The sequence below is a fragment of the Lytechinus pictus genome, chromosome 2, assembly GCF_037042905.1.
Source record: "Lytechinus pictus isolate F3 Inbred chromosome 2, Lp3.0, whole genome shotgun sequence".
Lineage (NCBI taxonomy): Eukaryota > Metazoa > Echinodermata > Echinoidea > Temnopleuroida > Toxopneustidae > Lytechinus > Lytechinus pictus.
The window spans coordinates 60,783,075-60,855,163 of NC_087246.1; the positions used below are offsets into that span (position 1 = coordinate 60,783,075).

The 72,089-nt window shown below is 36.9% G+C and overlaps 1 protein-coding gene and 1 long non-coding RNA gene across 2 annotated transcripts; both read right to left on the reverse strand.

The window, feature by feature from the left end:
* Positions 1–11,972: 11,972 nt before the first annotated feature.
* LOC129253862 (lysophosphatidylcholine acyltransferase 2-like) lies at positions 11,973–28,470 on the reverse strand. Its single transcript, XM_054892295.2, has 10 exons — positions 28,122–28,470; positions 22,320–22,462; positions 21,527–21,744; positions 21,076–21,249; positions 20,495–20,726; positions 19,757–19,882; positions 18,551–18,698; positions 17,640–17,738; positions 16,917–17,055; positions 11,973–15,873 (listed from the first exon to the last, which is right to left on the reverse strand). The coding sequence occupies exons 1-10, from the start codon at positions 28,227–28,229 to the stop codon at positions 15,662–15,664; spliced, it is 1,599 nt and encodes a 532-aa protein (XP_054748270.2). The 5' UTR covers positions 28,230–28,470; the 3' UTR covers positions 11,973–15,661.
* Positions 28,471–30,695: 2,225 nt separating this feature from the next.
* On the reverse strand, positions 30,696–38,328 carry LOC129279350 (uncharacterized). The gene is made up of 5 exons (XR_010292689.1): positions 38,174–38,328; positions 34,042–34,217; positions 33,268–33,385; positions 32,736–32,850; positions 30,696–31,043 (listed from the first exon to the last, which is right to left on the reverse strand). It is a non-coding gene; the product is annotated as an uncharacterized LOC129279350 (long non-coding RNA).
* Between the last annotated feature and the right edge of the window lie 33,761 nt (positions 38,329–72,089).

A 72,089-nucleotide genomic window follows, 5' to 3' on the forward strand; every position in this document is an offset into this window, starting at 1 on the left:
CTAGCAAGTAGTATTATATGTGGGACCACAGTGTCTATATAAACAGTTCAAAGACAATAGTGCTCATTCAAGAAGAGGTGAAAACTCCATGACTTAGTCAGATTCGTCACGTAAAAAGTGATATGTCTTTGAAGAAATTTAGAGTCACTGAGCGGGAAGCTTTGAAAGATTTGGTGTGACATCAGACAGAGACATTCCAGGAGCTGGAAATCCCAAGACCTCCCTGATGTACAATGCAACAACACCACTCCTATAAAGCTTAAAACTTTGATTCTTAAGATAATTGTTCAAGAAAAATGGTATATTGGAACAAACATGGAATCATGACAACAAATTTTAATTACCAAAATTGACGTTTGCAAAATTGATAAATTTGCATAAGTGTTCGGGTGTAGCTCCGCATTCCCAGAGGATTCAGATGAACCCCGTCGAGACTGTATCTGGGTGCTTGTAGTCCTCTATGAGGAAACACCCAGACACCATCTCGCCGGAAGGTCTCGTCCTGCAGGATCTTATTGAACAGATGGACCCGTTCATTCAATTTCTCCAGGGAGACTGTGGTACCCCGATACACAGAAGTTCGTGGGAGCACAGGGAGGATGATGGTCACGATGGGTTTTACCCCATGGCAACCTGACTCCTCCAGGAACTCTCACCATCTTGTTCACACTTGGTGGGCAGTATATCTGCCCAGATCGTTGGTCCCCATATCCAAAAGGGCCCCAATCTGGGACAGGAACACCCCTAAACGTTCTTGTATTTGGTCAAAGGTGAGACATCCCACTCCAAAACACTCCATAACTATGTCTTCCTCTTTGAATCTCATGGTGCCTCTCATCCTCTCCGTGACTCTCCTCACGAAACTATGGCCAAATAACAAAGTGATCACTTTTTTATTCATGTTAAAAGAGGACCGCCCAGCCTTCAAATAAAAAATGCTATCGTTATATCTCAAAGATTTCCTCCAACAAAATCTTTACTCTCTATGACTGTAAAAAAAAATTCTATAATTTTGATTATCTTGAAATTTTAGAATGCATGACGACATCCAAAAGTTGAGTTGATGCAATGATGGGGGGGGGGGGGCATATAGTGCCCCCCTATGATTTTTCTTGTAGAAAAAATAATAAACAAGACAAATTTGGAATGCGTATACAAGGTCCCTATTCCATTGGGAAATATAGTCACCGGCATGGCATAAAAAAATAATTGACGACCCATCAGACCCAAGCACTGCTGTTCAGACCTGACCGAAATTAAATAAATTTGCATTTCCTTTAGACCAAAGCAAGTTATCAGAAGTAGAATCTAGACTGACTGACTTTTATCAGAAGTAGAACACCAGCATGCAACAGAAGTCCATTTACCGATACTCTTATACGAGTGTTGAGCTTCACACTCTAGTGACTCGACTACATGTACATATACACATTTATCCCCCCCTCATATTGATGTTTCATTTACCTTAGAGTCTAGATCTAGCTCTAGACATGTAAAAAAATCCATATTTAATTGTTGGAAATAGACACCAGTAATGAAATAAGAGGGCAGTCTAGATGTAGATCTAGATTCTACTCTGAAAATTATTTTTGTGATCATGACAACAAAAAAGAAAATACACTGATTAGACTCCTTAAACATGCCTAATTAAATTCTAGATGATCATTTACTCACTTTCTTCCGGCTATATGAAGTTCGTTGTCGTTTTCGAGAGGTCGGTGAGGTTGAAGTTCCAGCCTTCGGCTCCAGCGTTGCCGACACTGCGCTCACTGGAGAGTAGTCTGCATCAACATGCTCAAGGCCAACAACAGATGTAGATCTATCTGGGTCCTGATCATCCGATAATGATGAGGTAGACGGGCCAACAGTGGAGGAAGGACATGAAGGGCTAGCCAATGCTGATGTACCAGTACTACTCGATCTAACTTTGGGACATAGAAGGGTGCCATGCCCACGGTGCCCATGTCCACTGCCACTGGCACTGGCAGGGTCAGCAGGAGGGTTATAGATGTGGGGAATGGCATTTGCCAGTAGCTTCGGAGGCAATTTACGGAGTCCAAGTTCAAACATTTTGAGCCGTGTCTGGTCGTACTGCGATTTATCAAAATGGAGGCTACATACGTGGATGTGCCTCACCCTTGTGTGATCGAAAACATGGTGCCTCTGAATAAAGTTTATCCAGCTCATTTGGTAGGAGCTAAACCTACCTCCAGGTCGAGGCATGGGCCCTGGCATCGTATGCACTGTAGTGGTTGCGTAAGTGGAAGAACAATGCATCACCATGCACCGATACCCTCCGGAATCCTTCTTTTTTGCCTTCCTTTTTCTTTTTTTTCCAAACCTGTCGTCCTTCATCACTAATCTCTACACAGCCAAGCACTATAAAGCAGAAAATTTGACTATCAAAACAAAATTACCAAAGTTCCGAGAGTATAAGAACCAAGCAGCAACGGAATACCGGATCACTAGCGCATAACTTTAGCGGAGCGTGCAACGTACCAGCCCCACAGGCCAGGCGCCTCCAACCTTGTCGATTCCGCTCGCTTATGTGCAAAAGCCGCATCACTCGCGGATGAATATATCACAACAAATGTCGTCGGCTTGCCTTTGACAGTTGAGAATTCGTGATTTAAACTTCATTTTTAACTTATATCCTTACATTAATATTTCTTTGATGGGATGATTAAGGCTAAAAACATAGTTGATTATGTGTATAGTCATGTGTATATTAACACACTTAGTTATATTTTCTCCAAGTTTCGCAAGTAAGTTTCTTCATTACAGTACGGTGCACCCACATACCACTGGTTTCTCTTCCCCTAAAAAAGTATATTACATGATATAAAAATATTTTGGAATTATTAATTTTGGAATTATTCAGCCAAAATCCCAAAGGTCAAATAGAATATATATACTTCTTTTTTTTAAGAAAAATAGTGCAAATCCAGCACAAAATTTAGAATTCTTGATGTACTCCAAAATTCCAAAAAAAAATTATGAGTCTGCGATGCAAGACTAATCTTTATTCACACTCGGAATATATTTGTAAAGCCAATTTAAATGAAATTATCAATATTTATATCCTCCAAAAATAATATACCGTTCACGCTAACTCTCTATCACGACGGGAATTCAAATTCACGTTAAAAAAACCAAAATGTCTGCCGAGCGAGACTATACCGGAAGAACGTCACGTAAACGTCACGCAAACAAAATGGCAACCTCCACAAAACAAAATGGCTGCCCACACGGCACATTTTTTTTTTTCTTCTATGCGAGCACACGTGCAATTCAATTGACGGCAAATGCCGAAAATGACGCGAATATGTACAAAATACGAAAAAATATCAAAAATTAAAGAAGGCTTGCGCAGTATTCGAAGTTCCGCAGCGCCAAATGAAGAGTTTGGGAGCTCTTCATGGAATGGAAAGAGTGCAAAATGTTGACTTTGCACTTGAAGTTACACGCACAAAAAGGTAGAGTTGAGGAACAAAGTGAAAGTGAGAGTAACGACAGGAAAAGGAGGAAACGAAGTTATACTTACGGAAATGTCGACGAGACATAGCCGGCGCCGGTAGACATCAAGAAACAAACAGTAGTAAAGTCACAGTGTCGAATAGGTTGAGTACTTGCACAGTGTTGGATGAGGTATGGATTGGAAAATCCCCGAATCCGGAGCAGCAAAGTGATGATGGTGGTCTCCATTTGATGCTGCCCAGATCCGAGAATGGCGGATCTTGGCAGATACACCGTATACGGGCTGCAGGGGTCGCATGCAATACGCGCGTGTGCACATGCACACGTAAGTGAGACCCGTCAGTAATTGTCTTTCAATGTCAGCAGCATATGGTTTACTTTACTATAGGTGTGGTGTATAGGTCTATACACAAACAGTGTTCATAAAGTACAAATTGCATTTTATAGTTTGTAAAATTTTTATTTCCTTTTTCTGTCAAATTGGTACTCCACAATGGGTTCCTTTTTCTATCAAATTGGTAATCCAGAATGGCTTCCTATACCCCCTTTAAATGCTAAAACCCAGGAGCTTCAGGGGGCGCTGCCCCCTGGAAGCCCGTCTGTAGGTTTAATTTCCTTTCACTAAGTTTCAGATATTTTTCAAGAAAGTCATTCTCATGCCTGCAAGTCCAAAAGACAAAAATTAACACACTCACAGGGACACAGACTTTTCCACCTTTTAGGTACTATTCCAGAATGTTGTTTGTATACTAATGATAAAGATTGCTCCTGTACTTCTTTCCATACATGTACTGGCCTCTGACATGGTTGTGCCATATCATCTCCACCAGGTGTGTGCTTTAAAGTTGGAGATTTTTGTGCCATTCATCCTCTGGAAATGGTCTTTGGCATGTTTCCATGCTCCCTCGATGGCATTCGTGCATACTTCCTCTCACCTGTTGCAATCTCCTTTAACACTGCCTTGAATTGTTCTTTATGCACGACAGAGAAGTGTCGGTATCCGTTGTCGTTCAGAAGGCTGTACCCTCTCCACACGTCTGAATAGATCATCGAGCCAGGGACGATGTGGCGCTTTTCCGTCCTGTCGTTGACAGGGTACAGGATCAGCTTATTCGTTGCTCGCTCCACAAGCCCCATGACAGACACTTTCACCCCTTGGTCCCATCTCTGTAATGGTATTTACAGCATTGGCCAAATAGAGACTCGCCTACCCTGACTTCCTGTTGAAGTTGGACTGGATTGTCAACGTTTCAGTGGGTGTCAATCCCAGGACAGATCCACAATCAATAGTTCAAACACCGAAGTCTTGACGAATGCGGCGGTGTGCTGCATGTTCTGAGACTACTCCTCTGTCAGCTTTACAGCTTCTCTGCGCATTAACTTCTCAATTTGCTTATTCTAAGCAACATTCTTGTCAACTGCCGCCTGTCTTCTTGCAGGGATTTGCAGCATTGTAAGAGTTCCTCGCGAGTCAATGAAGATAATTTAGAGTGTGAACTTGGTTTGCTTCTCTTTGAGATATCTGGGGTTTTTTCAACGACACAGACCTGTAGATCTTTAATAGCAAGGCCCGCATACTTCCTCCTCCTTACCTATTAGCAACATGCAGAGGTTGTGACGCAGGGTTTTGGTATATTGCTTGCCACCATGGCTTGAAGTGTCCCACATCTTCCACAAAGATAGAGTGAGAGTTCTACCTCCTAAATATTGAAGCATAAAAACAGATACTGAAATGATATTGAAATCAATCCGATATGATATGATTCAAAATTGATTTTAAAAATGATTTTATTTTATTTTCATTTAATTTAATATTAAATTCAAATTAACATCAATTAAAAAAATCATCTTGAACTAATTTTGAAATTCGTCATGGCATTGATTATAAAGTTGATCACAAATTGACTTGATGTTGATTGTATATTGATTTGAAATGAATTTCATTTGTTAAAAAAATAAATTGATGACTATGATATTTGTCTAATTATAATAAACTATCAGTATCCTTGCGACATTGAACGAAAAATATATATTTACAGAGATATGCTCGCTTGTAAGCTTGGCCTGGGCTGTGCATTTAAGAGCCCTGTTCTTCAGCTCCTGCCACTTTTTCTTTAACTCCCTCCAATCTCTTTGAGGCCCACCACAGCTTCTCAATTTTGTGGCAAGTTCATGCCAGGTGTTTTGCCTTCTGTGCTCAACCTAAAAAGACAAATACCTTTATCCAGTGTGTTTTGCATCAGATGAACATTATTTCATTGAAAATCAGAATATAAAAAAACATACAAGTACATGTACAAAAACATTGTTTTTTTTACATTTTCCTTCCAAAGCCTAAGAAGCTTGGTATAAAAATACAACCTGAGAACCCTGAATATCCCAAAATACTTTCCTGTTTATGATTTTATTATAATCATTATACCGGTGTATTGGCTCAGTTGATAGAGCGTCCGTCTCACAACCGGGAGGTTGGGGAGTCTCAATTTGCTTATTCTAAGCAACATTCTTGTCAACTGCCGCCTGTCTTCTTGCAGGGATTTGCAGCATTGTTAGAGTTCCTCGCGAGTCAATTTTAGAGTGGGAATTTGGTTTGCTCCTCTTTGAAATATGGGGTTATTTTCAACGATGACACTTCAGACCTGTGAACTTAGCAAGGCCCGCATACTTCCTTCCTCCTTACCTATTAGCAACATGCAGAGGTTGTTACGCAGGGTTTTGGTATATTGTTTGCCACCATGGCTTGAAGTGTCCCACATCTTCCGCAAAGATAAAGTGGAGAGTTCTATGACCACTGACATCCTCTACTGTATCGGGATCCCTTTACAGATTTGTGGAATTCCTTTCTTTTTCTTCTAAAACCAGAAAAGAAATAATATAAATATTTAGATAGACTTGTGGGTTCTTTTAAAGGGGCCAAGCTCTGCAATGTATGTGATATGCTTATGGGATAATGTTGCCATATCTTTCAATCCTGCATGCCACTAAATCTTCATCAGCACTTCCTGGTAATTTTTGAGAATGTGCCAATCTCCAAGGTAAGGTAATAACCAGTCCATGGCTTCTGCACCAGATGTGTACCATATCTAGCAATCCCTGGAAAAAAAAAAATTAAGTTGATTCTGAAAGAGAAAACCTAGTTTATTCATCATTTTTAGAAGAATTTGAGAGTTGTTTATGGCCATGATTACATGAGAAGGATGTGTATTATCATTAAGAATGAACTGTGAGTTAGAAACGGGTCCAAGTTTTTTTGTCATAGGAATGGGTCCAGCATTTAGCCGTCTTTTCCTTTGTTCCAGACAAACCAGTTAACAATTTAGGGGTGTTTCATCTTTCTAAGGTCTTCACTGTCTGGAATGTTGTTGAGAGTAAGGGGAAAAATATTTATCTTTCCAGTGACAAGACTTCATGACACAATGTTGCACTCTGGTTAGTATACAGGAATTACCCTATAGGTCTTGAGATGGTGATATTAAAGTGGCTGTAGTGCATACTGGCTTCGATAGTGATTGAGTTTTTGCAAGTTTAAGTCTTATCATCCCAGCTTTAGTTTGAGCAGCCACTTCATTGGAATGAGATATTTTAGGATCGGTGGAGTTTTCTTATGCATTTTTAGTCACAAGTTTCAGTTTTAAATTAAAGTAAATTGTATTTGAAAGTTTGATAGACTTTTTGATAAGCTAAGAATAATATTTTTTATTAATTGTCTGTCATCTATTTAATGACGATGGTATATAATTCTTGCCATTTGCACTTAATATTGATCAGGAATTCAATCCCCACCTCCTCCCCTGCAGAAGATTATCTTTTTTTATAAGAAAAATCTTCACCTTCAATCATTATTCCTTTTTTTTTTCTTTCAAAATTTATTATTTTCTTTCTTTCTTAGTTTCTTTTCCATTTTTTTTTCTCTCGCTCTTTCACTCTTTTTTTTTTGTCTTTCCCATGTCAATGTACTTTAAAACAGCTGTTCATTTTTTTTGGTCTTGTTTGAAAATGACTGGTGACTTGTGTGAAAGGTGTCTAGTTTTGTTGCCTTTAATGCATGCTTATGGCTAATCACATAAATCAATTTGATTTTACACAGAAGGAAATCAAGTGTAAAGTTATACATTTTCTATTATAGGAATATTACTTATAGGTATTACGGCTTATTTATTATATCATTTTAATGGTCCATATTTATTATAATGTATATAGTGTAACACAGTTAATTTTTCTTTGCTTTTGGTGTGTCTTTTTTAATTGTAAATTTTGTAATGGCATTTTTTTCTCTAGTGACATCTCAAGATTTCTCTCATTTTACACATGTAAAGAGTCCTTGTGGATGAAAATATATTGATTATACATAAAATTTAAAATATAAAACTATAAATATAATGACTCTTGTTTCTTGTTTCAATTCATTCAATCCACCATAGTTAAGGAGTGTATATTATTGTTTGATCTGGCGATGGTGAAACAATTAAGAGTAATTTGATGATTGGCTAGAGTTATTTGTTGATTGGTTGGGAGTAATTTGATGATTGGTTGAGAGTAATTTGATGATCAGCTGGAGTAATTTGAATATTGGTTGAGAGTAATTTTTTTATTGGTTGGGAGTAATTTAATGATTGGTTGAGAGTAATTTGATGATTGGTTGAGCGTAATTTGATTGGCTGAGAGTGGCTTGATGATTGCTTGAGAGAAATTTGATGATTGGTTGAGTGTAATTTGATTGGCTGAGAATGGTTTGATTGGCTGAAAGTGACTTGAGGATTGGTTGAGAGTAATTTGATGATTGGTTGAGAGTAATTTGATGATTGGTTGAGTGTAATTTGATTAGCTGAGAGTGGTTTGATTGGCTGAAAGTGACTTGATTGGTTGAGAGTAATTGTATCCCCCGAACAGAGTTCGGAGGATACTATGGATTTGGCCTCGTCGCGCCGCATCCGCCGCCGCAGAGATTTCCTTGTGAGCACTCTATCAGCTGCATTTCTTCTCCGATCATCTTCAAATTTGGCATGAAGGTCTAGTATGGTATAGCGAAGCCGCCTATTGATTTTGATTTGGCAGAGACATCGTTGGCATGGCAACAAGAGTTTTTGTGGAAATAGCAAAGATGTCCTTGTGAGCGCTCTACCAGCTGCATTTCTTCTCCGATCATCTTTTAATGTGGCATGAAGGTCCATTATGGTTAAGCAAAGCCGCCTATTGATTTTGGTGTGGGCGGAGACATTGTTGCCATGGTAACAAGAGTTTTTGTCGAGACTGAGGGATCCAAACATCCGTCCGTCCGTCACAAACCTTATGACACATAACTCCACAACCGTAAGTCACTTTTCAACCAAACTTGGATGGTAGATGAACTTGGGGGACCTGCATGTTATGCTGCAGTTGGATGACACATGGTAAGGTCAAAAGTCATTTTCAGGTCAACGTTAAAGTTTACATGCAAGACTCTTATGACACCTAACTCTGCAACTGTAAGTCACTTTTCAACGAAACTTGGATGTTAGATGGACTTGGGAGATCTGCATGTTATGCTGCAGTCAGAGGTTACATGGTAAGGTCAAAGGTCATTTTCAGGTCAACGTTGGAAGTTCACATGCAAGACTCTCTTTCTCCGCAACCGTAAGTCACTTTTCAACCACACTTGGATGGTAGATGGGCTTGGGGACCTGTATGCCAAGGTCATTGTCGCCATGATAATTGTATTTATTTGTCAAATTTCAGTGTGAGCTCTATATATCGCAATGACGGATGACCCGGTGGGTTCGGGGGATACATGTGCTCGGCTGCGCGACCCGCCGAGCATCTCTAGTTTGATGATTGGTTGAGAGTAATTTGATTGGCTGAAAGTGACTTGATTGGATGAGAGTAATTCGGTGATTGGTTGGGAGTAATTTGATTGGCTGAGAGTGGTTGATTGCCTGAAAGTGACTTGATGATTGGTTGAGATTAATTTGATGATTGGTTGGGAGTAATTTAATGATTGGTTGAGAGTAATTTGATGATTGGTTGAGAGTAATTTGTAATACAGTTGAACCTGCTAATGTTTATCTCTTTTGACAGCCAGTGTTGTGTCACGGCCAGACTGTAGAGCCCTATGCTAATGAGCAAATAACTTTTTTCTCAAAAGAATTTGCCACATTATCTTCAAGTAAAATTGAATATTATTACACCAAAGGAAAGAGTAAACGTTACTCTTTTTATAATGGTAATTTATTTTGAGTGAAATTTTTTGATGAATACATGTTAGTGAATTTTAGGCCTGAAAAGATGTCTCAAAACAGAATTTTCTTCCTCAGTTTCCTAATAATGTGTACCGGTGTATCATTGTAAAGCTCATTCTCTGTACTTTCTCACAATGTCACTCTCGATATGTTGCATCTTGGAAATGGTCAGGATCCAACTACTCCCATCAAGATAAAAGACAAGATTTTTGAAATTTCTGAGTAGCATGAAATCCAGAGTTCTGATTGGCTGGATATATCCAATGTTTCAAAACAACATGCCCGGGTAATTTGAAAAGATTACCACATGGTGAGTGTGACCTTGGAAAGGTCCCAGGGTGGAAACCATTGAAATCTGGGTGGGTGTGTGGTCTCTTTGAGTGTAGTATTCTTGCTTCTAAGCTGCAAAATGTACTTAAGCCTATAAATAGGTAGATCCTGATCCATTTACAACACCTCTTCTTATACAACCTATATCCTATTAAAGCTTAGATCTTCAGCTTTATCATGATCTAAAAATCATCGGGCTCAAACAGAAATAAAGTGTAAAAATTACAACTTTTGTTAGGTGAAAATAATGATTTTGTAGCATGTTTAGATCAAGAGTTTCATCTACATCACAACATTTTTAAATACATTCAAACACATGACCTGAAAGAATTATTCTTTTTCTTTACAATGATACCAAAATTATAAAATTTGATACATATTTAGAGCAGCAATGACCGAATTAAAAGAAGGGTTTTATTCCGCACCCAGCTCATTAAATTTGCAAAACCTTTCTATTCATGAATATCACTGGGATAAATGAAGCTACTTTTTGAGGGCCTCCCTACTGACTGTAGACCACAATTTGATGGAGACAAAATTTGACTAAGAGGATGTAATAATTTCATACTCTGCATGTTCTGGGTCCCGTAACACAAAGCTTAGCAATGATCGTACAACAATTTTCTATGATTGATTGCATTGACTACAATGTACAATCAATCGTGAAAATCTAGCTCACGATTAATCGCTAACCTTTGTGAAACGGGACCCTGGGAGTGTTTCATAAAGATTTATATGTGACTAATAGTTGCATTTAAATTTCTAGTTGCCTGAGGTATAAAACACATAAATGCATTGGTTAATTTCTGCTCTAGGGACGCGCATTAATAAATGCGATTGCATGTCCAATATCATGTGTGCATCAGCACTTAAGCACACCTAACTCTTCAAGTCTGAACTCTCCAGGTCTGAAAAATTGTTCTCATGTTTAGAGATCATTTGACTTTATAATAGGTTTTTGACCTGGGCAGACTTCACTCTATACAGTGCGTCCCAGAAAAAACGAAACCGAGATTTAGCGATGATTCATCATAACTTAATCACAAATACAATAAACAAATGACCTACCAATGTAAAGCTTAGAATCTCCTCTTTCATCTGATATTACTTAGATTATTCCTCATTCACGCATGAGTGAGCAAAAACCATTTGAAGAAAGGATACCAAAAACTCATTTGGCGGGGTGTATCTGAATTTCAAAAAGAAAATCACATGTCTTAAAAGTTCAATATCCGCTCTTTAATTTGATACCTCATCTACAGAAAATGGTCAAGAAATAACAAAGTTCTGGTTATTTGACATAAGGCTTGAATTTCCATAATTTCGTTAAATAAACTGTTTTCACCGGTTTCCCACAGAAGCTATTGCATGGTTAACAAAAGACTTGATGTATGGCTGATCGTAAACAAAACGGAGTGTCGAGTGAGTTTGAACGCTAGCCTGTAAAACCTCTTCATTTTATGAAATTATTGAAATTCAAGCCTTATTTCAAATAACCAGAACTTTGTTATTTCTTGACCATTTTCTGCAATTGAGGCATCAAATTAAAGAGCAGATATTGAACTTTTTTAAAATGTGGTTTTCCTTTTGAAAGCCAGATACAACCCGCCAAATGACTTTTTGGTATCCCCTCTTCAAATTGTTTTTGCTTACTCATGCATGAAGGAGAAATAATCTAAGTAATATCAGATGAAAGAGTAGATTCTAAGCTTTACATTGATAGGTCATTTGTCTATTTTATTTGTGATTAAGTTATGATAAATCATCGCTAAATCTCCGTTTCGTTTTTTCTGGGACGCACTGTATAGTGCTGCTATGTGTTTTCAGGGCCTTTGTGATAATTGAAATCAAAGCCTCAAATAAATATTTTCACACTTTTTAACACAACTTCTTTTCCATAAAGTACCTTTGTCACCGGGCAGTATTTTGCAATGGCTTTCTCACAAAATGATATCTCTATTACGAAACATGTTTTGCTTTCCAAGTTAAACTTTATTTTTCATAAAATAAACAAAGATATTAAAACATAATTACTATCAAGTACTGATAGAGCCCTATTTAACCATTCCCTTTATATTCAAAGAATGAACAATATTTCATATTTTCCCTTCCAATTTCACTACATGTCAAATGTAATTGTATATTATTTGTATATCAATATATTAGTACCTCTTCATAAATACAATGAAAATAGAAATTTACAAAAAACAATCTTTGCCTAGCTAAATATGAAAAAAAAAATGAAAAGGCTTTGATGCTTGAAAGTTAAAAATCAAATATACATTCAAAGCATATAAATTTTAAAGAAATATTACAGCATTACCGGCATATTTCGGCAAAAATACTAGTACATCCAAGTAATTATGATTGAAGGGTTACTTGTTATTTAAACAATATAATATTGGTAAACCATTAGGTGTAAAGTTTATTCTGAAATACTGGAGGCAAATAAGAAAAAATAAACTCAAGATATTATCATATAGACAAAAAATAAAAATAAAAGTTACTCAATAGTTTAACACAACTCTTAAACAAAAATATGACAAAACATGTAGAAAACAAACAAACCAGATAATGTAGCATATCAAATGAAACCCTGCTTGAAAAACATAATATAGAATACATGGAAAGGAAGATAAACTAAAATTTTTAATATAAAAAAAAAATGGAAGCAAAGTTATAAAAAAAAAAAATACATACCTTAAAATATGGAAAAGCATTATTTAAATAGTAAACTTTATATTATATAAATTCATAAGCAGTAATCAGACTTGGAGAGAAAGACAAGACAGTGATTTATAAATAATAATTTTAATTTGCTTACACGGCCTGTCTCCCGCTCACTGTGACCAACATAGAAAATAGACAGTGGCATGATTGTATACACCAGACACCATTGCTATCAACAAAGCATTCTTAGCCCAAAGACTACTCAAATCTGTAATTCCCATAGAAATTCTACAGGGACATTGCAGTTCCAGTAGGCAATAGGTTAATTGATTATATTGCTAGATTCAATGAAATATGTAGTCAAAAGAAATGTTAATAAAGAAAAGATATTTGAAAGAAAAAAAGATTTTGAATCAAGGGATCAAAGCTACAATGTGCAGTACCTCCTAAAATAAATTGTCATGATTTTATGTACATGTGATTTAAAGAAAATTAATCATGCAAGCTTTCTTCCTCTACAGGTGCATGTACAGTATGTAAACATTAATGTGCTCATAAATCATTATTTAACATGATGCAATGTACGTACAGTAAGTGTCATTTAACCATTTCATTTCAAACAGTTATGAAATATTAATTTTAAACTATAAGGAGTAGAATTCAGTAAGATGAGATCAATACTTTTGAGCACTTCTTAGAATCAAAGATTTTTGTTTACCGCTCATTGCTTTATAAATACATGTTGTGGAGTGTGCTGGTATTTTCTTTAACTTTTACACTATGTTTCTGGTCTGTTTGAAAAAATAGTTGAAAATGTGTAGAGAAAAATTGTATGCACTTAAAACATATTCATTTCAACACCCGTTCAATAGAATTTCTATACCAATTAATGCAGTTAGTTAAGGCAAGCAAATAGCAAGGTATATGTTAGTATTTTTATAAACTTTAGGAAAATTTTCTATACATATGTGCAAGATCAGTGACTACCTTAATAATGTACATGTATGTACGCTTTGAAATTCATTTGGTCAACAAATAATCTACTTTTTATTTGCTCTAATTGCTGTTTGGTCTACACTGTACTTGCTCTAGTACCCACTAAGTCTCATTGTCATTTAATAGTCTAATACCCACATGGTCCAATAACTGCATTTTCTACTCTAATATTGATATGCCTTTTGGTTCTTAAATGGTTGATCTAGTCATATAGACTACATGTAAAAGGTGTAAGACAAAGTGGATATTAGATCATGAAAGCGGTAGAGCCTAAACGGAAATTAGACAAAGCAGTACATGGGCTTAAAGGTGATTTTATCAACTGGTTAGTACACAAATTGAATGTAGATGAAATAGCATTACACCATGTGGGACTCTGGCATAAACTCAAGCAGCGAACCTAATGTCCAAGGGGTGGATGAAGTATTGCATTATCCACCCCTGCCCCCCAACTTGAATATCATATCAAGGCTGGGCTGATAAAACCTCGTATCGCAAATTTGAAAAAATTTGAGGCCAGCTTTAATAGAAAAAGCTGTATTTTAGAAATATGGTGGCAATCTCATATTGTCTGAAAACATTTTCCTGATTCCCTGTTGAGAACTCTTTCTAGGCAAGAAAAGACTGCTACCAATGTTATCACTCTAATATCAGGCTTATTCTGAGCTGTCATAAAAATATTTCAATGATGAGATACAAGGTTTAAACATCCCCGAGACGACAAGTATTTGTGCTTGTGGCGAGGGATGAGACCAAGTAGGAAGTAGACAAAATGGGTGTAGACTAAGTGGCAATTTACTCTATGTACGGGAACTAAGGGTGACAGGTTAAGGTATCTAATAATGGCATGTCCTATTGCTCACAGCAAGTAAACAAGTTCCAGTTTAAAGTCTATAATTTCTGGAATTTATACCTGAATTGAGAATAAGTTCTTTCTGATAGAAAATATTAGTTTTCAGTTCAATGCTTTGGCAGTTAATGAATGCCAAATTAAACTACATAAAATGATTAGTGCATAGGTGGATTGATATCTGTAAATAAACTATATTATTGCAAAATGTCAACTGTAATGCAATATTAAACCTGAGGTGCAAAATAAGACACAGAACATGCTATTTTCTTTAAAATATAAACGACATAAATGAATGGAGAAATTTTCAAAGAAATTAATATCTACCATGCTTTGAATTAAATTTTTCCCTTATCTTTCTTTATAAAAGTATTCATGATTTGAAGAATGCAGAACTCTTAGAAAATCATCTGCACAGATATTCAAACAACATACATACTTCTTTCTTGCATACTATAGTATTTATTTTTCATAGAGTAATATTTTCCTCATGAATCCCAAAAGATCATATTTCCGTTCATGTAATCTTTCATGATATCTTAAAAAATTTACTTGCAGATATGTGAACATATACAACCTTGTAAAAAATATAGCTGCACAAAAGTTTATAAAATATCAAAGGTGCTTCTTTCTAGTACAAAATGGCATGCATTAATGTTTTAAAATTTGCAATGGAATAAGGAGGCCCGAGTGCTGCTTCAGAAAGAGTTACAAGTGTGACTTAAAATCAAACTTAAATTCCCTGCTGTGTGCTGTTAAAACATATTACCTTTATTAAGATTATGCTATATAAAGACATGTACTACTGCATAATCTCACTCTCTCTCTTTCTCTTGTATCCTTCATGTGCTAAGACAGGAGAAAATCAGTAAAGCGGAGACTCTACTCAGTTGTAGAGAAATTCATTAACTGCAGTGTAATTTAATCAATGACACTGCGTGTTAAACAGCACGTGTATGTTGGCGCTCATGCGTGACTTCATGTCACACTTGACTCTTTGTGAAAGTAAAACAGCCTGCAGATCTGTAGAATAAGGAAGAGAATCCTGAAGAAAAGATGAGTAACCTAGCAACGCATCACTGGTTGGTCCAACTCAGACAACGGGAGGCAAGCTGGCCTCATGTCAATCTTCCTTCTTACCCTCCAGCGGACGATGTCTGGGAGACAAGTCAACAACTTCAACTTTGTTTTTCACTGGTCGTTGCCGTGGCGATAGATCAGTAGGAGCTTGAGCAGGCATCTTTTCATCATCAGAAGATGGAGATGGCATCTCCATGTAGCGGGTGAACAGGGTTGCATATTCTGGTTTCTTCATAGCGTAAGCTTTGAATTCATCTGGCAATGAAACAAATTGGAGATTAATTGATGGTTTTGGTGAAGTATGACAAAAGATCAATGAAGGGCATTGAAAATGATTGTACAGCCGTGACAATGTACATGTATGTGCAAACCCTTATACAGGTATGTATGTGCCTATATTGTAATTAAGTACTTTGCCTTCAACTATCTGGTGATAATGTAAATTAGACAACATTAGCGAGTTTTTGCACTCGTGACAGGGACAGACTCTACAACATAGAAAACCTACTGAAAATGCTCGTCAAATCAAAATGAACAGCTGAGAGGTCTTCGTCGAGAACTGGTTGGTGCACCAGGACAACTGATCCTCGTAAGATTCCGAGCTGACTAAAAATAGCAAATATGTGGTTTGTCCAGAGTTCAGGACGACACTGCTGTTTTGATTCACCAATATATGACAAGGACTTCTTTGTCATAAAGGGCTTTTGACGATAGATTTTTCATATTGTAGAATCCATCACCGTCGCAATAGCAAAAACTCCCTATTATTGGTAGTTTTGAAGGTGATGGTTATGGTGAAAATCAGGTTGAAAATCTGCTTAAATCGAAATATGATGGTATTGCATTTTAGCAATTTACGCAATCCCTTAGAGTATATGTCTTTACTGTCATACAACATGCAATTGTAGAATCATCTACACACACCAGTTGCAGCCTCATTAATCGTCTCTTGCATAATAAAGTGACATCCATTTACAGGGTAATCTATGTTGAGACCAAGTCTTTGAGAAATGCTTTCCGTTAGTTCCCTGGTGAGTGTTTCATTAAGCTGTTTGTAAAAACATGCACGACTTCACGGAAGTCTGGAATATGCTATTAGGTGGTATACCGGTAAGTGGGTTACGCAGGGATAAATCATTTAGTACAACAATAGATGCACCAGTCATGCATAAAGTCATTCGTAACTTGTGAGCAGCTTTATGAAACACCCAAATGGTCTACACATCTACACACCATTTTCATCAAGTCACTTGAATCATGAATAACATGTAAATTTTGAGGAGCATAGACTATCTTACCATACGTGACATGCTCAATGCCCCTCGTATCGATCTCCTTGTAGAGTCTATCTGTCTCCTCTCGTTCCATCCCAAAGGCATTGTCAAGAATCTGGAAGAGATCTTCTGGACTGATGTACTCCTTTTCTCCTCCAAACATCTGAAACACAATAACAATGGGAAGCATAGAAATCATCTAGATTTTTGGATTCATAATAACAATAAACACAAGTGGGTCAAACTGGTAAATGTATGTGTGTGCATTTGGGGATTTTCCAGACTTGTGATTCTCAGGACTCACTTTGAAAATCCAAAGTTCATACATAATAAATTTCAATATTTTAAGGTCACGGCCTGTCTCTTGGGCATATTTCTATATAACAGCACAAAAAGGAAAAGAGAAAAGGGCACAAAAAACCCCATCCAAGGCCAGTGAACGGTGCATTGTGTAATGTCCATTGAGCAGCCATTGCCACAGCCTTCTGATGAGTGACTTTACCCCAGAAATTGCCCCAAGAACCCTGAAAAACTAAAAAAAGATCCCCTGAAAAACCACTTGAGTGCAATGTATACTGTGAAACATTGCAGCAAAATTTTGACTGGTGAGCTCATCAAGTGGCCCTGGAAAAAAAAAATCCCCCAGAGGCTCAACCGTGTTAATCTTGTCTTATTTTCATGTCAAATAATGCAATATATTTGAAAATGTATGGTAAACAAGCTCGATTTGCAGTAACTTTACTTTACCTTGAAAGCCATCCGAATGGTATCTTCTGTGTTTGCAGGTTGAGTAATGAGGGCACATCCAATCACATACTCTCTGAAATCTATCTTGCCACTACCATCCTACAGAAACAAAAGATGTCATTTCATCATCATATTGAATGAAAATCTCACTAGCTAGGGCACTAGTAAGAATTATATGCAATAGGTACCTCTGGAACAGTTGTAACATGTAATACTAACCTGTTATGTACATGTATTTGCAATGTTTCAAAGGTAATGAGATCATGAGGTGAACCATTCTCATCTCAAAACCAGGACCTGTCATGACCAATCATTTTATAAAGATTCACTTTGTTATCTAATGAAAGGGAATGATACAAATTTTTTTTTTTTTTCAGGCATTAAATCCTTCGTATTTATAATATATGTATGAAAATCAATAAGCAATACTAAAAATTTACTTAAAAGTGTATGAAAGCCATTATAATTGTAATCATTGTATTTTAATTTAATGGAAAATAATTTAAGAAAATAAACACAATCGTAAAATAGCCTTAAAAACGTACATACTGAAGCTTTTCAACATGCTTTCATTGGAGTAAAATCACATGAACGATTAGAACGCTAGAGCAAAACAATATGTAATAGAACAGAAAGAGACAATGTACGCTAAACAGCGAGCTGTGATTAACGCAATATAATAGATATCATACAATGGTGTAAGTAAAAACATAAAATAATACAACAATACTTTAAAAAGTAATTATTGGAATTATTATACTTTCTTCAAATATCAGAATACTTTCAGCTCGCTTGAAGCACTTTTTATTCCACTCATTCATGAATTTGTTCATAGCTTTAGTACAGCTTTATGACAACCTCACCACCCCCCCCCCCCCTGATATATTACCCGTCTACTGCTTTGTTCTTACCCTGTCGTACACATCAAAGACCTCTTGAAGGGACGGTGAAACAGGCACGTTGAGATGCTTGGCAAAGTCTTCTATGGTGATGTAGCCTCCCGAGCTAGCTATTTCAGCATAGTTAGTCAGATGTGTCCGCAGGCTCTCCAGTTTGAACCTGCAGTCATATCAACAGTTTTGGAAAATAATGAATACTTTCAGGGAGCTTTTCATGAAGTAATTATATTGCAAATTTCACTGATGAATGTTGTTATAAGTTATTATAGAATGGATGGGAAAATCCCTGCAATCTGATTGGTTGAGAGCAATGCAAGAATTTTTACTGGGCTGCATGAACGACATCCCGATAATCAAAACGATATCCCGATAATCAAAACGATATCCACTGTAAACAAGCTATCGTCCGAAAAGGTCATTGTGATGTCATCGCGCATGTACTGTTACGCTTGTTTACGTCAAAATTTTGACAAAAAACCATGCGTCCGGTAAATATTTTCATGCGTCCGGTAAATTGAATTTACCGGACGCATGAAATTATCATGCATCCGGTAAATCATTAATTTTTGTGGTTTATTCATTACATTTTTTCCATTCTATAAAACAGATGATGCATGGATTTCTTTCGTGGGTCAGTGGAACTGTGTGCACGCGGTAACTTTGGCATTATGGTCTAAACCCACTCGGCTGCGCCTCATGGGTTAAACCATGCCAAAGTTACCTTGTGCACACAGTTCCTACTGACCCACTCTAACCCATGCATCATTTGTATACTGACAACATGCATATGACTGGCTGGGAGCATATTTGTTGGGAAAAGATCACTGATAAGATACATCATGAAACATGACCCATGCTAGTTAATATTTTCATCCTGTCATTCACAACCTAAGCTTTTACCTGACAGCTAAAAAAGGATATATGCTTGTTATTATACACCCAGAGGACTGATGGCATAAGATCCTCTCCAATAGACTTGATAGACTGGTAAAGTTTTGACATTTTTGGCTTCCCATTAATTTAACACAGAATTAGACCATGGCCTAAGTTAAACTTGACTTCAGAATACAGGCCGAAGGGTAAGGATTTTTGTGTTAGGATTTTTTGTTCAGGGTAAAGTGAGGATTTAGTTAGTAATATTGAGAGTAAATCTTATGTTCATACCCCCCCCCCAAAAAAAAAGAGGATGATTTATGAACTATGAAACAATATTCTCACCCAAGTTTGGAGAGTAACTTGTGGAACTCCACGACTCCTACCTCACCGGGTAGTCCCATGGCTTTAGCCTCCTCCATCAGACGGGTGTCTTCATAAGTATGGTCTGTTACCGGAACATTGTAAGCCCTGATGATAAGAGGGACAGGAAAATCCAGGAATAGCATTTTCATATAGCCAAACAACAATATGTAAAATATTGAAGAAAACACAATGAAAGCCATAATTTGAACAGATTAAACAGGTAAAATACAATAGCAACGCAAGTGAAGTTTATATGTCACACACATAGTGATTTTGATATTTTTATGGCCAGGGGCATTTTTCTTTATTTCAGCTCAAATGGGGAAATTTAAAAGGGCACACAAAAGCTGTGAGCATTAGGGTGTGAATGAGGCCAGTCAACAGGCCACTGTGGCCCTGTGGATTAGTCTCCACACTTTGAAACAGAGGGTTGTGGGTTCGAATCCCCAGCCTTTGGAGTAATTTCCCGCAGCAGGAAATCGATTCATGTTCTGCTGCACTAAACCCAGGTGAGGTAAATGAGTACCAACAGGAACAAATTCTTTAAAAAGCTGTGAACACCAGAATCTGTAGCCTAGCTTAGCCGGGGTAATATAGGAATACCTTGAGCACCTAACGAGGTGGATAAGTGCGCCATAAAAATACCCTACATTATTATCATTGTCATTGTCATCATCCTCATCATCATTATAGATGCGTGAACATTATTAAACTTACTTTGCCATGACAGCACGGACATTTCGGGCGTAGAGCTTTGCATCTTGCTTCTCCCTGTCGCTTGGGTTGTAGACTGGAAGGAACTCCAGTTCTAGATTATTGGACAGGTTACAGAGAGAAAGCCAGAAGACAGACAAGCCACTGGGTCCTTCAAATGTCCATGGGAATGTATTGAGTTTGTTATTGTAGCGCAAGAGAACCGGCTGGACAGGAACGCCAGGGAAGAAGGCACCTGAAAAAATATGAAATAACGGATCGCACGTCTTGCAATGTTATTTAAAGTGTATGGGTGAAAACCATTCCCATGATCCATCCTGGGTCCAGTAAGATAAAGATTAGCCATTAATCATGGGTCTGGTTTCTATGATTGATTGCATTGGTTGTGTATGATCAATAAAAAAATAAGCTAAAAAATGAACAAAAATTACACATTTTCTCCAAGAATCAAGTGGTACAAATTTGTTTTTCCTCACATATAAATACTTTGTTGATCAGTTTAATAGATTTATGTTCAATCTCATTAATACCACAACTGACATCTATATTTAGAAGAAATTTCAAGAGTGGTCATTGGTATTCACCTCCTTTGAATGTGATGAAGCACTGTCCATTGGTTACTGTACCCTCGGGGAAGATAGCAATCTGAGGCCACTCACTCCCTGGCTGAGCTCTCCGCTTAATCTCTGCTATGGTCTTAGATCTCGAGTCTGGGTCTTTCCTTGACACCATCACTGGTTGCAGGAATTTAGCTAAAGCTGGGAAAGAAAAAAGATGGAGATTACAATACTACAGCCCACTAACAGAAAACACCAGCTCGACCTGCCACCACAAACCAACAATAAAATGCCCAAGAGATATTCATTGAGCTTGAAATCTTGTCGCAATCTTGTTGAAACTTCTAAGCGGTCATAAAAGATGGCATAGAAAAAAAAACTCACATTTTGAGTACCAATGTGGCTTACATTTTAAATACTGGTACCGGTAAAGTTATTTTATTTTCATTAAGTGGTAAACTTGTATTTGACTACTTACTTCCAATAACAGGTATCTCTCCATTTTCCTGCCTGGACACAGCACCAGGTAGACCCGTCATAAAGAATGCAAAGACGTCAAAGAACGAGATATGAGGGGCCATGACCAGGATGCATGCCTCATCCTGTGGTGCCCTTTGACCTTTTATCTTCACTGAGTGGAATCCAAGACAAAACATATGGCACCTGGCAATGGCTAATATGGGTACACGCAACGCCCTGTGGGTTAAAAGTTATGACCAAAAAAAATATATTACTGTATAGATTCTAAAGGGGGAAAATTACTGGAAAAACAAATGTAAATGAAAAAGGGTGGTTTCAGGAATAACGTAGATTAAATAAATAGAATGTTTGTATTTAAGCACTCTGGCTCCATAAGATAAAAAAAAATGAATTAATACATTAATAGATTAATCAACTTTTAACTACACATATGATCCTATTGAAGTCAGATTTTGAACTATTTTCATCAAACTGCACATGGGCTTTAAAATCAGGGCTACTTATCACAAAGGTTTGTTATTAAATGCTGAATACCAATGACCAATCAAGCTCATTGCTGTATCCCATTTTGCTCAAAACACTGACCACAAACCAATCAGGATTGTTGTTTCACATTTCCAAATCTTTGTACAACCAAATTTTGATTTCTCTTTAAAAACAACTCTTCTTAACATGCCAGTTTTATGTCATGTCTATTTTGGTGCCAACTGAGAACAGCAGCAAATATATATTTCTTTTTCTCAGTCAAGCACACTTCTGTGATTCAGGAAAATACAAGTCAGTTCTCTCACTTTCTCCATCCTGTGAGTGGCTGGTCTCTCTCTTCCCTAGTCATCCCAGCTACAGCAATAGCACAGACTACCCAGGCAGGAAGGAGAAGAATGATGAACGCCAGCAGACGGATTGGTGCTATCGTGATTGACATGATGGCGATCTATTATGAGATAAATAATGCAACAAAAAAAAAAGCAATGTTCAAAAGAAAGACATCGCAGGACATGGCTAACTCTCCTGCTCCTGCTCTAGAGTGTACAACTCCACTCGCCAACTCAAGACAACCTTCTCTCATCTATCTCCCCAACAACTCAAGTTTCTCAACATGCTAACTACACGTACTCAAGACTGCTGACTTTGAAAACGACTATAGAATAATCATTCACAAAACACCATTCATATTATATGATGATAAAATATTATATCCCTCTTATGAATATTCATGAGTATTCTAGATAAACGATTGGTCAATTCGCGATCATGTGACAAAGTATAATTTCAATAGGAAAGCACATTGCTGCAAGTAGCTCCGTAAAGTTTTCTTCTAGCTCTGTATATTTTTTGATATACTATCATGGGGAGAACTGCGCATGCTCATGATCTATATGCTCCCTGACCCGATATCCGGAAAAAAAATAAACAAAGTAAAATACAAACTCTCACTTAAATTACTTACTGACAATCTGAAAAAAAATGTGGAATCGGGTCTAGATTATCATGCAGAAAATTTAATTAAATCACGGCCTTTCATACAGGATTATTCAAATTATAACTAACAAGTAACAAGGTGAGTCAAGATCTATTATATTTAGCCTGCGCATTTACAATTTAAGTGCAACTGCAGCGGCGCAGCGGACCTCTCATTAACTGCAGCTGGGTAGAAGCCGCGCGCAGCCTACCCAGGAACTGGTTATCATTAGCTCGACAGGCCTAAAAGTTCCATTGTAGGACTAGGTCCGGCAATGTGAGAATTGGTCTAGATTACACATCAGCAAGGATGAACTAGGTCTACAAGTTAAAGAGGGATATAAAAAAAATATGTCAGGCGTTTCCTTCAAAAGCATAGTGGGAATTATCATCATTATTACTATTATTACACTGTAGTCTGTACTGTGGCACTGCATGTGAAATGTGTAATATGGCAACAATCAAAGAAATGTGTGTATGAATCTCAATATCAGCATTTACATCTAACCGGTATACTCCATCCATGCATGCCTATGCACTACATGTATGTAAAGTTACTGTCTGAGAAAAGTTGTAATTTTTCATTGAGTCTTTGATATTTAGAGCCTATTCTTAAGGATTAATGAAGGTTTTAATTCATCTGCATGTGCCCTTATTTGGTAAGTCATTAGCCTAATGATAGTCTAGCAAGTTATATTTTCTAGACTGTCAAAATTCATTAGACGGTCTACCTTTTAAGACTTTAAAGTTGAGATTAGTGTTACTGTTTGTGTCAGAATGGATTAGGCCTAATGCAATGTCCTTATGTAGACTAACTTTATAGACTATGTGGACGAGTAAGACCTGTGTTATTTGCAACTAGTTATACTACTAGCCAACTAAATGAAGCTAACTTAACTTGTACTTTTGAGGCCTATCAACAAATATTAAGAGATATACAATGTGTTATGTAGAATCATTTACACTACAGTTTAGACTCTTACTTAAGACTTAATTCTAACATTAGTCTTATTCATAAAAATGTTGAGCAGCAAAATAATGTCACTATTTTAATCTTACCAACTTTTTACAACGAACATATTAAGTTAGACCTAAGAATAAGTTAGTTAGACTAAATTGGATTCTATGTTTTCTTCTGTATCTCCAAATTATGTTTCAGAAATTCGGATAGACCCTAAAATTTAGCAACTTAGAGAACCATGGCCACAGCACCACCTGCCAAGAAATCGAAAAATATGAAGCAGCCAGAGAATATCTGGTCTCTTGGGAAAAGGAATTTGAGTGGCTAACGTGTGTTACTGAAAAAGGAGAAAAAACACCTGCTTGCAAGTATTGCAGAAAGCAGCTGAAGCCTCTTCACTCAAATCTGAAAAAGCATGAAGAAACACCAGGTCACATAGCAGCGAAGAAAGTAACTGCAGGATGTTCATGTATTCTCAAATTCACCAAAGAGAATGAAACCAGTGATATAAAGGTCAAGTCTGCGGAATTTGCTGCCACAGTCCCATCAGTTCAGTGGATCATTATTCGGATATGATAAAGAGTCATGCTGCATCTGGAAGTACCTGGTCTTCTGTATCACTGCATTGAACCAAATGCACTCAACTTCTAACAAATGTACGTATTTATATTCTTCATGATAAATTGATTTTTGTATGAGTTAATGTTTACGAAAAAAGTAATGAAATGGAAGAAAATAAATGTTTGTTCAAATTTGAATGTTGTTGCTGAAACAAACAAGGAGACTAAAGAAGATATGCCAGGGAAACCATATTCCTTGATCATGAACGAGAGTACTGATGTATACCTGCTACAAAGTCTTGGCTGTCTTGGTGTGTTACTTCAGTGAAGAGAATATGAAAGTACGGATTGCACTTCTTGGGTTCCAGGAGATATTAGAATCATCCGCAGAGCAGCTATTCAAAACCCTCAAGAACATTCTTGAAGAATACAACCTGGAGCTATCTTTAGGCTATGTGTTGGATTAGCAACTGAAGGAGCATCAAACATGACTAGGGAACACAACAGCCTTTGGACCAGAGTGAGGGCAGAGGCTTCAAACTGTATTGCTGAAGTGTGTGTGTCACTCAATTGTCCTTTGTATCCAGAAAGCATTCAAAGCATTACCATCCAACATTGGATTCATGCTGAGTGAAGTGCCAAGCTATTTTAGCCACAGTCATCTGAAAAGGGAGGCCTACAAATCACTAAATGAGGCATTCTGTGATGAGCAGATGGATGCTGAAGATGACCTTCCAACAAAAAAGATGCCATTCAAGAAAATGTCTACTACTCGCTGGCTTGTGAGGGGTGAAATTGTCAAGAGAATCCTGCACCACTGGCAACTGTTAAAGAACTATTTCAGTATTGCCATGAATGAGGGGACACAAGACATCCGCTACAGAGCCAGGATGCCGTTCAGCATATTTGAGGATCAGACCAATTATCTCCTCTTCACATTTCTTTCTCCTGTTGTGGAAATTTTAGATCACCTCAACCAGCTGTTCCAGTCAGAGAATGCATCCCCAGAAGCTCTAGCAGAGGCACTGGACATGAACTACAATTCTCTGAAAAAGTGGGTGTATGACAAGGCTGGTGAGAAACACCCTGTGAGTCTTGTAGACTTTGGTCACCAGTTTACAGCAGAGGCAGTAAGAATCCAACGAGAATGCTCTGTGCAGGCTTTAGGCAATGTGAAGAGCAGATGTGCTGAATTTCTCCGTCTCAAATGTCAGCTTCACAACTCTCTCAATTACCAATTACACCTTTGTGAAAACATCACCGAGACTGATGAACAGTACAGAAAAGTCAGACTACATATTTGGAGAGATGTGTTCAAATCGGATGGCATTCCAGAAGACCCACAAGAATTTTGGATTGGAATTCTGTAATACAAGAATTCAGCAGGAGAAACACCATACAAGTCATTAGCACTGTATGCCCTTGGTGCCGTCTTGTCCTGTCTCCAATGCATCAGTGGAGCGTATAATCTCAATTATCACCTGGGCTAAAAACAAGTACAAAAATCAGCTGGCTACAAGAACTGTTGAAGCCATTGTTCTCACAAAACACACATATGGATGCTGTGACAACTTCAAAGTTTAGAAGCAAATGCTTGATAAGTTCAACAGTAGCATCTATGACTAACAAGGGCATATCCTGCCCCGGTAATTAGCAGATTTTTTTTTAATGCTGTTGTTGTTGTCAGTATATTAAACGCCAAAGTCTTTCACTGAAGTATACCACTACATATGTAGTTCAGCGATGGCGATGTCTCTATGGCTATGCCCCTGACCCTAATATGTGAACCAAAGGACTGTAGAGGGCAGGAACAACCTGTGTTGCTGTCCTCTATGTTCTAAGCATACTTTGATAATATACAATGCACCGGTATTAGTTCTAGGCAACAAGTCATCACAAGAGCAAATTAGGAACTTTTTCTCAGAAATATTGCGATTAAAAAAAATTGGGGATTTTCGGTCCTATTTGGGGATAGGTGAGTTGGCCTCAAATTTTCTTTCTCCATTTTGAGTGAAAAATTTATGTAGTTAATTGTAGCGACATCTTCACATTTTCTGGCAGCCAAGTTGATTATCTATCAATGTGACGTTTCCACCGCTCCTCACAGATGCTCAAACAGTCTAACAGTAAACAGTTAGGTCAGCACAGAGACTTTAAAATGCATATTTTTAGCCGGCACAAGCCCACACAGTATAGCCTATGGGAATGGGCCAATATGCTACACACATTTCCAGGCACATTTTATTGAGTATTTATTATTTAAGCCTTATTTTTCACTATTTAGGAAATTTTGAGGTAAGTTTTATTTTGACTTTTGAGCAATGTCTGAATGTGATAATATAAATAAATGCTAATGAAGAATATATCATTAAGATAGCCCTAACGTAAAGTTACACATAATGTTAAATGCTTAGTAAAAATAACGTAGTCTACTCTGTTTAGTGTTACTGTTAGTAGTATGGCAGTGTATCCTATTGCCGGACACCTTTATTTCAGTGCTTTAAAAATGACAACTAGAGGAAATACAATCAAGAAAAATTCACACTTGCTTTTCCAAATATTATGAAAATTATGAATATGATAAAATTATTTTATATTTACCAACCATTTTCTTTGAATCGCACTTGCCGCATACCCCTCCACGAAAAACAATTATTTTCGTGCGCGACAAATTACATCATGATTCCGGACGCGCGCCGGACGGGTAAAGATATCCTTGATTATAATGATGTAAGAACAAATTTTTGTGATTTTTTTCTTCTTATATCATATCATGAGTAAATTCTAAGTATTATTTGCTTTTTTATATCGAATCTGAGCAGATGTTGGTAATAAATTCGTGTTTGATAACTTATTTTATTTTGTCTTGTTAGCTGCATGTTCCATGGCACTTTCCAATAATAATATGCTCGCGTTCGTATCGTGACGCTCATCAAGTTCTATCGATGCGCTGCCGATCGACGGCTCTACTCACGGTAAACCTCGCGCATGGGTACCTTGAGAACTAGCCGTCGACGATCACCCACAATTCACCACACCTCATCATTCGATCGAAGGAGTTGACGAGATTGAAATTCGGCAAATCAGGCCCATATTTCCGTTAGAAAATATATCAATTGTTAATACAAAACTATGTTGTCTGATATTTTAAGCATTTTCTGTCATTTTTAGAGATAATTAGGTAAAAGTTGGATTTTTCGCCTTGTTTTTGCAATCTTGTACTATCCTATGTATTGCTCTGTGAAATTGAATTGCGGAACTCTTACGGTACGAATTAGTTTTAGAACGCAGTAATATGCGCGTCCGGAATCATAATAGTGTCCGGTAATACAATACGTGACTATACTAGTAACAAAGTTTGAAATACTGTTTGTTGTTTTTTGTTGTTGTTCTTTTTTTTCAGGACCTAAGTTAATTAGACAGTGAGTTGCCAACCTTATTTCCCCACACAGGGAGTACTTCTTCCCCTACGACGATACTCAGCAGGATCCATAAGTCAGGATGTTGTGCTACTAGTAAGAGAGAACAAGGATATATCAAACTCAAAGTTCATGAATGAGTGGGCCTAACTTAACACATCTAATTCTAAGTTACGTCTCTGACTTACTTACCCGCACGTAGTCCCATACATTCATTTTCAGGACATGCACGAATGGGTTTGGGATTTCTGCCACCATGAACGACTGTTCACGTTCCAGTCTTGGTCTTCCAACTGGCATCTTTGATGTCAATTTACCTCCGTTGTTGTTGCCTGTGATAAATGAATAGTAGTAACGTATTTAAACCAAACACCGTTCTTAACCAAAGCAAAGTTTAGGTTAGGTCGAAATCAGCTGGAGTTAACGGTACCGGTACCGGTTCGAAATTCCGATCTTAGCTCTACGGCCCCGGATCCGGATATAAACAAACAACCCCGCAAACAACGTACGCAATGTTGGGGTCGACGCACTATTTGAGGACAGCTAGCCCTCAATGGACTTGGTTTGGTTCCCGAGTTTGGTTTCTTTCATCATGTCATGGACCTACAACCAGGGGCGGATATAGGATTTCTCTTTAAGGGGGAGGCACATTTTCCCGAGGAATTCGACCAAAAAAAAGGTTTTTAACCAAAAATAAAGGGTATTTCGTCCACACAAAAATTTGACAAGCAAAAAAAACAAAAACAAAAAAACAACTGGTCTTCATTTTCGAAGGGGGGGGGGGGAGGGGGCACACTTCTGTTTTAACGGTATTTTTAAACTAAAACTTTTAATTGTGCCTCTTAAAGGGGGAGGGGACACAGGCCAGCTGTGCCCCCCCCCCCCCCCCTCGGATCCGCCAGTGCCTCTACAATTAATGTCCATGGTTTCTTGAACAGTCTTGAAAGTTGGTGGAGTGGGTTGACGTTGGCCATGTAAAAATATTACAAGATGTTGATTTTTATTATGTACACGTTTGCTGGCTGGAACAGGTCGGGGGCGGAGCTGATTTTCCCTTCCTATGTTGTTTCCTTCAGGCTCCCCTTGGGATATAAACCCTGAACATGTCGAATATGCATGAATATGAATCTGATGAGTTCTTGCTCCTCAAGTCGGGATATTCTAATGACCAAATATAAGAACGTTAACGGACGTCGAGAGAGCTCAATATTTTTTTAGAACATTAATCCAACCACTTTGCGAAAATTTCATTGAAACGGTTTTAAAGAGAAATTCCAGTAGTTGCAGTAAACACTGATTTCATGAGAAAGTCTGTACAACAAGGCTTAATTGTCAGAATATCATCGAGGATCTAGATCTGGTACAGTTACATAAACTGAACTTCGTGAAATCTTGAAATCTACGCTGAAAAATGTTCAGACTGAAGATCCCCAACACAGATAAGCGCACGTGGGACAGTGTATAATTATTGCTTTGAATTTCGTGCCCGACGCTCTACCCAAATCCTGTGCTTATTTGCTGATTTCTCAGCAATTACACGATTTCTTCCAGAATCCTTTGGCACATACGTTTTATTTATACAAACAGACACTTTGGTGGTCATTTCATTGGATTCTGTACGAACTCATTTTGATATCGTTACCAAAACTAGCATTTACCTTTAAACTCAAACTTATTATATCCCAGGTCAAAAAACCAGTTAAGGACCAGTTCATCCAACTGGTACTGGTACCAGTTGATTCCAGTTAGGGAACTGGATTCAATATGGAAATTGGAATACTGGAATCAACTGGAATCCAGTTGATTCCAATACTGGAATCAACTGGAATCCAGTTGACAAATTGTAACTGGTACCAGTTGGAAATACCAGTTGGCAACTGGTCCTAACTGGTACCAGTTAGCAACTGGTACCAGTTGACAACTGGTCCTAACTGGTACCAGTTAGGACCAGTTGGAAACATGAGTTGTCAACTGGTGCCAGTTAAAACCAGTTGGAAACACCAATTGTAAACTGGTGCCAGTTAGGACCAGTTGGAAACATGAGTTGTCAACTGGTGCCAGTTAAAACCAGTTGGAAACACAAATTGTCAACTGGTGCCAGTTAGGACCAGTTGGAAACATGAGGTGTCAACTGGTGCCAGTTAAAACCAGTTGGAAACACCAATTGTCAACTGGTGCCAGTTAGGACCAGTTGGAAACATGAGTTGTCAACTGGTGCCAGTTAAAACCAGTTGGAAACACCAGTTGTCAACTGGTGCCAGTTAGAACAAGTTGGAAGCACCAGTTAGGACCAGTTGGAAACATTAATTATCAAGTGGTACCAGTTATAAACACCCTGCAATGTATAGCATAAACAAAAATGAATCATGTGGATATGTACATTCCCGATCTTTTACTCTTCTCATATAATCACTCCTTCGTTTTCCTTGCGCACACACACATTAGAATATTGGTACCAACACCCCCCCCCCCCCCCCTCTCAGGCGGTTATTTCAATTATAAATTATCTTCAATTATCTTTACATTGAATGTCCACTCCTGTTATAACACTGTGCATGGACAAGTGAAATAATTATCCTTGCACATAGGACTGATGAAATGAATCAAGGTAAATTTGTAGCATTGTATTGAAACCTTGTTAATTTCCACATGCACAATATAACAGGATTGGACTGTAAACTTGCTCTGGTAAATCAATCCCTCAGTCTCTCGAAATCTGTACCAAAAAACATCAGAGAATGACAAAAGTCACAAAAAACATCTATATGGTATTTAAACTACGAATTTAATGAAAGAAAATTATGTTACAAACTGTAACATGCTGTGTATAATTCTTGTATTATGTGTCAACAAAGATCATTAACTTACACAGTAAATATGTAGTCAATCCAATTTTTACATGCTAGCTTGGAGACAAAATTTGAATATAATGCATCTAAGCATTTACCTTCAATAAATAATATGTACTATTTTTAAAGGAATGATAAAGGAGTCTTTTTTTTATTATTATTTATTGAGATCTTGGGGCCCTCACTGGCTCTGAAGAGGAAACGTGAAACAGGTACCTTCCTTTCCTGTAGTGGCACTTGATCTTTGCTGGTAGATGCGATGTATCTGAAGATTAGAAAAAAAAACCAATGGAATGAAAAATAATAAGTACAGTGAATACCGTAATACAAAATTTCAGTGGTGTAAAATTATATCTGCACATAAAGAAAATACATGGGATAGTGAAACCTCTCTAAGTTCCATATTTCAATGATTCAATTATAAATGATAGACAGCACATCATCATTTTTATTACAACATGTATAGTAAGTTCACATGGTCTTGGGAATACTTCTGAAATTGACATCGCAGAGATGAAATTGCCTCGACCTTATACCTATACATTTATTTTAATAATAAAGACTAATTAGACTATGTATGTTTGCATATATGTATCTAGGAGTCTATGTTGCACATTATCTGCTAACATCTGATGGGTATTTCATGATTGTCAGTGCCGACTATTTCAGTGAAATCATTGCTTTTGATTGGCTGAGAAGCACTGGCCTCTGACTGTTACTATGGTAACTGTCGGAAAAAGACAACTTGTTAATGCTGACAACTTTCAAAAAGCAGTTCCCAGAACATGTTTAAAAACGCAAGACAAAGCAAAAAAAAAATGAAATACAAAATTTCATCCGAGGATTAAAGGGATGGTCCGGGCCGAAAATATTTACATCTAAATAATACTTGAGTAAAATTCACAGAGCAAAATGATGAAAATTTCATCAAAATAGGATAACAAGAAGTTATTGAATTTTAAAGTTTATCAATATTTTGTGAAAACAGTTGTATGCACTTCGTCATGAATATTCATTAGGTGGGCTGATGTCACATCTCCACTTTCCTTTTTTTTATGTTACTAGATGAAATCATAAATGTTTGATTTTTTCATACATGTGTAAATGATGCGTCTCCATTGTAATGAAATAAGTTGCGTCAATAACTAATGCACCTAATCAGTTGTCAATCCAATTGTCAATAGTTCTTGGTTAAAAATATCTTAATAAACCTAATCTCATATAATAAAATACAAAAGGGCAATTGGGATATGACATCATCAGCCAACCTAATGAATATTCATAAAGACATGCCTAGAACTATTTCACCGGAATAATGCAAATCTTAAAAATTCAAAACCTTAATTAGTTATCAAATTTTGATCAAGTTTTCAGCATTTTGCTCTGTGAATTTTACTCTATTTATTGAGATATGTTTCCAGCCTGGACCATCCCTTTAATTCTACTTCTACGGTACCCCCACACATACTGGTAAGTCAGAGGTAAAAAACAACGAGAACCAATTTAATTTCAAAGATAAAAAAATACTTCAGCCTCCAGATTTAAGAAAAAATTCAGGAAATGTTATTTTAGTTCAGACTAATTGTGCACGTTTCATTTCGGAGGTCAATCTGAAATTATACTTCCAGTTCCAAATTCACGCCATTTGGTTATGCAAAAGCATGAATTAAAATTGATGGGCATGGGCCCATGTCACTGGCTAGCCTAGAAGACTCCATGAAGATAATTTTATCATTTTTACATTGTATTTTCATCACGGAGCCTAGACAAGCCTCCTATAAGGTTGCTCGTACAACTGTGTAAACAAAGATAGATTTCCCTCGGAAATCCACCTTTCCCATAATGATTTTTGGGCAAACATTAAATTTTTACATGTTGTAAGCCTTGATACTCTAAATGTGTACAAAGGCTTTAAAAAAAATTAATTGTAAAATGTACAAATTGGAAATTTTCTTACAAAAAGGATCACTTGCTTGCAGATCTTGTCCTCACTGCTTCTGAAGAGTTCACGTGCGACAGGTACATTCCTTTCCTCTACTGGCACACATTCTTTGCTGGTAGATGCGATGTATCTGAAGAATTTTTTTCAAAAACAATGGAGAGAAAAATAATCAGTACAGTGAACAACAGCGAATAACAAATACGTATATATTACAGTGAATAGCAATACATGTCTACACCTAAGGCGGGCAAGGGTTACTACAGAGTGTTGTAAAATTCCATTTGCACTTTAAGAAAAATACATGGGATTGTGAATCAATTTTTACATTGTATTTTCATCACGGAGCCTAGACAAGCCTCCTATAAGGTTGCTCGTACAACTGTGTAAACAAAGATACATTTGATTTTTCCTTGGAAATCCACCTTTCCCATAATGATTTTTGGGCAAACATTTGATTTTTACATTTTGTAAGCCTTGATACTCTAAATGTGTACAAAGGCTTTAAAAAAAATTAATTGTGAAATGTACAAATTGGAAATTTTCTTACAAAAAGGATCACTTGCTTGCAGATCTTGTTGTCCTCACTGCCTCTGAAGAGTTCACGTGCGACAGGTACATTCCTTCCCTGTACTGGCACACGTTCTTTGCTGGTAGATGCGATGTATCTGAATAATTTTTTTTTAAACAATGGAGAGAAAAATAATCAGTACAGTGAACAGTGAATAAAAATACGTCTATATTACAGTGAATAGCAATACATGTCTACACCTAAGGCGGGCAAGGGTTACTACAGAGTGTTGTAAAATTCCATTTGCACATTAAGAAAAATACATGGGATTGTGAATCAATGATTCAACTATAATGATAAACAGCACATCATCATATTTATTTAAAAAATGAGTAAGTTCACTTGGTCTTGGGAATACTTCTGAAATCGATGTCGCAGAGATCAGTCCTTCATGTTTATAATTCCATGGAGCTCAATAAATGGCTCTCCTTATGCCTCCGAATTTGCTTTCCTAGACACACTCAATTTTATAAAATGCTCAATTGTTGTAGATTGTTATTAAAATTGTAAATGCAACAGCTGTGTAGCTATTAATTAATCTGTGGTGAAACTAGGCTTGGGTCATGTACAAAAATATCGCGCTCCTCAAAAAAAAATTATAAGTAGGGTGTCCGAACTCATATTAGGCCTAAAAAAAGTGCTAGAATGTCATATTTTACATCTTTAAAACCATTAAATCACCATCTCTTTTCCATAATTCTCATAATAGAAGATACACAAAGACCCCAAAAGAAAACTTGACATCTGAATTACCTAACTTACAGCCTCCTCATATGGAGGGCAGCAACGAAGTATTCGGATCTCCACTCCTGGCGGTTCTGAGCTGGGCCTTCTTCTGGAAACTACCGGTACCCCAGGTCATGTTCACTGACTTCATCTCCTCCTCGAGGCTCAGTATGACTCCAGGTGGTTTTGGGTCTCCCTCTCTCCTGAAATACACAGTCAAAAAGTGATAAACAGCTATTCATGAAAAATTCAGACTCTTAAAATGGTGGAAAAAATAATAAAATTTCGATTTTCGGCATTTCAAAATCTCATCAAAATCCTCAAATCGTGTGTAAAGTGATTGGTGCGCAGACACGAGGCGCTGGCCACTATCATAATGTTAAATCTGAAATTGAAAATCATTATTAACTGGCTGAGTCTCAGATTTTTTCCAAGACCAAGAAAATCAGTTTCACATTCGATCACATATCTCTCTCATTTCCTTATAACAATATATGGAACAATATCAACTGAAAGATTTTGTGAAATAAAAAGAAATTCATGTTAAATCTTAACACAAATCGTAAGGTCAATATGATGTATGTGCGCAGACTTGCACCGGCATGGCAGCCACACATCCACGCCCGGCTGCGAAATTATTTTTCCCACCGAGTTCTGGACCAACATATGAATATTCATGACTTGCGTCTTCGGATTGAGAGTACGCATGCGCGTGGACCAGTGCCGATCGTAAGCATTCACGTTGCTCAGAATGAATTAGCATCGTCAAATTACCGGTACCCTTACATAGTTACATAGGTCTTATAGGCTTAGATCTATATATATATATATATCCAATTCTTAAACACTTAATAAACTAGCTGCCATTAATGGCAAGACATGTGCTAGGGTAGGGCTAGCTTAGGCTAGCGCATTAACTTTACCTCAAATCTGGACCTGTCTATGCTTAGTACTAATCAGTGTTGTAGTGCCTTGATGCTCGGCCTTGGCCTTAAGGTGCCTTAATGCCTAGCTACTTTTTCAAAGCCTTGGCCTTGAGAGGGCCTTGGCCTTGAGGATTTTGAGCCTTGAAATTTTAAGGCATTTTCAAGGCTTTTTCAAGGCATTTTGTATTTTGTACTTTCATTTGTTTTAAATAAGTAATTATGTTTCAATTGTTTTTTTATTTTTTATTTAATAACACTAATGGTCAATACTACCAATCACCAGTAACAGTAGCAGCAGCAGTAGTAAGTGTACTAGCAGTGTCATCAATTGTAATTGTCACCATTATCATGAAATTCAAACAAAGAATACATCAGTTGTGAAAAATAGCATTATGTATTGGTAATGTGTTGTAATCATATGATGATAATGACAGTAAATAATAATGGTCATGATCAAGATAATAGTGCTTTGATGACAAGAATAATTTTTACATATGACTGCAATTTTGACAACAATTTTCATACTTTAAACATAGCTAACTCTAAAGAACGATAACAAGGTTGATTTCTATTCCATTAGGATTTTCCTTGTATTATTTTCTTTGGCCAACAAGAATGTTTTAAGTCTTAATGATATTCTGAAAAGATTTGGTAAACTTGAACACAGTCTCCAATTTTGTCATATCCAAATGGGTTATGTCAATGGCATGATGAGCCAGAAACTTTGAGGGGCCAAGCATGGCATATATAGAGCAAAATTTCTGTCAAAAAAAAGAAGAAAGCGATTGAAGCGAGCGAGTGAACAAAATTTGTCCCCCTCTTTCTATAAGAAAAGCTAATTTTGCAATAGATTGTTTAAAAAATAATATCACATTTACTCCATCTTTTCCTTTCCCTTTCCCCCCTTGTCTAAGTTTATTCTTGGTGGTGGGACTTCTTCTTCTCTCTATCTCTCTTCTAAATTTTATATTTGTTTTGGGTCAGATTGACAAAACAAAGGGGAAAAAAATTTACTTCTTTTTAATCATATATCGTTCAACATTGAATCTCATTTCTCTACAGTTTCAAGGAAATAAACAACGTATTTGTTTTAGTGTCAATATGGTTTCAAGAAATAATAATTAACAAAAAATAATTTAATAATCAATAATTATTAATATTATCAATAAGTATTAATAATCATGTGTATTAATATTCATAATCTCATTTTGAAAATACATGTATCTGTTTACACAAAAAAACTCATTTTGATAAATGGGTGCCTTTTTGGCGTTGACCCCCCCCCCCATAATAATTTTCTGCTGCCCCTGTCCCAGGGAGTGGAGAAAAGCATACGTTGAGAATGCCAGGATCAGATGACCGTGGTAATAATAATTATTGCAATGTAAATCGCTTATAGAAAAATTATGGATTATGTGTACACAGGTAACTATATCATTATTTTAATATGTCTCTATCATGAAATTATTTTTGTTTTAAATGTACAAAGGTTAATTTTTTTTTCTCGCTCCGTCCCCTCGCTCACATACATTTTACCATGTGTGATGTCTGCCGCCTAAGTATTGTTAGTTCATTGTTCTGTATATCGTAAGTTTGAAATGCCTTGGCCTTGAGGTTTTCAGGCCTTGGCCTTGGGTTTCGATGCCTTGGCCTTGGCCTTTGGTATTGAAGCCTTGGCCTTGGGTATTAAAGCCTTGGCCTTGGAGGTTTAAGCCTTGACTACAACACTGAATAGCCGACTAATGCCATGGTTAACTTCGAACTGGTTAATTCCGAACTTCACGTTTAATTAGGTTTAGACAAATATTAGCTTATTTGCACTGGTTTAATATGTCTAGTCCGTATACAAAACCAGTCCTAGATCTAAAAAAAAATATCTTAGTTCTAGTCTAGTCTCTATATCTAGACTCTGATCTACGCTGTATCAGCATGGAACCACTAGTGTACCAAGGGGGGGGGGGGAGACTGTCCCTCTGACGAGTCACAACTGATTCAGGGGACGTGCCCCCTTTGAGAAGCCAAATTAATAATTTGTAGTAAAAATGCAATGAAATAGACGTATGTCCCCTTTTTTGAACGTGAAGATCTTTTTTTCTTTTTTTTTTTGCTTGTCAATTTTTTTTTCAGCTAAGAAATCCATAATTTGGGGTGAAGACCCTTTTTTTGGGGAGGAGGGGCTTAATTGCCACATTTTTTCGCGGACGAAATATCCTCTAAAAAATTTGCCCCCCTTTTGGAAAATCCTAGGTACACCAGTGCGTGCATGGAACGTATTCTAACGTCAGGCACATATTAACGTCAGTGATCTTGATCCCCGTCTTCACCCAAAATTAAGGATTTCGTAGCTGAAAAAAATTTGACAAGAAAAAAAAAAGATCTTCACGTTCAAAAGAGGGGACATACGTCTTTTTTCGTTGCATTTTGACATTACAAATCATTAATTTGGCTTCTCAAGGGGGGGCACGTCCCCTGGATCAGTTGTGACTCGTCAGGGGGGCAGTCTGCCCCCCCCCTTTGGTACACTAGTGGTTCCATGCTGCTAGCGCGTAGATCAGAGTCTAGATCTAGAGACTAGACTAGAACTAAGATATTTATTTTAGATCTAGGACTGGTTCTGTATACGGACTAGACATATTAAACCATGGTAAATAAGCTAATATTGGTCCAAACCTAATCAAACGTAAAGTTCGGAATTAACAAGTTCGAAGTTAACCATGGCATTAGTCGGCTATTCCTAATAGTATTAGGCATTAGACAGGTCCAGATTTGAGGTAAAGTTAATGCGCTAGCCTAAGCTAGCCCTACCCTAGCACATGTCTTGCCATTAATGGCAGCTAGTTTGATAAGTGTTTAAGAATTGGATGTATATATATATATAGATCTAAGCCTATAAGGCCTATGTAACTATGTAAGGGTACCGGTAATTTGACGATGCTAATTCATTCTGAGCAACGTGAATGCTTACGATCGGCACTGGTCGAGGCAAAGTCCACGCGCATGCGTACTCTCAATCCGAAGACGCAAGTCATGAATATTCATATGTCGGTCCAGAACTCGGTGGGAAAAATAATTTCGCCGCCCGGCTAGTCGCGGCCGGCAGGCAGCGCTGAGGGGCAGTAACACTAACAGGATGTCCTGACGAACTCTAACGTTACAGCTAGCCCCGCAGCTAGCTGCGAGCCGCGCCATTTAACAAACTACGAAAAGAAAATCATAGAAAATTGTTAACTTACCTGTAGGGCCTACTGCGAATGTCTTAGCTTTCAAGTCATTGTCCAAATCTGGTCCGTGTGATTTCAGTGGTTGAATTATTATTAAAACGGCCTTCTTTACCCTTCTTTATCGCACTAGCACTCGATAAAAGTGCGGTGCAAATTAACGGCGCGGCGAAGATGGCTCTTTCAAATTCAAATTAGATTGGCGGTTTGCGTTTGGCGGCGCTGGTTAATTTGCATAATTATACGGACGATAGCGATCAGTGGCACTCAGTGCGCATGCGCAGGCCCGCCCGCGCCCGGTGATTGAAGGAAGATCTGCTGAGTCAGGAATAACGAAGGGGGGGGGGGGGGGTCCTAAGCAAGAAAGAAGTTTTAAAATAGATATACGAACTTCTTAACATAAAAATTTCTTCTTGTTTGGTTTTGGTTGGCAACCAGTCAAGAAATGACGATTTTTGCCTCTGCTTTTGGAGCTTTTTTTTTCTTTGAAAGTTTAAGAATGAATTAGCTTAATATTTGTTCTTTATTTCTATTTTATTTATTTTCTTTTTCTTTGAAAGATAAAGATAGCCTTGCTTAACATGCCAAGGTTGTAAACTAGCAATAAATATGCGCGTTATAAATAGAAAAAAATAGCTATTCTATTCACCTTCAAAAATATTTTTAAAATATCAGTGAGTTAAAAAAAGAAAAATACATTAATTTTTGTATGATTTGTAAAAATAGTGTAAAATAGTCCTCTTTAACTTAAATTACAAAAAAGGGATTAAATAGGAAGAAATTTTTTCTCGCAACAAATATCTAGGATAACAATTTTTTTAATGTAAACTAGAAAATTTCACTGAGAATAACATGTTTCGATTTAAGTTATATGGTAATATCGAACCACATACTTTAATGAAACTTTTCAAGGTGGAAATATTAAAATTAACATAAAGAATAATTAAGTTAGTTATTATGTAGATATTTTTTCATCTTATCCTCAATCGAGCTGTGTATAGGATGGATAAATGCATGGCATTTATTGTGGTAAAAGGCTGAATTACATGAATTTGTACAGAGCAAAATTTCAGTAAACAAATAAGCAACAAAAAAATAACAAAGTATACTAATGTATAATATTGGAAAGGGGATACAAAAAGAAAAGTATACAGGGAGGGGGGGGGGAGTAATGTCAAAAGCAGGAACGGGCAAAGGTTGGGAGTAGGCTAAATGTATATACCTTTAACATAATGAACATTTTCACATAAATATATATTTAACCAATGTTGAATGAATAACAATACATGTAGATTAAAGAGTGGATTGTATGAAATAATACTTGCTTTTTTTAAAGAAAAGTAACGCTTTGTTGATGGTAACAATAATAATAGTTATAGGAAACACATTCATGAATGATAATCATAAAGAATTATCTCAAAAGGAATTAAAAACAAAGATAAGAGGACTTTGAAGTAATATCTGTACAAAAAATATAAATATTAATGTAAAGTGGGTTACAGCTATATTGAGCCAGTGACTTGTCGGATAAGAAATTTGAATGATTACTGCAGATATCAACAATTACAAAAATATTTCAAAAGTCAGTTACAGTTTAAGAGAAGCGACAAATAAAACAACAAAGGTATGAAAACATAGTTCTATAATATATATATATATATATATATAAACTCTGTTGGAAATAAGTACAATGCATTACCACTATGCCTCTAATATACATATATATACAGTGCGTCCCAAAAAAAACTATACACTTTTGAAATGGCTGCCAAATAAAAATATAACATTTTGGGGAAAAAGACTTACATATATGGAAAGCCAATAAAGTCAACTTTCAAATGACACCAAAAAATTGGAAAACTGTTCATGCTTGAGCGAGCACTGCCCACTGAAACAAAGGGTATGAAAATTAGGGTGGGCTGGAATTAGCCTTCCAATTTATGACAGTTTTTAAGAGGCAAATCCTTTCGGACTTGCAAAGTTAAGGGCGTTGTGATAAATTAATGATCAACCGTGACCAGTTTTGGTTACTTATGCAAATTTTATAAATTATTAAATTGAACTTTAATGCATGAGTGAACACAAATTACACTTTTGGGGCTGCATTTCAACTTTATCATGTGGATCTCAGCAGTGTGTTCATGATGGGAGTCGGGAGAATAGGGGATGAGATAGGACTTAAGTGGGAGAAGTAGGTTGATGGAATAAGGGTCAACAGAACATTCAGCCCCCACCCCCTCTCTCTTTCCCGCCCTCCCCTCCTGTTGAGAGACTGATGGCTATTGTCATGTACGCGTGAAGTCCAGAGCGGAATGTTGATTTAATGATTAATTCTGAATTGGGGCATCAACTTTTTCCTTTCAATCATTTCATCAACAATTTATCAGTAAATCAACTCTTTCAATGTGCAACGTGATCAATCAAACATTCAGTTTTTTTTTCAATAAATTATTTCATTAATCATCATAATCATTAAATTTCTTGGTAATAATTCAATAAAAAAAGTGACCATCAGCCATCGGTCACTTGGCAGCTTAGTTTTGAATAGGCTACAATCCAGGAAGTGAGACAGAGAGGGGGGCTGGGAAATGGAGGTGGAGAGGGGAGGGTACATAATTATGACTTTTAATTTGTAAAAGGACAAAAAGAAGAGGAATGCCCTTTTAACCAAGTCTTGGCATATCTCGCCCTCTTGCTTGTAACAGGTACCATCACATTACTCTGACTCTCACGAACACACTTCTGAGGTCCACAAGATGAATATGCTACACTAAAATTTCAATTCCTGTTCACTCATGCATTAAATTTCAATTTAGTAACTCGTGAAATTTGCCTAAGAAACCAAAACTTATCTCACTCATTAATTTAGCTTAGCAAGTTCGCAAGGACTAACCACTCAAAAAAACTGTATAAAGGCTAATTCCTGCCCAGCCTAGCCGAGCTTAGTGTCCGAGGAGGAGAGAAGCGGGGGGGGGGGGGGTTGAGATGGAGGGAGGGGTTGCTAAATGTTCTGTTGACCTTTATCCCATCAACGTACTTCACCCACCTAAGTCATATTACCCCCTCTTCTCCTGACTTTCATAAACACATTGTTGAGATCCACATGATAAAGACAAAATGCTGCACTAAAAATTGCAATTCACGATCACTCATGCATTAAATTTCAATGTAATAAATTCAATTTAATAACGCATTAAATTTTCAAAAACAACAAACTGATCACAACTGATCTTTAATTCACCAAATAACCCTCAACTTTGCAAGTACCAAACAAAAAACCTGAAAGAAATTGGAAGGCTAATTCCGGCCCACCCTAATTTTCATACCCTTTGTTTCAGTGGGCAGTGCTCGCTCAAGCATGAATAGTTTTCCAACTTTTTGGTGTCACTTGAAAGTTGATTTTATTGGCTTTCCATATCTATGAGTTATTTCCCCCAAAGTGCTATATTTTTTATTTGGCAGCCATTTCAAAAGTGTATAGTTTTTTTTGGGACGCACTGTATATGTATATATTATATATGTATATACGGGTTCTTACTAGAATCAACTGGTAAGTCCTATTGGTTCTAACTGGTATCAATTGGTTTGATATTCCAGTATGGTAAATGGGTTTCAAGTTGGTTATGGGAGGTCTATGGGTTCCAACTGGTAAAATATGTCCCAGTTTAATTGATTTATGGGTTTTAACTGGAATCAACTGGTAGTATACCAGTAATGTATGTTGATTTTAACTGGTATCAATTGGTTTGATATTCCAGTATGGTTAATGGGTTTCAAGTGGGTTATGGGAGGTCTATGGGTTCCAACTGGTAAAATCTGTTCCAGTTTGGTTTATGGGTTTTAACTGAAATCAGCTGGTAGTATACCAGTAATGTATGCTGGTTTAACTGGTATCAATTGGTTTGAAATTCCAGTATGGTTAATGGGTTTCAAGTGGGTTATGGGAGGTCTATGGGTTCCAACTGGTATAATCTGCTCCAGTATGGTTTGGGCTTTTAACTGGAATCAGCTGGTAGATATGCCAGTAATGCCTATATTGGTTCTAACTGGTATCCATTGGTTTGATATTCCAGTATGGTTAATGGGTTTCAAGTGGGGTTATGGGAGGTCTATGGGTTCCAACTGGAACACTCTGATCCAGTTTGGTTTATGGGTTTTAACTGGAATCAACTGGTAGGTATACCAGTAATGCATGTTGGTTCTAACTGGTATCAATTGGTTTAATGATATACCAGTATGGTTTATGGGTTTAAGGTGGCATTAACTGGTATATACACCCATTGGGTTTCTATGGGTTCCAACTGGCATCAAATGGTCCAGTTTGGCTAATGGGTTTTAAACTGGAATCTATTGGTAGATAAACCAGAAAGGCCTATTGGTTTTAACTGGTATTAACTGGTGTACTAATTTATACCAGTATAGTTAATTGGTTTCAACTGGAATAAACTTGTATGTTTTCAGCATGTCCAGTTGGGACAATGGGTTTCAACTGGAATATACTGGCATGGTGGGAGTTTACCAGTTGTGCCAATTGGTTTCAACTGGTACCAGTTGACTCCAGTTGAAACCAGTTAAAATTTTAACTGGTTTCAACTGGTTTTTTTACCTGGGATACAATTACAAGGTTTTGATTCGAGTGAGAGTCTGCGGCGTAGAACCGTATTTTATTTTGCCTGGGATCTGGATGTAGGGGAGGTGGGTCTGCAAAGGCATTTGATGGGCGGGACATGTGGTGCCAACTAAAATAATTAAATGTGAAGCGATACTTAAAACAGTGCGAACCAAACATTTTGAAGGGGTCAGACCATCCTGGAGCAAAATTTCTATAAAGCTGTGGGCGCGCAAAGTGGGCACTAAGCACTAAGTCTTTTTTTCTCTGTAGTTATGATATTGACCCGGGATATTCAGCTAAAATTGTCTTTATCGCCATTTTATTTGAAGTTATTTAGACACATGATTGGTATATTTCACAAGCATGACAAGTTAAGTTCATAATTAGTTCAAGGAATTGACTGCATTAAAGTCTTAAGCCTTTTTTCTTACCTCTGTCATCTGTGCCATGAACAATAACTACGGCGATCCTGCACAATAAATGAAGGTATAGTATTTAAGATTCATTGCTTTTGTACAAACTTAAAATCATGCTTAAACATTCAGATTATTGTTTCCGTTGTGATATGGTTTTTTTTTTGCATACTATCATTGAACCAAGCCGTATACAATAAAAAAAAATAAACTGATCATGCTTTATCTATCACCTGGAATCCATTTAGATTGTATTGATAAAGAAGTTAATAGGCCTAAAACACTGGCGGATCCAGGGGGGCACATCCGGCCCGTGCCCCCTAACCCCCCCCCCCCCCCTTTAAAGCGATGACTTTTTTTTTGGGGGGGGCTTGCTTGTCAAATTATACTCGGGAAAATGTGCCCCCCCCCCCCTAGAAAATTCTGGATCCTGTTATTACACCGTCATAGTATAATTGTGTTAAAACCAAGAGCAAATAAAATTTCAAGTCATCTCGCGGATAAAGTGGTCGTGCCCCCTCAACGGTAATCCGTTTCGCAAGGTGAAAAACGGTTTTCCATACCGAGATTAATAAAATAAGCTTATTTTAGACATGGATCCTACTAGTTCAGTAGGATCCATGTTTTAAACACCTCTGTTTTTTAACGTAGCTCTCAAAGACACTATCGCTTGCGATCCAGTCGATGATAACTAAGCATAGCTTTTAATTGTTTAGTGATCACGAATAATAGTCAAGATTATAACGCAAACAGGTTGTCTACAAAGTATAATAGTAATTGGCACCCCAAGATTTTCCCAGGGGGTGCTGCATGTATTATTTTCCATAGGCAGCACCCCCTGGAATTCTGGTTGGTGTGTTACATTGGAAAAATGTATGAAAAACGACCAACATCTTGTGTTGAAACCCTTTTGGGGCGCTTGTCAAATTTCTTGGCACCAAAACGACCTTCATTTTGTAATGAAACCTTTTATTTTTTGCTTGTCAAATTTACATAGGCGGATCCAAGGGGCCTGAGACTCCTAATTGGAGGAGCAAAAAAAAGGGGGAGGCATTTAAAAAAAAGGGGGAAAAGAAAGGAGAAAATAAGAGGATGAAGAAGAGTGAATAAAATAAGGTGAGGGGACTACTTGGAAAATAAATTAAAAACCTTTCATGTCACTATGTAAAGTTTTCGCTCGCGCTTCGCGTTCGCATTGCATGTTTGATGAGATAGGCCTACATGAAATTCTTCCTCAATAGGCTGATATGGAGCTTGGAATATCAAGTTTTAAAGTCAATATACAACACATATTACAGCTCCGACATCGAGCTGTCATTATTTTGTTTGATTTTTAATTTGATTTTCAAAAAACGCTCTGTAAAATGTCCGTTTTATTGTCTCGGTATCAACATTTTCATTTGTCAGGTACCTATTCTCTTCGTGTATTCCAAAAAATTCTCAAAATATCCCTTATCAGGTTTGATTATCAAACCTATCAGCCAGCGCTGTGCGCCTGCACGTTGATTGGTGAATAATGTATGCCTCAATAATTTCCTCTATAATAATAGGAGTGGGCTATACATGGGTCAAAAATACTTTTTTTGTAATTTCAATATGATAACAGTTTTTTTTTATTCCTTGTAATGTATCTCAACATGAAATGACAATATTTTTTGTCTCGGGTCCGAGAAAAAAGTGTGCCGGGCCAAAATCCAAAATGGCCGCCAAAACCCCCCAAAATCACAGTTTTGGCCACAACTTTTTTATTTGGTCGTCAATTTCTCTGGTTTTGGTGTCTATTCATATGTTTTGGGGGGCAGGCAATTTGTTTTTTCTATAATTAGTACTTTAAAACCATTATTTGTAGAGTTAAAAGGTAATTATACCTAAATTTTCCCATTTTTGTAGCCCTTTTTCAGCCCAAAAGTAGGTTTTATCATCCTGGGGTTCTGGGATATTAGATGGTACGAGGTCGACAATAGCAAATCGCTTCATATAGCTATATTGCTTTGATTCCTCCACTTTGGGTTTTACGGATATTTGTGAAATATATCTTATTAAATAAAAAAAATGTCAATTATCCATTGGGGCTATACAGTATACATACATGTATGTACAATGTACTGTACATACATACTGCACTGCATAAATGCATTGGCCACCATGACAGATAACAAGGCTTGTATAAACTATAGTGTCATAGCAATATGAGCTCTCAGGTTTAGAATTAGATGCCTCAGAAATTGAAGATATGTTTTGTCTCAGAAATTGAGGTTTTGTCAAATATGCTAATTCAGGGGGCGGAGAGAGGTAATTTACACTGTAGCTATTCTGGGCCCCGTTGCATAAAAATTTACCATTATGTTAACTTAACTTAATGGTAACTTGCATGCAATCCTTTATTCTGATTGGCTGTTGATCAGCGTTACCATGATACTAGTAGTTACCTGACCCTATGAACATAGGCCAGTTAGACACCAGAACCAGGTTTTAAAAAAGCCTCCAAATGAAGAAGATATGGCTAAAAATGTGATCTACGTATATATACATGTATGTGATATATACATGTAAGTGTAATTTACGTTGCTGGTTTCACCATGTACATCAGCTGACAAGGAATCAAATTCACAATCTAATTCTAAACCTTTGAAGCTCATTTCTATGACACTATAGTTTATATACAGGCTTTGTCATATGCCATGGTGGTCAATGCATGGATATATGCAGTGTAGTATGTACAGTGCATTGTACACCGTATAGACCCTATGGATAAATGACATTTTCTTTTATTTGATAAGATATATTTCACAAATATCCGTAAAACCCAAAGTGGAGGAATAAAAGCAATATAGCTACATGAAGCTGCTTGCTATTGTTGACCTCGTACCATCTAATATCCCAGAACCCCAGGATGATAAAACCCACTTTTTGGCTGAAAAAAGGCTACAAAAATGGGAAAATTTAGGTATAATTACCTTTTAACTCTACAAATAATGGTTTAAAAGTACTAATTATAGAAAAAACAAATTGCCTGCCCCCCAAAACATATGAATAGACATCAAAACCAGAGAAATTGACGACCAAATAAAAAAGTTGTGGCCAAAACTGTGATTTTGGGGGGTTTTGGCGGCCATTTTGGATTTTGGCCCGGCACACTTTTTTCTCGGACCCGAGACAAAAAATATTGTCATTTCATGTTGAGATAAGGTAAAAGGAACACAAAAAAACTGTTCCCACAGTAAAACCAAAAATCACCCATTTATAGCCCACTCCTAATAATAATAAGCAATTCTATAACAAACTACTTTAAATCCTCTTTACATGACATCGCGATTTGCGCTCTCATTAATTTGTTAAAAATATAATGATTAACCCATGCATCCTATATACTCATAATTACAAAAGTGCTTAAAATGTCAAGTTTCCAGGAATCAATATCAACAAATTTCGAGCTGTCATTAGGCTTATTAGATTAATAAATTAATACAAAAATAACGTTTTCATGAATTCATAATAATCAAATTGTCTTTTTTCAGAATGGAATAGCTCGCGCTTAGGAAGAGGAACAGAAAAAAGCCATCATTTTCAAATGACAAAATATCCTTAGAATGTCCAGGTCCTAGATAAAAAAAAAAAAAAAAAAAAAATCAGCTTGCGCTTCGCGCTCACATTATTTTTCAAGAGCGATCCATGATGTCCACTTCACAATTTTCCTATATAGTGCTTGAATTAGTGCTTAAATTGACCCTTTTCAGATAGGAATATCAAATGTTTTCAGCTCGCGCTTCGCGGTCACATTATTGATTTTCATGATAAAAAATATATTTTGAATGCCCAGATACTAGGTATAAATCTTAAACACACATGTTTATTGACATACATCTTGTTCTGTATTTAAACATGCTTAAATTATCCAGTTTTAGACTAAACTTTTCAGTTCGCGCTTAGCGCTCACATTATTGATTTAGGATACCCAATTACCCATTCTTTTTATGATCTACAAAACACGGATAGGGTGACCCGTTCTTAGGTCTAAATCTCTTTTATTTTCCTCGCTCACGCTTCGCACGCGCATTGTGTATTTATATGCCTATCCTGCCCATGATTATAAAATATGCTTAGAATTTCCATTTTTTAGGTTGGAATGTCAAAAATTTTCAGCTCGCGCTTCGCGCTCGCTTTATTTGATTATTGAATATGTATCGCTTTATGGCTAAATACAAAGGGTCCTCAGCAAGTCCCTTTTCGATCAGTTATATACGCATTTTGTTTAGGATCACAAACATTGCCCAGAATGCTCGATTTTCAGGACAAGAGACATGAAATTTCAAAAACATTAGCTCACGCTTGCACTATTTAAATACGGTTTATGAGATTACTATGTTTTATAAGAATAAAGCAAAGAAGTTACTGTTACGAAGAAAGCGGATCCATCCCTGAATTTGGCGCCTATTTCAGCACCCCCAGCCAAAAAAAATCGTTCCCAGGGCCCTGGTGGGGGGGGGGGGTAAGCCAAAAAAGTCCTGGTCATATTTCAAAATTAACAGGATTTTTTTCATGATTATACGAGAATGTGTTAGTGTGAAGCTTTATGCGGCAGTAGCGTATTGAGAAAAAAAATGAGGGGGACAGCATAGCGCATGTGGCAATAGTCTCTTAAATGTCCCGAGCGAAGGGAGCGAGAAAGAAAATTACCTTTTTATTAGAATCTTACTTAGTAATATAATTATATTTTAACATGATATTCATAAACTAACAACATATCTTTCACTTTTTTCCGTTCTTTTCTTTTTTCTTTCTTGGTCGTAGAACTTTTGGATGGCCGCTGTTTGTAATCAAATCCACTACTTCAACGCAGTGGCGTTATAAACCAAACATTTTGCGGAGGCAAAACTTGGCAAAAGTGGGGAAATTTCTAAAATGGCGCGAGCGAGCAAGAAAATTTCTGGCGTTTTGAAAATTAAATTCTAAATCAAAGAGACATGTCTAGCCGCATTCTAATGCTTCTTCATGGGGTCTAGGCGGTACCGCGGGAACCTCTCGAAGTTCATTCCTGGTTGCGACCGTCATTGCATGAAATTTAGCATGCCTGTAGAGTTCATCCACAAATGCCATCCCAGTCTTTCTTTACGTTCTTTCTTTTTAATCCTCAGCAGCCCGCCCGATTCTTCTTTTTACTTTCCCTTTTTCTTCATTTTCCAATTCAGCTTTTCCCCACGCCTTTTAGCTCATTCGATTACATTCATTCCCCTTTCTTTGTACCTCTTTTCTTTCCCTTTCCCGTTCCATTTTGCCATCTCTTAATTTATTTCCCCTTCTCACTCATTTATAAGTATTTCGGGACGATCTGTTCTGTCTCACAATGTTCTTCTTTCCTTTCTTTCCCTCTTTCATCAGTGGCGTAACAGGCGGGGGCAAGCTGCCCCCCCCCCCCCTGGCGGATTTCACAGGGGGAAAAAAAGGGGGAAAGAGAAAAGGGAGAAATTGAAAGGGCAAATTTTAAAGAAAGGGAAAGAGAAAAAGAACATAAATAGAAAAAATTGAATGAAAGCGGAAAAGGGAAGGAAAGAAGAACATGTGAGGAAGTACAAAATATCCTGAAATACTAATACGTTAGCATGATTAGCAAGAGAGGGATATAAAATCAAAAGATATGAATCAATGGCAAGAATGGTGGGAAAATGGAAAAAAGAGGCAAAAAGAAACGGGAAATGAAGGTAGAACCAAAAGCTATATTGGAAACCAAAATATGAATAAAAGGGACAGAAAAAAAAAAGAAAACCTAATAACACGTCCGGGCTGCCGAGGATTGAAAAATAAAGAACGGGAAGAAAGGTGGATGGCGTCTATTATAAGCCTTTTAAATTTTATGCAATAATGGTCGCAATCAGGACAAAAATCCTTAGCCAAGGGTTAGCCAAGGGCTAGTTATATCCCCCTATATTGTGTCCCACCCTAACTTGAGGTAAAGCTTTACGCTGGCTAGATTTACCGTTAAAAGCCTCTAAATGTTTACTATGGCTAAATTTCCAAAGCTACTATAGAGTTCAATTTTAAAATCATTTTAAAAGGCCAATTTTTCTGGCTCGCTTCGCTTGCTGGCGACTTTTACAAAAATTTTCACATTTGCTATGTTGTGCTGCCTCAAATATTTCGTTTATAATTATCCGCAACTACGTTGAAGTTAATATTTGTTGTGTATGTACCCGCGATTCGATAAAACATTGGCCATCTGCAATGTTTAAAAATATCACGAGGTTCCCGGGGCTCCGCCCCAGACCAGTGGCGGCACCAAGGGGGGGGGAGGCACGGGGGGCATTTGCCCCCAGTGAGTTGGCCCCACCCCCGATATTTTGAAAAATAAAAAATGTATAGTAACTGTTGTCATAAGCATCGTACTAAAGCTGCAAAGTGCGCCATACCAGCTTTTTCGTTCTTTAAACTTTGAAAATTTTCTCATCCACTCACTGTTAGCTCCTAACAATTTTTGTCACTAACATAAATCTTTCAGGCCATAATATAAAATTCAAAATGTCGCTCGCGCTCGCAATGCATAACTGTTGACTGAGATAAGAAATTTATCTGTTCGCATGGGGCTTAAAAATCAATTTTTTGTTTTTGTTTAATTAGATAGCCATCCAGTCCATGTTTACAAAAAGTGCTTAGAAAGTCCAGTTATCATCTCAGGATATCAAAAATTCAGCTCGCGCTTCGCGCTCGCACTATTTATTTGGTGAGATCATCTTCATGACCCAATGCAAACAGCTAGTCCTTAACAGGTCCTTTTTCAAGGCAGTATATAGGGTGTCTATATTAAAACAAACTAACACGCGCTTCTTGCTTAATTTTGAGAAAAAGGCAAAATATTTTATGTGTTGCCTCCCCCCACCAAATGTTCTTTTGCCTCCCCGAGGTTAGAAATCCACTGCCCCGAAACCGATCCGCATAGCACTGGCCCCAAAAAGTTCTACAACCGAGAACAAAATAGAAAAGATGAAAGAAACGGAAAGGAAAGGAAAGCAAAGGAATGGAAAATGTAAGATATGATGTTATTTTCTGAATACCATGTCAAAATCAATCTCAAAGTTGGATTCTCATGAAAAGGTGATTTTTTTTTCTCGCTCACTTCGCTCGCTCGGGACTTATATTAAGCAACTTTTTGCTGCGCGCGCCATGCTGTGCACCTTTTTTGGTACTTATCACGCAATGAGCTTCGTCCTTATGCTCGGGGCACAATCATGAAAAAAATCCTGTTCATACCATGATATGACCGGGAAATTTTTGGCCCCTGTCTTTCATCCGTTTTACCTTTCTTTATGTTCTTTCTTTCCCTTTCTTTTCCCTTTTCCCCTCTTTCCTTTTTTATCTTCGCTGTCTTTTCGTTTCCATTTCTTTCTTTCTCTTTTTTTCCCTTTCCCTTTTTTTTATTTTCCCGTTTATTTATTTTTAAATAATTCTCCCGGCAAATCCGCCATGGGGTGGTTATACCCCTAGCTGTACCACCCTTTGACCTGCTTCTGTTCTACCGACTTCTAACATGTTTAAATTGCAACATCACAAAGTGTTTTGAGTTGAGTACGTGTAAAAGAAGAGCCGTCTTTATGCGGAGTCACACCTCTCTAAAATCGATAGAAGCCTTAATATACCTACAGATTATGCAGATCGACATTAGGGTTAGTTGAAGTATATACCTGTTCAAGAAACTTACCGAGGGTTTGAATAAACCTACCACATGAAACAAATTTTAGGCCATCATCAGCTGATTTTCTTCATATTCTTTTCCAATAATACAGTTGAATTTTTGTTTCTTTCTAGCACAGAATAATGTAATTGTTTGACTTTAAGCAATTAGCCACCATTCTGGTACACTCTTAAAACAGTTGATCAAACTAGTTATTTTGATTAAATCCGTTTTTTATGTTTTTAGATTATATATAGTTTACCCAGTACAGAGGTGTAGCAGACATTAGGAGAAACCATAGGAAACATGGGGTGGGAGTGGCTGGTAGAGAGATGACATTTTTCATGTATTGAGTAAAGAAAGAAAAGAGTGAAATGGCGAAGCTGGATGAAGAAAGGAGAGAGAAGGGTAACAGAAAAGTATACGGGTTGAGTTATTCTGCAATACACCTATTATTAAACTTTGACATAATAGGCCATTGTGATTTTGCACCCTAATGACCTTATCCAAAAATGGCATCGCCTGTGTCATGTCTGTATAAAACTCCTATGGCACTCACTGCACTGTACCACTGCTTTATAATTCCTTTATTCATTCATATCCATCAAGACTTCCAGCAATGTTCTATTTATCATTTATTAGCAATGAGATAGTTATGGTAAATAGTGGTGATTTTTACCTGACTGGTAAGAAAGCATGAATGCTAATTGTAGGCAAGCAACCAGAGCACTGACGGGTTAAGGTTCTCTCCGAGGGACCTGGTAATGAGGATTACTGCCTTACCAAAGGGCACTTGCGCACCAAGTGGGAATCGTACCCGGGTCGCGGGGATTCGAATCCCCCGCTCTACCGACTGAGCCATCGCGCCTCCTCTAAGTTGTGAAGTTAGTTCATATTCAGCTGAAGTGGTTACACTGTGTAAATAAATCATTTTTTTCGTAGGACATGTCTGTCAGTGGCGTAACAGGCGGGGGGCAGGGGGGGCAAGTTGCCCCCCCCTGGCGGATTTCACCGGGAAAATAAAAGAAAAACGGGAAAAAGAAAAAAGGAGGGAGAAAGAAAGGGAAAGGGGAAGGAAAGGGGAAAAGGAAAGGAGGAAAAGGAAAGGGGAAAGGGAAAAGAAAACGAAGAAAAAACATTTTTTTTTTTCAATGGAAAAGGAAGGAAAGCGGGAAAATGTACGATATAAGGACATTTGAGAAAGAACAAATCATTCCGAAATAGGCCTATGTAATGCAATATCACGGTGGGAAATGAATTAAAAGATGACAAAATGGCAACCAATAGCGGGAAACGAAGGTAGAGAGGGTTAGTCAAAAGCTAAATTGGAAAAGAAAAGGGACAAGGAAAAAAAATTATAACACGACCGGGCTGCCGATGATTGAAATTAAAGAGCGGGAAAAAAGATGGACTGCATACAACATTGTGCTATAAGCTTGCTAAATTTTATGCAAATAAGCTACTGGTGCTTTGCCCCAGACCCCACGCAGTAGGGGCTCTTCATTTATAACCTTCAAATGGCTCTATAACGCCCCCCGTTCAATCACAATCAATCACTGGCATACAGGCGCGGGGGTCTTGGTTCCACACCCAAGAGAAAATAAAAGAAATTGTAGGAGACAACGTAGAATGAAATGAATGGAAACAATGAAATGCATTATTTGCTGAATAAAATTGAAAAAGCTATCACATAATTAGAATTTAATTTCAATTGGTAATTTTTTTTCCAGCTCGCTTTGCATGCTGGCGACTTTTTTTTGCAAATTTTCCCACATTGCTATGTTTTGCCCCTTAAAAATATTTGGTTCACTATGCAACCAGGTTGAATAAATGTGTTGTGTAAAAGCTATACATTCTGTATATGACCGCGATTTGATTAAAATAGCGGCAATCTGCGAGGTTTAAATGGCTTCGGATACCAAGAAGTTCCGGGAGCTCCGCCCGGACCCCAACTGCACAGCACTGCGTATGGAAGGGTTGGGGCATGGCCCCCAAAAGTTCTACAAACAAGAATAATAAAAAAGAGGAAAGAAAAGCAAAGGAAAAGTGTAGGATATGATTTTATTTACTGAATATGATGTCAAAAAAATAGCTCAAAGTTATATTCTCATGAAAAGGTGATTTTTTTCTCGCTCGCTTCGCTCGCTCGGGACTTATATAAAGCAGCTTTTTAGCACATGTGCTATACTGCTCCCTTTTTTTTTTTCTTCTTTTTTTACTCTTCACGCTACTTCCACAAAGAATCCTGTTCACAGTGGCGTATACAGACCACAAAAAAGGAATCTAAAGAGAGAAGAGTGAAATATATTATTTTCTGGATATCATGTCAAAATCTATCACAAAATTGGATTTTTGTATTAAAAAGATCCAAATTTTTGCTCGCTCGCTTCGCTCGCTCGCAACTGTTATTAACGATAAATTCTGCCCGATACGCAATATCTGGCCTTCTCAAAATAGTCGCTTCATTACACCATTACGCCTGTTTATACCATGATATGACCGGGAAATTTTTGGCTCTTGCCCCCCCTGGCCACCGACCCCTGTTACGCCGCTGATGTCTGTCAATGACAATTCGAAAATGCAACCAACAAAATCACCTTCGAGTAATAAAGAAGTACTTAGGTACCAAGTTGGCATTATTTATTTGCGATGATGGGAAAGTGCAAAGGCTAATAGCATTAGTCCTCTGATTACATCCAGCCCTTTGCTCCTACCATCCAATATCATCACAACTGCCTCTTCCGGTTGTCAATATTCTTTTGGAAGAACTTTTGATGATATTCCGAATATCGGAGACGGGCATGATAGAATCATTCTTACTCACCGAAGCGGTGTCTATAAATATTGCCAAAGCAATATAACATGCTACATCCACCGGAGTTTTCATTAGCTGATGCTTCTTGGAAAAGCTTCTTTATTGATTTAACATGTTGGAATGCTCCATCCGTGCTCCTCCATTTGATATCCTTCGCATCCTTCTTATTCGCGTCTTTCTCCTTTTCTTTTTTAGCGACAGCTTGAATATCAGTAACCAATTTAAAATGAAGGTTAATCTCTCCGCTATCTATTGGAAGTTTGCTTCTGTTTGTCTTTTCTGGGTGTAGGTAGAGGAGTATCTAGGCATCCCTGGATCCTTTATTGATGGTCTGTGGTACCACCGAAGCGTACGTGGGTGAATCAATCAATTTTACTTTTCATATTCTACGATACTCTAAACTTCGTCTAACCTTTTCCAGGTACCTCTAGTTTATCAAGAATGTGTCGATCTAAAAGTTTAAATGCGCATGGTATGCGCATTTAGAGAGATACATTCTTCATAAACTAGAGATATCTGGAAAAGGCCCTTGCACTTTAAATTTTAGTTTAAAAATCCACCCCCACCCATTTTTATGTCGGTCGCATTCCCCCTTGTTAAAAGATGTTTGCTGGCACTTTTTTGGCAATTTGCCACCAGATCGAGATCGAGGGGGGGAGGGGTGGTTCGGTGTTACTACGTATATTCATGTGGTTTTGAACATGGACTAAACGGGGTCGAATTTTCGGGGGGGGGCGGGCACCAGACGCATCTATCGACTTTGATTAGTAGATTAAGAGCATAAGTGTAGTAACTATTTCTTGTTTTGCTCCCATTGTGATATCGATATCAGGGTGATAAAAACTGAAGTTTCGAATAACGTTGGATTCGTCTTCTTTTCATGTGATCCATATTATTATTATTATTTACTCTTTTTTTTTTGGGGGGGGAGGTATTGTACCAAATACGAACCTCTGGAAAATCAGGACTATTATAATTTCAATTCAATTTGTTAAATTAGTATTCACGATATAACTTTCCTTATAAACTACCATCTCTTTTACAAAACAGGAAGTTTTCATCTAGCATTATTCATCTCCGTGGCGCCGCTTCGCGTGGTATATTTTTATCACGTGATAAAAAAATCTGGTCTTTACATATGCGTGATCTTTTCACTGGCGCCGTATTAATGCCGTTCCTCTGGTTTCATACGTGTGATTAATGTTCACCCACAGAATCGAATGATCTGAATAGCAGGGGATGGGGTTGATTTTATCTTGGATTTTCTATGAATATTGACGTCACAATTCATTCGATTCTCAATTTCTCGACAGTTTAGTTCACAACGGTTTTATTTTTTTAAATCATTGTATTTTAGGTGATGGAAGATGTTGTTCATTTATTATTCTTATTTTGTTTGCTTGAAGTTGGGTAATAACTCACCGAGGCTTGCACTTGAATGAAATTAATCAAGAGGTATAGGGGAATAAGATGAACGAAATCTCCAAACTCTATGGTGAATTGGGACGCTTTCTTGTGCCCCATATTATCTATTTTTTCGTTGTGCCTCTAGATAATGGAATGTACAATCACGGACCGTTGTGATCTAGTTCAAATTTATTCCGAATCGCTCGATTATAATTATGATCATTTTCTATATTGAAACATACTTGAAAATGAATATCAATTCTATCGCAAATCACGATCATTTTTGCGATTCCCATCATGCACTCTTTAATGAAAGAGCGCGTAAGCTTTTATAATGTACACAAGTTATGCATTTCTTATTTTCAGATTCAGATTCAGATTTATTTCCAACAGAAATGACATAAATATTGATACAAATCATTTTTCATACATTATAACAAATATTTACGATACTACAAAACATTAATGATAATTAACATATAAAGATAATACAAATTTTCAATATAATGTTGTAGACTTTCATTGCATAAAAAAGAATTAGCATAAAGTTAAGGACTCTAAATGTTGGAAAAATACAATACATGAACAGAATAAAAAGAAAATATATGTATGGAGAGAAGAGTAGATAACGAGAGAGCTGTAAAAAAACACAGGAGAAAGACCCTCAAATCTATTTCCATCTTAGATCTCCAGCAACGTTAATTAAAATGGATGCTTGATATGAGGAAATGCCTAGAGAAGTACACGCCACGACCCATTTCATTTCTTTGTTCTTCCCTACTTGCCGAACACCAGGCGATGTAATTATCTCTATCAAAACGCAATTCTCGTATGGAAATTATGGCATAATTGTCCTACACCCTCGAGTCACAGCAACACGGTTCACTTGTCCCATTTTCAAAATTTATATAACCAAAAAATAAAAAAATATATGTCCGTATGTTTGCATTCCGGGCAGAGGTCTCCATAAAACGAAAAAATAAACTGAGAGACGACATACAAGAAATATGATCCCTAGTTGTTTTATGAACTTCTCAAATTACGAAAACAATGATGTTTAGGTAAGACGCGGAATAAATAATAATAAACATCCACCAAAATCCTTTAAAAACCTCCTCTATATGCCATGGATGTTTAAAAAAAATTGTTCATTGGTAATTATCTTGTCCCAAAGGGCGGATCCAGGATTTGCCAAAAGGGGAGAATTTTGTACAGAAAAAAAAACTCCCCCCCCCAAAAAAAAAAGGGTCTTCACCCCCAATTCATGTTGAGTTATGTCAGGAAAACTTTCACAAGCAAAAAACAAAGAATGAATTACATAATAATGATAATAAAAATAAGAAAAAGGCCATGTTTCCCTAACAAAAATATTTGTTATGGCTCTCAAGGGGGGAGGGGGAAAAGACCGGGTGTATGCCCCTACCTGGATTCGCCGCTGCTTGTCGCTATTCCTGTTTATCTGTTATTCGCGAATTCGTTCTTTGTAATCATTTTTTTACAAAATTTTCTCCGTACTCGCTGTTACAAGTATAACCTTCGAAACAAAAACTCACTTTAGTCCATCGTTGTTTTTTTTTTCCAGAAAACGCTTTACCAGAAAATTCATTAGCATGGCAACGATCCGGGGGGGGGGGGGGGTCCAGGGATCGGGTTGACGTGGAGCCGGGACGTGTCCTCCCCCTCGAGTTTAGACTTTTGTACACGAGTCTGTGCCAGAGGGTGCCGGCCTCCCCACCCCCTGAGATGGGCAAAAATCTCACGAAATTGCGTCTGTTACTTTTATTATGGCTTGCACGAAGGAAACAAATTCTGGGTAGGTATACTACACCCGTATCCATGGCGGCAGGTTTAGATTGATGTTTTGAGATATGAAGAAGCGTCGTGATGGAGAGCAAGCCTTCCCGTCCAATACCAGACTTAAATTAAAAAATACTTGAAAGCAAAATCTCATAACAAAAAAAAAACACAAACAAACAAAAGAAAGAAACGGTCAGGACACCTCGAAATATTACATACCTCTTTTTCTTAAATTCAGTTGAGTGTAGTTTAAAGGTTATTCGTTATTGTTTGACCCCATGGTTTCAATCGTTCTGTCTTTTCTTGCTTTGACATTTCCGGCATGCCTGCTTAAGTTTTGTGATCGATTTGGATCATGCCGTAAGGAGAAAACTCATTTATCGTCTGCATTGTCTAAAGTACAAATGAACCAGCAGAGAACACCGTAGTTCAGTCAGCCCCCCCCCCCCCAACTGCTGTTGTTATAGAAGAGTCTTTAAGAATCTTTTGGGCTCTTTTATGTAGTTCTCCACATGAAATGGATAAAAATGAATATGCTAATCTTTACCAATGTAGTATTAACCAACTCCACTGGATACATGAAAACTGTTCATACCCATTATGAAGCCCCCCCCCCCCCCCCGGTAAAAAAATTGTCCTCAATAGTTGATTTAGACCTGCTACTCATTAATTTTCCTCTTTGTATAAATTCGTGTAGATATTTTTCTCTATTTGAGCTGCACGGGCACGACTGGCGTAACCCCCGGGGGATGCCCTGTGCAATCATCCCCTCATCCCACTTTTCAAGACAGAAACAATGTTTTTCTATAAACAAAATAATGGTTGATCTTACTGTTAATGCTTGGGTACATCTTTGAATGCCGTTAAACAGCTTAAATTGGCCAATATCTTGCATTATAAAAGAACAAAATTTCTCGCACGTTCTTGGCCACGACCGATTACTACACTTTGTTTAATTGCAAAGGTTATACCCGCTGTACTGAATTTAACTGATGACATCAAAAAAACACCTGATATAGCAATATTTTCCGTAACTCTACGATTTTATCCATTTCATATGAGACTTGAAATATAACATCATGTTAAGTGTTTCAAACATGTCAAAAGAATGCGAATGAACAATGTCATATTTGCAATCCTTTTCTTTTCTATTCCATCAAAGTGCTATATCCGTATTTGGTCTGTGATTGCCTATAATTCATTTCATAAGGCATCCATCCTCATCTCAATTCTAACAAGAAAGCAAATGAGTTTTCCTTAAATAAATCTCGATGGTTTAATCCTCATTCGCTCTTATTGATACAAAAACTTTCTATTTCTTATTTTCTTCTTTTTAAGTTTCATTTCGTTATTGATAGGTGAACCGTATATTCCTCTAATGTGCACATAAGTTTTGACGACGATCGTTCGCAATGTTAAACGAGAAGGCTTTTAGTCCGTCACATGTGTATACAACCATATGAAAGACTTTTTTTGGATACTTCCTCGCTTCGCCATCTCGCATTTTTGTATGCATCGTTAGCTCAACTGTAATTCAATCGTTTAGGTCACAAAAAAATCAATAAATCAGCCATCGAAAAAATCGTGATAGGACTTAACTATCATGAAAAATTGTAAATCAAATAAGGTATATGTTTTGTGTACCCCGTATATAAGCCCATGATGGGGGGTGGCCCAAAATTTCAAATTAAGCTCAATATATTTCTATCATCCTCTACTGCTTGGACCAGATTTACACCACTGCCTCCATCTGATTTTATAATAAATCATAACCAGATAATGGTAATGATCATGCACGATTAAACATTTGCACGCTTCTGTTGCAATTTGCACATTCGCAAAATTAAATTAAACAAACACAATAACCACATTTCCCTTACCCTTATACGAGAGGAGTTACAAATGACTATATATTTTTTTTGGTTAAACCTATACAATAATTTGAATATAAATTTTGTTATATCTATTTTAAAATGAAACATCATAAATAAATAATTGTAATTATTATACGCTAGAAATAATGAAGCATACAAAGAGTAACACAATATATCTCGCTTTAGTTATTCAAGACTGGACATTTTTTGGATGCTATAATAGCTCTTTCTACTTTGTGCGAAAGGCCCTTTTTTAATTATTTTGTTTTGACAAAAACAAATTTGCTATAGGATTATTATTTCACGAATGATACCCAATATCTCGAAAACAGTTCTTCTTTCACTATCCTTGGGATACACCATCTCAGATTAATGAACCTGGTTTTCTGTTCCTCTTCGGACAAGGCTTATCTCCATATTTACTGGTATTCTTATCATCCAATACTATACTATCTTAATCTATAACGTCCATCTTTTTTTATCTCTCCTCCAATGTCATTACCACACATGTTTGGGATATAATTTTCTGTTTACCGGGACGTAAATTCCATTTGAAGAATAATTCAGCACTCGGGACATAGAGCCGTTTAATATTGCAAATTTGTTTTGAAATAACAGTGCACTATTGAGATCGTGATACAGATGTTTATGATTTTATTTTCATGTCAGATTCTCATCCAATACATTCCGAGCTGAAGTGTATCAATATCCCAAGAGCGACATGAAACATTTTGGCTCCTATTCTTAATATCTACAAGGAAATTCTTATTTTCAGGGCATATTAACATATACCGTTCTGATTTTTTGTATGTTAAAATTTACAGTAGTGTAAACAGACAACGTGGGTATCTGTTAAAAAAATCGAGCTAGCGAAAATTGGGATCTCTTTAAAAAGAAAAAAAAAATTAATGTATTTTTTACAATAACATTCATAAAATAATATAATATTTCACCCCTTTTTCTTTTCTTTTTTTTCTTGATCAAGAACATTTTGGGGGTCAATGGCATCCAGACCCCATCTGTGCGCCATTGTGACAGTTTAAACAACCCCCCCCCCCCTGAACCGTTCATTGTAAATACATTTCTTTTAACTGAACTATCATATTCTTAGGATAACCAAGTAAAACAATGTTTTATTTGCGATTCATACCTGTTCCTTACCGTCACATGGCTGTAATCCATGCACACATTTTCACTCTAATTACGACTCCTCCCCACCCCACACCTTCTACCCAGCTGCCTTTGCGCGGCACCCGATCATGATCGATATAAGATTGAAATTTGATCGCGGCTACTCATCTTTCTCGTCCAGGCGACATTATTTGCAGACGATGTCGAAGAAAATAGAACGAAATATGTCCCATCGTTCATTCCTCTTGAACATTCGTGGGGACAACACATCGCTCATCTTCATCCATTCTCCTACATTTTCTCCTCACTCATCTTATTCTTATTCTCTTGTTTATCGTTGAATTATTGAACGTCAGTGTGAAACGATTGAGTTACCAACCAGACAACCATCGCCTTATTTTCAAGTTATTCTCCCCCTCTTTTCCCGCGCTTTCCGCCCATTGCAGACGTTACTCTTGTGAAGTGCACTTTTTGCTCGGGGATCCTTACCGCCCCTTTCGTTCTCTTCTCTTTAGACATCAGTTATATGTATATGTGACCACCTTTTCTAGGTAGTGTCCGAGCGGTAGCATCCATTAGTGTGCAGCTGTTTTGACGCATTGTGATATCTTAAGTTTGATTGCGACTACTTTACAAAGATCTTGATAACTATCATGGAAAAAATGCTTAAGACTAAACAAGAGTGCCACTTTCAGGTTGCGTTGCCAGATGTATTCAAAAATTAATTTCATGTTTATCTTAAAGAACGAGAATAAAATATTAAATGAGGAATGCATAGCACAAGTGAGGGGAGTAAGATGGGAATGAGAGATAGAGGGGTGTGTATGGGGGGACATAGATATTTGGAAGTTTGCCCATTTTTGATATTTTTTCGACTATTTAGAAGAAGATGAAGAAGAAGAATAAAAAGAAGGGAGCTTTTCCATGATTGTGTTCATTATATGGACAGAGAAGAAAAAGAAATCGGCGCCCCTGGCTAGCAATAAAATTGAACCCGACTCCCAACATCATACATCGAAAGGTGGCACTAAATTCGCACACCTTCAACTTTTTGACGGTTCATCAGATTACACTTTCTAGTCTTTCTTTTCCATTTCCCCGTTCTTTTCCCCATTTTACGCCCCAGTCCCCCTCTAGCGGTGCCGTACGGGATCATGGGCGACTGCCCCAATGATTTATTAAAAAGTGAATAAAAGGGGCAAAGATGAGAAAAAGAAGAAAAGGGAAGAGAGAAGAAAGAAGAGCATAAAAAAAACGTAACTTAATATTACCCCTGTTATTCAATTAAGGAAAAAGTATGTCGTGCCCCCACTCCTTCAATATATTTTTCATCATTGTGCGGGTTGAAAGATTACTTACTTTGGTTTACTTCGGTGTTGAGGTTTGAAGCTTCTGCTTATGTTCCCCTCGTTACTTGGTTAGATGGGGATTGTTAGGGTTGTACTTAAGTGGATGTGATCGCCAGTGTTTCTCAAGTTGATTCCTAAAGCTGTTTATGGTTGGCCAGGTATGTTGAGATAGGACATACTTATTACTCTTAATGTTTTTGTGATATAAAGCTCTAGAAGTACTCGTTCTTAGAAGTTTTGGAGACGAATCCTTGAAGAGTCAATTGAAATTATTAGATTTTGTATATGCTAAATTTAGATGGTTTCGGTCCTTTGCCATTCATCCTGGGTTGCGTCAAACCCCCTTAAACTATATGATAAAGATCAATGCTTCTAATGATGGTTGGTTGGGCATGAAATATGGTTTATCGTTTATATTCCATTACCCTGAGAGCAATTAATAGTTTAATTTATAATGCAAATATCCCATCTTTGTGTGTTACTTTTTATTTCCCCAAATGTATATATATATATATATATATATATATATATATATGTGTGTGTGTGTGTGTGTGTGTGTGCGTGTGTGTGTGGGTGAGGGTGTGTGTGTGTGAGGGTGTGTGTGTGTGTGCATATATATTATGCACGTGTGTGCATAATCGATCGGTCCTGTGCCAAGATGTAATACCCATGGAACGATCTGTGACTTCCTATATACCCTTCTCATATATATATATATATATATATATATATGGCACGATGTGTGAAATTTCTGGGAAACAAGAACAGGATAGGCATATTTTAGGGTATGATTGAATGTGACATATCTTAGTTTGAGAATTTTGACAAAACGTTTAGCAGATACAATCATAACTTGTAAAGGCCAACAAAGTTCTACTCTATAATTGATTGGTGCAGGCCTAGTTTTTTTTTCTAAATTCTTACTCTTGGAAATGGCGAAGTGCCGGTTTTGCTTTCAGATCAAAAATAGACAAACTCACCATCAATCTTTCTCGACAAAATCTTAAAAAAAAAAAAAATAGGGCAGCGCTCAGAGCTGTAACTCATGGCGCCTCGTGTAACTATAATTATGACCACTTGAGAATGGTATGCGCAGTTTTAAAGGATCACGTGGTAGTCAGCGGGGGCGCTCATTGGCTTAGATGGGGAGGGTATGTTGTCTGAGTAAATTAACCTATTTAAACGAACATGAGAAGGGTACATAGGAAGTCACAGATCGCTCCATGGGTATTACATCTTGGCACAGGACCCATCGATTATGCACACACGTGGCTTTGCGCTTGAACTATACTATTCAGCATCCCTCACACATCATTTTATTTCTAATGATTAAGTTAACTTCGAGATATGTGCCAACCTGTTTGAATATCAGAAACAAATACATAATTGTATGAAAAACATACTTATAATCTATATTCTAATATTTTTTTATAAGATCACTTTCGCGGATCATCCGACATTGTTACGCAGAGGCGTTATACTGAGCCAACAAATTTGAAGGGCCCAGAAATCGCGTTTTGGGCAAATATCTTGACCTTTTTAAAACCAGAATACTAATTTTGTGATAAATTTTGACCTATATTACTTTGTTTTTTTAATTCTAATAATGATATCACATCCAATTTCATTTTCTCTCGACTCCTTTTCTCATTTTTTTTCTTAGTCAATACAATTTCTTTTTTAGGGGGGCATGACTCTAAAGTCCCCCTCTATACGCTAGTGCTGTCATGAACACTACTGTTGAGTAAAATTTTTTTTTAATATGTAACCGGGCATGCCACAAAGCTAAGGCCATCTCCTTATCAGTGAGCGACTTTTGTTTCACCATAGCTGAACAACTCTCACGTGTGATGGACAACGTAGTTGTCAGTGCGTGATAATCCCCATCCCGATTTAACAATCAAGTTTTAATGTTTAAATGTTCTTTCTATAACACTCATTATAATGTTTTGACCAATTCTCGATTGTTGTCCTCTAGAGTAAGGAATATGCATACGTTATGTGACCATACTGTAGGCCATGTCACACTTGAACCGATTCTATACTATATTTTGGATTACAATCCAATTAGTTCAATTTTAACAGGGCAAAAGTTGGAGAAACCGTGGTGTAGTGGTTCTGACTCTTAAACAGAGGGTCATGTGTTCGAATTCCACCGCTGTCTGGCAAAGCGTTAACCCACACTTTGCCACTCTCGACCCAGGTGCTAAATGGGTATCCGGTAGGATGTGAAATTCATTGTAGCTTGTCCAGTACTGTGTGCGCCTCACCGGCGACTGACTGGAATACTCCCCAAGGAGTGGAGGATGTGCATACAGTGTGTGTGGGAATCCGATTGGATCCGATGATTGGGGTAATAATATATCTGTAAAGCGCTTAGGAACGTCGTTCCTATGTATTAAGCGCTATATAAAAGCGGATTATTATCATTATTTTTTCACAATACATGTATCTAGAAATCGATGACATTTTGTTCTTATTGTTATCACTATCTCAGTAGCTTACAAAGCCTCAGAACGGATTCGAAAATATGTGTGTGGGGGGGGGGGGGAGGCAACCATGCAAAAACTTACTCATAATCAGATCGTAATTTTGATCATCTGATCAAGACTGGGGTGGGTCCTGGGGGACTGTAGACCCCCCTCCCCAGTTCCAAACCCCCTTTTTATAAGATTTCATGTAGTTTGTAACTTGTTATTGGTCATGTTGATTAAGTCTTTTGAAAATCAAGTTCGACTATAATTATATTCCTTGGCAAATTATATGAATATTTACGTTTACCTTTGAAAAGTATATGAATATTGTATTTACACCCCAAACCATATTCATTTATCTGGTTTTGGATTTCAGCAATCTATTAAAAAACCAAATGAAAGTAAACGTGTCGTAATTATCATGATTTTCATGATTGTATATTTTATTAGAAAAAAAATAACGATTGCTCATAATAGCGTCGATATTCTCTTCGCAAAATTATCAAAGCGTTTACGTGCTACAATAATTACACTGCCTATTAATACTCCCTTTAAGCGTTGCGAGGGTGCAACAAATTGATATACAATTTTTACATGGAGCATTTATAATTGACTTGATTTATTGCAACTTTTTTGTACATGTTTTATTTGTTTGTTATTGGACATGTACAGACCAATACTCCGCGGATAACATATGATTATTGTATGGATGTACAATATTGTACCATTTTGTACAGGATTTTTGCCATGTTTCACTCAGTTTCGAGTGGAAAATTAAAAAAGAAATGTGAATCAAATGAGTAAATGAAAGCATAGTGATTTTCGTTGAATCTATCGAAAATTAATCTCTTCTTTTCCTTGAATTAAAATTAGGATAAAAAGGATGAGAGTTTTTCATCACTGTGATAAAAGTTTTAATCACCGAGATTGAGAAAAGAATTCATTGCTTTCATTGATTGCAGCAATCAACTATGATGTTGTATATCAGAACTTAAAGGACAATGAAACCCGGAAAAAGAAATATAATTAACACATTTATGAGCATTTGAATGTCGAATATCACTAATGCTATTGACAGATCCTTCCGTTGCAATGAGACCAAAATCTGTGATGTCAAAGATATGCACCCCCCCCCCCCCTTTACATTGAAAATACCTCATTGTCTTTATTTTCGCTCATTTTTTTGAGAGTAGGCCTACAAACGATTTATTTTCATTTGGTCTAATTGCCAACTTGTCTACTCTCATTTCGTCTACCATCAGTTCGTCCAGTTGCCACATGACTTAATTGCCAATTCGTCCACTCACAATTACATCTAATAACCAGTTGGTCGAATAGCCATTTAGTCCATATACCTATTGGTCAAATAAGACAGAGTGTTTATTGGGCAAAATGAATGAAAATAAAACGGATATTAGACCAACTGGTTATGAGACGAAATGGTAATAGACGAACTGGTGATTAGACGAAGTGATAATTGGACCAAATGGTTATTTGACCAAATGTTTTTAGACGAAATGTTGATGGACGGAATGGAATTAGAATAAATGAAGGTACACAGCAAAAACTATGGTGTTAACCGGTGTACATTTTTTAAAGCAGTATTTCTGCATTTATTAATAAATCAAAATTACAAATTTATAACAATGATATAAAATCAAACATACATACTGATCAAGTTACAAAGGTGACAATTGTATAGTAGTTAAGTAGATATATAGACATAATATTCATGTAAACAATAACAAATGAATTTAAATGCAGAGGCCAGCTATCGTAAGCTGAAAGCTTGAAATAATAGCAGCCAGGGGAAAAGAGGCTACATGGAAACCATTATAAAAATACCGGGTCTTTATTATTTAAAAGTGATGTCACTTATATTGCTTAAAATATAATAAAAGGAAAGGGGGTGAAGGGGCAAGATGAAGTGTGTGCAAATGAGTGCGAGTGCAGGTGAGAATTTATAAGTATTTAGATAAAAGGTACCTCTTTAGTGAAGCTTTAAATGATTTACATAGAGGCCCAAATCAGTTATTTTACATCGGTGTTAAATTGACAGTGTTAGTTTAAAGGACAAGTCCACCCCAACAAAAAGTTGATTTGAATAAAAAGAAATAAATCGAACAAGCATAACACTGAAAATTTCATCAAAATCGGATGTAAAATAAGAAAATTATAAAAATACACACTTTAAAGTTTCGTTTAATTTCACAAAACAGTTATATGCACATCCTGATCGATATGCAAATGAGGAAACTGATGACACCACTCACCCACTATTTCTTTTGTAGTTTATTATATGAAATATGAATATTCTAATGTTCTCCTCATTGTCCTGTGAAACAAAGTTTCATTTCTCCCTGAACACGTGGCATTACCGTTGTTATAACATTTTATGGTTCAGTTAAGTTGGTCCTTGTTGTCAAATAGGTAAAAAATGAAATATTGTATAATTCAAACAATAACAAACAAAATAAATAGTGAGTGATGGACAACATTGACTGTGGTGAGTGGACGAATTGTCAGTAGACGAATGGGCAATTTGCTCTCTGTCTATGATTACATTTCATGAAACTTCTATTACATGTCGATCTACGTATTGACTTGATATAAGTGACAATTTAAGTAAAATATGTCAACAATCGCATTGCCAATCCAAGGCCGTTCGTAAAATTCGTTATCTCAAGATTCAAATATACTCGTAACTTTCTTATCATGTATTCATTTTCTCAAACTTTCAATAAATTAATTCTTTGTAGTTGTTGTTTTTGTTTTCTTTTGCTGTATATAACTGTCAATTTATCTAAGGGTCCCATTCTCCTTTAATCGGTAGTATATTTAGGATGCTGAATGATCAAAAAGTAATTCCATGCTCTATTAATTTTTCAATTAATAGAAATGGGATTCACACATTTTAAATACGATATATCTATTAAGACTCTCTGGTGATTATCAGAGAAGGGGAAAATGAGAATAAGATATTTCAATCAGCCTTTGCTGTGCTGTGAATGCTTCGTGGGAATTCTATTTGGAAAAAATAAAATTTCAGGTTGAAAAAAACCCAATCTTGTCCATTTATAGCTTATTGTGGGATGACGTTTTACAAAACTCTTTGTTCTGAAAAGAAAGGATAGACTATATCGAAATATTGGCATCTGCTCGGCTGGGATGAAAGCATATTCCACTTTCACCAACGCTAAATCCTGTTACAATGTGTTTACTAACAAGCAGTTCATATTAAAGCAAGCTAAAATTAAAGTAGAATTAAGTAATTGTGTACATTTTAAGAACATTCAATAACTTACTTTATTTTATTTAATGGTTTTAGGTGTTTTGTGATGTAATCTTTCTTTTTTTTGGGGGGGGGGGGCTGGGAGCATTCAAGACATCAGCATCACCTTAGTAATTATAAATTATCAAGATTTGAATTAAATACTTCTGGCTCTTAGAATCCAACCACAGGTTCGTGTCCGCGGTGGGGAACCCATTTTTTCGCTGACCCCACAACCGGTGGGCTGGTGCTGCGTAACGTTGTCCGTGCGTGACCAGACAAACGACCAATAAAACGGTAATGAAAACGAAGAACTTAAAAGATGACGGCGTGCCGCCCATCTAAGATATCCATTTCTTAATTTGAAGATATTGTCGCATTACTTCAATAGCACCATGCACGCGCTTGCAATTGGTATCAATTTTGTATTCTATGCTGATTACTGCTTGTTCTTACAGTATATGCATTTTTTTTTTTGTTGGGGAAACAATAGATCAAAGGAAGATGGTAAAAAACGATTTATTTCATGGGGAATTTATCATGGGCTTTAACTGCTGCCATCTGTTTTGCAAAATAAGGAGAATAATGGAAAGTTCTCAAGTTGACCTTTATTAAACCAAATTGCTATGGATGTGTTATCTCAGTGTGGATCATGAGGTTCGGGGTTCGAGTCCAATGTCAAAAAGTTTTGAATTAAACATTTACCACTTTCTGCGTAGGGGCTTTTTTTTTAAGAAAACAAAAATAAAGAATGAATTTTGAGCGAAACTCAAAATATTAAAACACAAGTCCTAAAGTCGAGCTTTAGTTGCCTGAAAAAAATCAAGTTGTGCGGGATTTTTTTTAGTTGGGTTTGATTGCAACTCTATGTGAAATAAGCTCCATGTAAATGAATTTTTAAACGTATTCAACATCTTGTTTTAAAAAAATATATACAACTTGTTTCAAACTTTAAACAATTGATGTTAGAGTGACGGGCTTAAACAACTTGCTTCAAATTTCAAACAGTGTTTTTACAGTGCAAGAAAAAATCTCTTTCTTTTCACGTTGAAATACATTTCATTCTAAATTCCCGAAACGATTGCGGAGAAATCGGAGCTAGTGCAACACCATCCAAACAATTTCCCAAAGTGGCGGCACACTTGAGACGCTTGCAGGGTAGCAGGATATACCATTTCTCAACTAACTCTCATAAAATGAGATAGCTGGGATAAGATGACGAGACTGAGGTACCAACAGTCAGGAGATTTCGTGACAAAAGAAACATGGATCTCCAGAAATTTAAGCACCTATCCAGGAAGAATTGAGATAAGATGAGAAGGGCAGGTTCTGAGAGAAAGGGAGAAATTGTGTCGATAACGGATGGGCGAAATGCAATATGAGCCAGTAGTCACTCAAATATAACACTGTAGCTCCAAGTTCTTGCGTAAATAAAAAAAAAGTTTCTGAAGCTGTATATGCACGAGAAAAAGTATACAGTCACAGAACATAGATAACCTTTGTTCATCTTTGATCGAATATTACAAATGTTCACACGATTTTGTCCATGCCATTTGTTAAATTACGTCTTACAAGATATTTTTTATCACTTTGGCAATGGGTTTTCTTTTATTGAAGAAAATGAATTTTAGTGTGACTCCGAAATTCATTGCCCAGTCACACTAATTATTAATCCGATTTTTGACATATTATAATTAATGTATTATTTTTACTATTACAGGCAAACCACTGGTCAGTATGGAGTCGCTGGTGTGATTGTTATTGTTTTCATGGACGTCTTTTCACATTAACTTGGTAAGATTTATCATTTTGACCACATTAAACATAACGACGAGTATGTTGCATAATAGCTTACATATCATATATCACGCTTCTCTTTTCATTTTTTTTGGGGGGGTCCAGTGCTCCAACACCCCCACCATCTATACGCCAGTGCTGAACAGAGAAATATAATAGTTTTGATGAAAGTGCCATTATTTAATTACATTTTAAGACATGTTTTTTCATAACTCGTGCCCATGGCATACATTCTGAGTTTGAAGGATTATGAATAATGGCCCGCCGAATACTATATTTATTTTTCAATCCGAAGAGTTAATTTCAATCCTCAAAACATAGAAAAACATTTAGCTTTAAATTAAAATACATTAGGGTTGAATCTAAATCTGATATTCGGCTAGTAGCTATTCACAACGCGGTGTGGGAACGATAGTAAGTAGCGGAAACGAGTTTTAAGTACTAGTAAATCGAGGGAATGGGTAAAGTAAGTCGATGGAACGAGTTAATTATTCGTGGAAACGATTTGCATGATTAGAAGTTATTGGGAACGAGTTAGTAAGACTTGGGATCGAGGTTGGAAGATAAAAACGTGTCATGCCAACACTGCAAAAACTCCGGTGTTGATTTAACACCAGCCCGGAATCTATTATGTCCACACCAGAGAAGTATCGAAACAACACCAGTTTGGAATCAAACCGATGCTGTTTTAATACTAATTGGTGTATAAACACCTATCTGATGTTAGACCAAAACGAAACTGCTGTTGTTTAACACTTCTCTGGTGTGGAAATATATAGATTCCGGGCTGGTGTTAAATCGACACCGGAGTTTTTGCAGTGAACTAATAAGATTCTCCGTAAGTAACAGAGGCAAAACGCAAGAGTTCCTCTCGCATCCTCTTGACTCTTAAATCCACCCGCATCCGCCGAAATGCGCTCGAATTTAAATTCTCTGTATGAACACGATCAATGATAGACACAATCAAAAGTTTGATCAATGTATTTTTGTTCATTATTTGCGTGCACTATACCAGCCTGAATAAACATTTCTAAGGTTCATTGATAAATCCATGCCCGATAGACATATAAGTTATAAGTTCGTCACCGTTCAATAACATTTTGAAGACCATTTCTGTTATGACAGTCAAATTGGATTATCGAAGCTCTTAAATGTACATGAAGTAATCATGACTGAAGCGAACACTTACCGGATGTGTATCCATATCCCTGGGTGGCATGGCAAATTTAAACTGCATGCAAAACACAACATGATACCCAATTGTTGCCAAATACTGAGGTTGAAATTCTTATTTATTGTTATGATTTTCAAAAATGCCCACATCCTTTCCATTTATGCCTTCTCTCAGTGTATAGAGAAAAAGCATAAAAAAGAGTGAAATAATTTATGATGCTATTTTCAAAATACATTGTCTAAATCCATCACACAATAAGCGTTAAGTATTGAGAGGATATAAAGAAACATTGCTCGCTCGCTACTTTTTATAAATTTCGCTCCATACACGGTGTTCGGCCCCTAAAAAAGTTCGGCTCATCACGCCATTGGAGTGGGACACAAATAAAACTTATTGGGCCTATAATATTGATACACTACACGTTACACCATAACAATCTAAAGCTCGTCACATTTTTAAAATTCTCTTATTTTGTTCCCCTACTTTCTATATACAGACAAGGTTAGCAAATGAGAGAGAGGGGGAAAAATAAGAAGAAAAGAAGAAAGGAAATACATAAAGAGAAAGAGGGCGGGGAAGAGAGGGAGTAATAGATAGAGAGAGGGAGGGGGAGAGAGAGAGAGAGAGAGGCAGGGAGCAGTCGAGGCAAACGATAGATTGATAAATATAAGCAAATAGATAGATAGATAGATAGATAGATAGATAGGTAGATAGATATATATATAGATAGATGAATAGACTTACAGACAGACGATAACACAGATAGATAGATAGATAGATAGATAGATAGATAGATAGATAGATAGATAGATAGATAGATAGATAGATAGATAGATAGATAGATAGATAGATAGATAGATAGATAGATAGATATATAGATAGATAGATAGATAGATAAATAGATAGATATAGATAAATAGATAGATAGATAGATAGATAGAAAGACAGACAGAGATAGATAGTTAGATAGATAGATAGATAAATATATAAATAGATAGATAGATAGAGAGGTTTGGGAAAATGTCTCTAAAAATAACTAGAAAATATAGCGACGATGGGGAGATACAGAGAGGAAGCGGGGTTCAAACTTTTAGCCCGGAGATTGCCGCCACCTGGTAAGCTGTTTGTCAACTTGACACTCCTGCAACTCCTATCACAGAACATTGGCGTTGATGGGAGGGCGTCAGCCCTAAAGACGTTACCCCTTAAAATGATTATTGCTCCTTGTCTATTCAATATGTGGTGTGTTTAACAACATAGACATCTTGAACACAGCGTCTACAACTTACAGACGCCATTTAGATGTTCGTCTGTGTAAAACATTAGCAATCCTTACGTGAGTTATGTTATAAAAAAAAAGAAAATATGACTCTCTACGTCCAGTCGACATGGTAGCGTCCTCGTGACATGTCGCTGTATTCTAAAAGTTAATGAAACAATTTACTGTTTACTCTTTCCTATGTATTGGAAAGAAAGCGACTCATGTCAGAGACATTTCCCTTTTTGGGACAGAATGACAAGTTAAAAAAAATGATGGGAAAAAATGGCAAGAGAAAAGTGTTGACAAGCAAACTATTTAAAAGCATTCCCCCTAATAAAGAAAGGACGTGAGGATTTTGACTTTGTAATCTAAAAATCTCAGTATTAAGATTTAGCCATCACTTATTGGTATCAAGTTGGTTGTAAGCATTTGCATCAATATTTAAGAATTACATGTACTTCTGCTATTGAGCTCCCAGCCCCCGCTGCTTACGTCCATGATATTATGTTCCCTTTTAAACCCATTGTTGGGCGTATCTTACTCAATCTTTTAGAGTGTATGTAATAAGTGAATGCATACTGTTTCTTACAAAAGAGTAAACACATGATATGACACCAATTTAAGACAACTGCCCGATTTGTTTTGACAGAGAATTGAGTCAGCGCTACGTCTGGTATATTTTTATGAACAATAAAACCTATAGGAGTTGTACTCCAAGATAGGTGAAGGATGGTTTCGTGTTGTCGTTCCTATGGGAGAACATTTTTACATCCGATTAATTCTGAACCCTGGCTAGATGGAAACAAAAATGTCAAGAAGATGCATTTCTAGAACTTCCTGAAGCCCGTGTGATATTCAATTCTATCTACGTGCATGGAATGAATCGTGTGTTT

Bases quoted from the DNA above. Each gene is read 5' to 3' on its own strand.
- LOC129253862 (XM_054892295.2), bottom strand. From the start codon at position 28,229: ATGCCAGTTGGAAGACCAAGACTGGAACGTGAACAGTCGTTCATGGTG. The intron at 18,699-19,756 runs GTGAGAATATTG...ATATGACTGCAG, and splicing joins AAGTTACTCTCCAAACTTGG to GTTCAAACTGGAGAGCCTGC. The intron at 17,739-18,550 runs GTAAGAACAAAG...TTGTTTCTGTAG, and splicing joins TCTTTGATGTGTACGACAGG to GATGGTAGTGGCAAGATAGA.